At 36.9% G+C, this 72089-nt stretch overlaps 3 protein-coding genes and 1 long non-coding RNA gene across 5 annotated transcripts in view; 3 read left to right on the top strand and 1 right to left on the bottom strand.

Annotated features, from left to right (window-relative positions):
- Nucleotides 1-14613: 14613 nt before the first annotated feature.
- LOC138895705 (uncharacterized) lies at nucleotides 14614-14952 on the top strand. The gene has a single exon (XM_070180425.1). It carries the CDS (start codon nucleotides 14614-14616, stop codon nucleotides 14950-14952), a length of 339 nt encoding a protein of 112 aa, XP_070036526.1.
- Nucleotides 14953-28451: 13499 nt separating this feature from the next.
- On the top strand, nucleotides 28452-30138 carry LOC138895704 (uncharacterized). Its single transcript, XM_070180424.1, has 3 exons — nucleotides 28452-28568; nucleotides 28677-28861; nucleotides 29643-30138. The coding sequence occupies exons 1-3, from the start codon at nucleotides 28452-28454 to the stop codon at nucleotides 30136-30138; spliced, it is 798 nt and encodes a 265-aa protein (XP_070036525.1).
- Nucleotides 30139-54187: 24049 nt separating this feature from the next.
- Nucleotides 54188-58189, top strand: LOC117278968 (uncharacterized). Of its 2 annotated transcripts, none has more exons than XR_011409770.1 (2): nucleotides 54188-57588; nucleotides 57706-58189. It is a non-coding gene; the product is annotated as an uncharacterized lncRNA (long non-coding RNA). The 2 variants fall into 2 exon arrangements; XR_011409769.1 differs by having other exon boundaries at nucleotides 54188-57615.
- Nucleotides 58190-71344: 13155 nt separating this feature from the next.
- Nucleotides 71345-72089, bottom strand: part of LOC138895703 (uncharacterized) — an 807-nt gene continuing 62 nt past the window's right edge. The window contains exon 1 of the mRNA XM_070180423.1: nucleotides 71345-72089. This exon is cut by the window's right edge and continues 62 nt beyond it. Within this exon, the coding sequence (XP_070036524.1) occupies nucleotides 71345-72089 (745 nt within the window).

The raw sequence follows: 72089 nt of genomic DNA, 5'->3' as shown, positions 1-72089 counted from the left end.
GATCAATTAGCGTTATACAATATGCTTTTTCATCTAAATTAAGTTATCTTATCGGGTAAATAGATAATCGAACCGATAACGATCGATAATTGATTAACCGCTACCCGATAACTAATATCTTATCAGTTCGGTTTGCCATATTTATAAATCGATAACTGATATGTCAAACCGATAACATTCACAACCTAATCAAACCGACAGATACTCACCTCTATCTCAGACATTGACATTGACATTTCATATAAAAGTTTCTTCGATTCACTGAGATACCCATTTGGCCAATTGACCGTAATTATTGAATTTGTGGTTCTTCTATACCTGATAACTCAAAGATGGAGTTATGGTGTTTGTGGTTCTACAATATATTGAGAACTCAAAGATAGGATGATAGAGTTCCTGGTTCTACAATTGAGAACTTAAGGATAGAAATAGAGTTTGTCACGATCCCAAAATCCCACTAGAGTCGTCATGGTACCTAACATCGCTTGCTAGGCAAACCAACAACAAATATGTGAAAATAAACTTCAATAATGATAAGGAAAATTCTCAAATAGCGGAATAGGATAAATAAATAAATAAAGTCATAATGACAATACAACTGAAATCATCCAAAATCTGATGTCACTGAGTATATGAACTCTATGAAGTATTAATTACAAGGTCTGAACAAAATATAGTATTGTCCGAAAGATTAAACAGTAGTAACAATAGACAAAAAAGGGACTTCAAGGCCTGTATTTGTATTGAAAAATTTATTATTTCTATATAAATATATCATGCCGAACCTAGTAACAAAAGGGGTCTGGGTTCAATGGTAAGAGTTCTGGGTTCGATGGGAGAACACACGGGTTCGAATCCCGCTGAAAGTAGTGTGCTATTTTGTTATTTTTTATAATTTTTTTAAGAAAGCACAAACTAAACGACGTCGTAATTCTCAAACAACTCCAAACGACACTTTGACTTCCTTTAAACTAAAATTTATTCTTTTTAATAAATAAAACATAAGACATTTTCTCTTTCTAATAAACAAATCCTTCTCTAAACAAAAACATCCTTAAACAAAAACACGTCTTCTCTTCTTCTCAATTCCCAAATAAAAAAAGCTAGGGTTATGCCTCTGTTGATCGCTACTACCACCATCTGCCGGAGCCGGACACCCTCCAACTCTCGTTGTGTATCAGTGTATGCTCTTTCTCCCTTAGAAGTTAGACCCTTCTTTCTTCTTTAATTCTTCTTTCCTGATTTGTTTTCTTCATGTTTTCCTCTAATATTTTATATTTGACAATTTATACAAAATCTGATTTTTAATCTTTGATTCTAGTGTTGTCCCACATTTTGAACTTCATTCTCTTTGTCAATTTGTGCTTTTGTACTTTTCAAAAGTTCAGACTTGGATTCTCAGACAAGCCGACAGACAAGGTATGTGGTCCTACTTTCTTGTTTTTAGTTTCTTAGTGAGACCAACTTACATTCACATGGATACTACTCAGAAATAGTGCTATATGACAACACCATTGATATGTACTTATTATTAGTAGGTCGGGTGATGTGAAGACAAATCGTAAGTAAGATAATTATTAGAATAATAATTTGATGATTATCATTATATTTTATATAATAAACGTGGGAAGCGAGATTATTAGTTTTAATAAGAATAGGACCACATGATTGTTTCTTAGTCATGAATAAAAAAGTTATTCTACCTTTTAGAATATAATACTTTCATATCCGTTGGCCTTATTAAGAAGAAAACTTTCATATGTAGTGGCATTTTAACACTTTGAATGCTTCCAATGTTGGTTCAGTTTCTTCTTTTAATCTTTTTATAAAGGGGTCTCTTTGTGAGACAAACAAATTGAATTGACTTTACTATATATACTAGCTAGCTAGACTAAGTTTACAAATTGAACTATGTCAAAGAAGATAAAGAATAGGTTTTTATAGCATTGTAAAACATACAACTTGAAGTGTAATTTGTGTTTTATGATTTTTAGGGTCTTCTAGCAAAAGTCGATATGATCACGAGTTTTTACAAAGCTCAAGTTTCTGCAGTTTCTTCTGGCTCTCCTTTGTCAAGTTCTCCATGTCCAGTTATTAGTAACAATATTAATCCTTCCCAAGCATCGGATAAAGTGTTGGATTATGAGCCTGATCCCGCTGAAAGAAAACCAATTTCAGCATATCCACCTAATTTACGTGACCGAGTAAGAAAAAATTATATACAAAATGGACCTTGTCAACCTCGTGGTTTTGTCTTTCCAAAAAGAGATTTTGAAGGAATAATGCGTCACTTTAATCCTTAATAGTTTAAAACTTCATGTTCTCAATGGTTAGAATATAGCATTAAACAAGATGTAATATTTTGTTTATATTGTTACTTATTTAAAAATGAGGTTGGAGGATATGGAAAAAAGGTAGGTATGCTTTCACAACGGATGGTTTTAGAGGTTGGAATAAAGGTTTAGAAAGGCTTAAATCACATGTGGGTGACGTGAATAGTGTTCATAATCGATGTTTCAAAATGATACTAGATTTAATGAATCAAGCAGAATCTATTCTAACATCTTTGGACAAGCAATCTGAGAAAATAATAAGTGAACATCGAGTTCGCTTGAATGCTTCAATTGATGTGATAAGGTGTCTTTTGAAAGAAGGAATGCCTTTTCGGGGTCATGATGATAGTGTAACTTCTACAAGAAGAGATCATTTTTAGATCTCTTAAAATGGTATGCAGATAGGAAGGAAGATGTAAAAAATGTGGTATTAGAAAAAGCTCCAAAAAATAATACCATGACTTATCCTGATATTCAAAAAGATGTTAATTCTTGTGCAAAGAAACGGCGAAAGCAATTATTGAAGACTTGAATGGGGATTTTTTTGGGATATTAGTTGATGAGTCTAAAGATATCTCATAAGGAATAAATGGCTCTTATTCTGCGCTATGTCAACAAGGAGGGTGAACTTATTGAGCGATTCCTTGGTCTTGTTCATGTTAAAGATACAACTGCACATGCATTACAAAAAGCAATAAATTCTTTTCTTTTACAACATTCATTGAGTTCATCGTTAATACGTGGACAAGGGTGTGATGGAGCTAGTAATATGCAAGGAGAAATCAATGGTCTTAAAGCTTTGATTCTGAAAGATAATCCTTCGGCATATTACGCACATTGCTTTGCTCATCAATTGCAATTGACTCTTGTAGCTGTTGCAAAGAAATACCATGATATAAATAATTTTTTTGACATTATTGCTAATGTTTTGAATGTTGTTGGAGGTTCTTATAAGCGTAGGGAGATACTTAGAGATGATCAAGCTGAAAAATTAGATGAGTTATTAGTGCTTGGTGAAGTTCATACATGAAGTGGAATAAATCAAGAACTTGGACTTCAAAGACCAGGTGATACCCGTTGGAGATCTCACTTTAAGACATTGCATAACTTTATTTCTTTATTCTTATCAATTATTCATGTACTTGGAGTTCTTGCAAATGAGGGTTCAAATTATCAGGAGAAAGCACTGGCAAAAGGTCTAGTGGAAGATATAAGATCTTATGAGTTTGTGTATATATTACATTTGATGTTAAAAATAATGGCAATTACATATGATTTGAATATGGCTGTCACGACCCAAAATTCCACCACAGGCGTTGTGATGGCACCTAGTATCTAAGACTAGGTAAGCCGATTTCTATAACATTTTGAAGCCATTTTTTTAAATTAAATAAATAACCAAAACTAACAGCGGAACAAATATGAATGTACAACCTCCCAAGACTGGTAGTACTGAGTCACGAGCTCTAACTGACTACATGGAATGATCACGAGGACCGAATATACAATACTATTTGATTAAAAATTAACAGTATAATGAAATGAAAAGACTCCAAGGGACTGCGACGACCAAGCAACTCTACCTTGAATCCTTACGATCCCGCTTTAACTCTGCTCACGTCTGATATATCCAATACCTGGTTCTGCACAAAAATGTGCAAAAGTGTAGTATGAGTACACCACGATCGGTACTCAGTAAGTATCAAGACTAACCTCAATGGAGTAGAGACGAGTACAGTTAAGACACTCACTAGTCTAATAACCTGTGCAATATAGCATACAAAAATAATATAAAATAAATAGCAGTAATAACAACATCAATCAACTAGTGATTTAAACAGCAAGGTAACAGGAACACCATAAATATTGCTCAAATGAGTAATAAACACAGGTACAACCAATTAATCGGGTCCTTCAGAATATACATCTTTTATCTAAGTTATTCAATAAAATCTCTGAAATATAATCCTTTTCAATAAATATATTTCCGAATGTAATTCTTTCAAGTAAATATCTTTCAAATATAATTCTTTCAAGTAAATACCTTTCGAATATAATTCTTTCAAGTAAATATATTTCAAATATACTTCTTTCAAGTAAATATCTTTATAATAGAATTATTTCAAATAAATATCTTTCTAATATAATTCTTTCGAATAAATATCTTTCAAATATACTTCTCTCAAGTAAATATCTTTATAATATAATTCTTTCAAATAAATATATTTCTAATATAATTCTTTCGAATAAATATCTTTATAATATAATTCTTTCAAATAAATATCTTTCTAATATAATCCTTTCAAATAAAAGTCACCATGTGACACCTCATTTAACTTTCCTAGCGTGAGGAATACATTCAACATATCACATCAAATGACAAGGCAATACCTTCGTGCACTTATCTCATTCTCACCCTATATATATATATATATATATATATACATTCAAGATATCACATCAAATGGCACGACAATACCTTCGTGCACTTAGCTCATTCTCACCCAATATATATATTTGATTCAAATCAATTGGCACGGCAACACCCTTCGTGCATTTATATCTTCCTCACTGTGCATACATATAATAGTACCAACTAGGTGGGAGAAATGCCAATAACAATAAAAGAAATAAAGTGGAGGCACACATGAAGCAAAAACGACTACAAGTCACACAGAAAACATAGGTGTACAATAACATCTCAAGATAAATGCATGAGTGTATACACAACAAAACGATATCACGATATAATGTATGTCTCTCGTCCTTACCTGCACGGAAACACCCTTCATGCCATGAATATATGATAACATAAAATTAATTGCACGACATCACCATTCGTGCTTTACACTCTCAATGGCACGGCATCACCCTTCGTGCTTTACATTCTCAAATGGCACAGCATCACCCTTCGTGCTTTACACTCTTCCTTACCAAGCAGATGTATATCATTAACAAGCAAGGTAGGAAGCATAAATAACATCAAGGAGAGTGTTTAAACCACAACACAATACAACAATTCATATCGCAATTTCCACTGACCACAACCAAAATCCAAATATGTAGCAGAATCAATAAATTTGTCAACAAATAGCCTAAGGCTCCACACAACATATAATAAACCTCAAAACAATCAATAGAGGTGAAAAATACTCAGTATAGGGCAACGCCTTCATTAATCCAAATTCTTGATAATTATATTAACTCCTCAATTTAAACTAATTAATAAATATTTGCAGATAAGGGTTCCATCATGGATTTAATTCCAAGAAAATATCAAATCAATAAACACACGGAATTCACGTAAAATCCAAGTGACAATAACACTAAATTTATTATATAAAATACAAATATGACAAACAAGGAACGAGGCGTGATAATTCAAGGATTTACTAATGCCAATAATTATCTAATTTAATACATAAGAATGCCTAAAACTTTAAACCAAGAAAATTTGCACATATAAGCCCGAGTACGTACTCGTCTTTTCATATTTTACAAATGGCACATAAGACTCGATGCCTAAGGGGTAATTCCCCCACTCGAGTTTAAGCAAGACACTTACCTTTTTGAAGTTAAGCCGATATTCCAAAATCGTATTCTTTCTTGAATTGACCTCCAGACCGCCCAAATATATCCAAATTAATTGTATAACTTCATTAAAATTCATCAGAAATAATTCCGGATAATAATACGTCGACTTAAAAATTTATTCCAAAAAGTCAACAAAAGTCAATGCGAGACTCGCCTCTCGGAACCCGACATAATTTTCATGAAATCCGAACACCCATTCCGATACGAGTTCAACCATACCAATTTTATCGAATTCCAATAACAAATCGACCTCCAAATCTTAAATTTAAACCAAGAGGGTTTTCTAAATTTTTCAACCCAATTCACTAATTTAGTGATAAAAACAATAATAGATTCATGTAATTTAATCAAAATCAAGTTAGGAATTCTTACCCCAATATTTTCCTTGAAAAACTCTCGAAATATCGCATCACCCGAGCTTCCTTGGTCCAAAAATGGAAGAATGGCACGAATTTGGACTTTATTCTGCTGCCTAGGGGTTTGTTCTTCGCGTTCGCGAGACTCCCCTCGCGTTCGCGATGAACAAATTCTTCAAAAGTCATTTCCAACCTCTTCTCAGACAGCCTTTAGTATAATGGTCATAACGTTTTGTACGAAATTCCAAATGATGAATGGTTTAACTTTCTGAAAACTAGACCCCAAGGTCTATAATGTTTATTTGTTTCTCATCTCCTAATTCCTTATAGATTACGAGATATAAGCTTCCAAACTCAGTCCTGCGCAACAGAGATTTTCAAACTCTTCCCAGACAGCCTATAGTGTATCTACCATAAACTTTTGTATACAACTCCAAATGGCAAATGGTTTACCTTTCTGAAAACTAGACACAAAGGGTTACAACTTTTATTTTTGGATAATCTCCAAATTCTTTATAGATTGCGAGATATGAGCCTCTAAAGTTAGACAACGAACAACAAAAGTTCCTTCTTCACGAACGCGAAGAACAAAGTCCCAACAGCAAAATCCTTCTTCGCGAACACGAGAGGCTCCTCGCGAACGTGAAGAACAACACCAAAACCAGCAACCATCAGCATCAAAGCACCCAAATTTGGTCTGGAACCACCCCGAATCAAACCCGAGGCCCTCGGGACCCCGTCCGAACATACCAACAAGTCTCAAAAACATATTACGGACTTACTCGAGGCCTCAAATCACATCAAATAACATCAAAACGACGATCGCACCTCAAATCAAAATCTATGAACTTTGAATTTTCAAATTCTATATCTTGTGCCGAAACATATCAAATCAATCCGGAATTACTTTAAATTTTGCACACAAATCATAAATGATATAACGAAGCTATTAAAATTTCCAGAATCGGATTCTGACCCCGATATCAAAAAGTCAACCCCCCGTTCAAACTTTTCAAAATTTTGAGTTTCGCCATTTCAAGCTTAAATTCCACTACAGACCTCCAAATAATTTTTTGGACACGCTCCTAAGTCCAAAATCATTATACGGAGCTAACAGAACCGACAGAACTCTATTCCGGAGTCGTCTTCACACGGTTCCGACTACGATCAAAATCCTAAGACTTAAGCTTCCTTTTTAGAGACCAAGTGTCCCAAATCACTTTGAATCATCCGGTAACTGAATTCAACCACGCACGCAAGTCAATACGCATAATACGAAGCTGCTCCGGGCCTTATGCCACTGAACGGGACTTAAATTCTTGAACGACAAGTCGGGTCGTTACATTCTCCACCTCTTAAACAAACGTTCGTCCTCGAACGTGCTAAGAATCTTTCTGAGGACTTTAAATTACTGAGTATATTCTTGCACACATACTTGTAGGAGATTCTACATTCCTGCAATTTAACATGGGTCCGACAACACCATCTCGATTGAGATTATTTCTTTTCTCCATTCTTATAAGCTTTAGAGCAAAAATCCCTAACTCTCCAATCATTTCCAAAATGCCTGATTTTTACTTCGACGCACGATATTAGTCTCAACTAGTTATAACAACCCGTGCCTATGCACACATCAACTTTCTTGATAGTGTTGAAGTACTTCAAAAATTTTCTGGGGTGTTTCATTCTTCCTCGCTTAGGATCATTCGCCCTCAAATACATAACATAATTTGTCTCTTCTTTTGCACGTCTCAATCTCCCAAATTTTTACTAACTCCCAAATTTTTCAGAAAGTTTGACAGAGTCTCCCCTGTAATTAGGCCTAACCACCTGCCAGAGTAGCACCAAAATAACTCCTACAACATATCCGCAACCCAACAAAACACCACGGGGTATATATCAATAACATTAATCTCAGCATTGCATTATCATAATGATATCAGGACATGAAGCGCATCATGTGTATACTCATCACCACATCTCTGGTCTTAAAAGTTGTTCATAATTAATTCCAGCATCATCAATTAATCTCATATTAACCATCACCTCGTTTCGAATTTTCACAACATTGACAATAGAATGTGAGGCATGAAGACCTCATGATTACTTACTCGGATTAATGAGTCACATTTAACGCCACCTGGGCACTCACCTCATAGGCTAAAACTCATTATTTACAGCACGAAAATGGCTGAATATGAACAAAAAATATTCAAGCATTATCACATAAGCCTAACAGGCATGACTCCCTATTAATATTATTGCACAAATTAAATTTCACAAGGGAGAATTTTAAACTCATAAACATTTCACCACAAGGACCTCGTCCTTATATAACTTCCATCGCGGCTTGAAGCCCGGTTTAAATATTTCACACCATATAAAAATATGAGGATCTCGTCCTCAACTCCGAATCACAAGTATTTTGCACATTGTGCCAACTGAAATTTCAATTTCCTTTCTTTCTTCTTTTCAATAAATTTCATAAACAGTTTTCACAACACATAATGAACCCTTATACTGGTAGGGCATATAATTCATAAAAATTGGAATCAATTATTCCGAAACACATTAAACCTACAGTAATGAATAATAAAAATTACTTTTGGACTTATATCCCTCACTGGTGTACAAAAATAAAATGACAGACACAAGTTCACATCTTTAAATCTCCCAACAGGGATAAACATATAAGTGGGTCACAAATTTACGAAGCTCACCCATAAGTAGAGTATAATAGGAGGACTCACCTCAATATTCAGAACCGAATCAAATTAAGGAAAATATCCTTTTTTCTTCTTTTTTTAACAGAATCAGGATCGTACCTGTAACGACACCATCTGGTGTATTGGCCTCGGCCAAATCATAGCGATTATATCAACGGGTCGGGTCTCCACCTCTTAGGCGTCCACTACCCGCCCGTCCTCCACCTCTAGCTGACTGTGCACGTGGAGTATCAACTGGAATAAAGCTTGTAGTTGGAGTGTTCTGATGAAATCCACCCCTCCCAAGTCTAGGACAATCTTTCATGATATGCTTAGTATCACCACACTCATAACAACCCCTCTAAGGCCGCGACTGCTCGTACTGAGTCTGTGCCGGATAATTGGAATAATCACTGTAAGAATCTCGTGTTGGTGGTGCATTAAAAGAACTTACTATAGCACCTCAAATATTCTAAAATTGTTTTTGTGACCCCGCTGGCACTAAAATATAAAATTATTAAGGACACGAAAATACCGCAAGCCCCAGCATCATCCCATACAAATCTCACCTCTTAATCATATACAAGTTTCAGAGAACTTTTCAATACCACATAAATACATCTCAGGCCCAAACTGATATAGCACATGACCCCGCAATCTGATCGTTGATAATGGACTCCCTCACTTGGTGCGACGCCATAGGACACATTCCGATGACCCACAATACTAACCTTCATCGCTCGTAGGACACCGGTCATAAGACACCTCAAGCCATTTATTTGGCGCATGTCATCCTCGTGACAGTTAAACTTGTTTCCTCCAGTGCCTTGACTGCGTATGTACCCTTCGCTGAATAGAAATCCCATACGAACTACATAGTCTCTAATACCCCCAACTATTTCAGACCTACATCCACCTCGTGACCCTGCCACGATTGTGACGATTAGGCAATTAATTAAACCTTCTTAATATCATACTTATCAACCAGATGTCAGAACCTGCTACACCCCAATGTGCACAACTGAATGATTTCTCAATGCTTCCGCATCCTCGATCTGGACGACACGTTGTAACAATGGTTGAGCAACCCTGGCGCCCTTATAACCCCTTTGTAATATCATAAACCGTAAGCGCATAGTTGATACCGAATGCATAATTTCATATACGAGTGGATGCAAAAGAACATAAGATATATGCTTCAAGCTGAATAAATGCGGCACGATAAGGAATGAAAGAAGTGAAAGGTTTTCCTGCTAGCTCTGTAGCCTCTCGAAGATAAGTACAGACGTCTCCGTACCGATCCGCAAGACTCTACTAGACTCGATCGTGACTCGTAGAACCTATGAACCTAGAGCTCTGATACCAACTTGTCACGACCCAAAATCCCACCACATGCGTCGTGATGGCACCTAGTCTCTAAGACTAGGTAAGCCGATTTCTATCACATTTTGAAGCCATTTTTTTTAATTAAATAAATAACCAAAACTAATACCAAAACAAATATGAATGTACAACCTCCCAAGACTGGTAATACTGAGTCACGAACTCTAACTGAATACATGGAATGATCACGAGGACCGAATATATAATACTGTTTGATTAAAAATTAATAGTACAATGAAATGAAAAGACTCCAAGGGACTACGACGACCAATCAGCTCTATCTTGAATCCTTACGATCCGGCTTTAACTCTGCTCAAGTCCGATATATCCAATACCTGGTTCTGCACAAAAATATGCAGAAGTGTAGTATGAGTACATCACGGTCGGTACCCAGTAAGTATCAAGACTAACCTCAATGGAGTAGAGACGAGGTACAGTCAAAACACTCACTAGTCTAATAACCTATGCAATATAGCATGCAAAAATAATACAAAACAAATAGCAGTAGTAGCAACCTCAATCAACTAGTGATTTAAACAGCAAGGTAACAGGAACACCATAAATATTGCTCAAATGAGTAATAAACACAGGTAAAAACCAATTAATCGGGTCCTTCAGAATATACATCTTTTATCTAAGTTATTCAATAAAAATCTTTGGAATATAATTCTTTCAAGTAAATATCTTTCGAATATAATTCTTTCAAGTAAATATCTTTCGAATGTAATTCTTTCAAGTAAATATCTTTCAAATATAATTCTTTCAAGTAAATACCTTTCGAATATAATTCTTTCAAGTAAATACCTTTCGAATATAATTCTTTCAAGTAAATATATTTCAAATATACTTCTTTCAAGTAAATATCTTTATAATAGAATTATTTCAAATAAATATCTTTCTAATATAATTCTTTCGAATAAATATCTTTCAAATATACTTCTCTTAAGTAAATATCTTTATAATATAATTCTTTCAAATAAATATATTTCTAATATAATTCTTTCGAATAAATATTTTTATAATATAATTCATTCAAATAAATATCTTTCTAATATAATCCTTTCAAATAAAAGTCACCATGTGACACCTCATTTAACTTTCCTGGCATGAGGAATACATTCAACATATTACATCAAATGGCACGGCAATACCTTCGTGCACTTATCTCATTCTCATCCAATATATATATATTTGTTTCAAATCAATTGGCACGGCAACACCCTTCGTGCATTTATATCTTCCTCACTGTGCATACATATAATAGTACCAACTAGGTGGGAGAAATGCCAATAACAATAAAAGAAATAAAGTGGAGGCACAAGTAAAGCAACAACGACTACAAGTCACACAGAAAATATAGGTGCACAATAACATCTCAAGATAAAGGCATGAATGTATACACAACAAAACGAAATCACAATATAATGTATGTCTCTCGTCCTTGCCTGCGCGGAAACACCCTTCGTGCCATGAATATATGATAACATAAAAATAATTGCACGACATCACCCTTCGTGCTTTTACTCTCATCCTCACCTGATAATATAAATGAAATAGCACGACATCACCCTTCGTGCTTTACACTCTCAATGGCACGACATCACCCTTCGTGCTTTATACTCTCAAATGGCACGACATCACCCTTCGTGATTTATACTCTCAAATGGCACGGCATTACCCTTCGTGCTTTATACTCTTCCTTACCAAGCACAACAAGCAAGGTAGGAAGCATAAATAACATCAAAGAGAGTGTTTAAACCACAACACAATACAACAATTCATATCGCAATTTCCACTGACCACAACCAAAATCCAAATATGTAGCAGAATCAATAAATTTGTCAACAAATAGCCTAAGGCTCCACACAACGTATAATAAACCTCAAAACAATCAACAGAGGTGAAAAATACTCAGTATAGGGCAACCCTTTCATTAATCCAAATTCTTGATAATTATATTAACTCCTCAATTTAAACTAATTAATAAATATTTGTAGATAAGGGTTCCGTCATGGATTTAATTCCAAGAAAATATCAAATCAATAAACACACGGAATTCACGTAAAATCCAAGTGACAATAACACTAAATTTATTATATAAAATACAAATTTGACAATCAAGGAACGAGGCGTGATAATTCAAGGATTTACTAATGCCAACAATTATCTAATTTAATACATAAGAATGCCTAAAACTTTAAACCAAGAAAATTTGCACATATAAGCCCGAGTACGTACTCATCACCTCGCGTACTCGGCTTTTCATATTTTACAAATGGAACATAAGACTCGATGCCTAAGGGGTAATTCCCCCACTCGAGGTGAAGCAAGACACTTATCTTTTTGAAGTTATGCCGATATTACAAAATCACATTCCTCCAGACCGCCCAAATCTATCCAAATTAATTGTATAACTTCATTAAAATTCATCAGAAATAATTCCGGATAATAATACGTTGACTTAAAAATTTATTCCAAAAAGTCAACAAAAGTCAACGTGGGACCCGCCTCTCGGAACCCGACATAATTTTCATGAAATCCGAACACCCATTCCGATACGAGTTCAACCATACCAATTTTATCGAATTCCAATAACAAATCAACCTCCAAATCTTAAATTTAAACCGAGAGGGTTTTCTAAATTTTTCAACCCAATTCACTCATTTAGTGATAAAAACAACAATAAATTCATGTAATTTAACCAAAATCAAGTTAGGAATTCTTACCCCAATGTTTTCCTTGAAAAACTCTTGAAATATCGCCTCACTCGAGCTTTCTTGGTCCAAAAATGGAAAAATGACACGAATTTGGACTTTATTCTGCTGCCCAAGGGTTTGTTCTTCGCGTTCGCGAGACTCCCCTCGTGTTCGCGAAGAACAAATTCTTCAAAAGTCATTTCCAAATTCTTCTCAGACAGTCTTTAGTTTAATAGTCATAAGTTTTTGTACAAAACTCCAAATGATGAATGATTTGACTTTCTGAAAACTAGACTCCAAGTCTATAACTTTCATTTATTGTTTATCTCCCAATTTCTTATAGATTACGAGATATAAGCTTCCAAACTCAGCCCTGCGCAACAGAGATTTCCAAACTCTTCCCGGACAGCCTATAGTTTATTCACCATAACCTTTTGTACACAACTCCAAATGACATATGGTTTAATTTTCTGAAAACTAGACACAAAGAGCTACAACTTTTATTTTTAGATAATCTCCAAATTTCTTATAGATTGCAAGATATGGGCCTCTAAAGTCAGAACCACCCCGAATCAAACCCGAGGCCCCCGGGACCCCATCCGAACATACCAACAAGTCTCAAAACATATTACGGACTAACTCGAGACCTCAAATCACATCAAATAACATCAAAACGATGATCGCACCTCCAATCAAATCTATATCTTGTACCGAAACATATCAAATCAATTCGGAATGACTTCAAATTTTACACACAAGTCATAAATGATATAACGAAGCTATTAAAATTTCCAGAATCAGATTCCGATCCCGATATCAAAAAGTCAACCCCCGGTCAAACTTTCCAAAATTTTGAGTTTCGCCATTTCAAGCTTAAATTCCATTACGGACCTCCGAATAATTTTTCGGATACGCTCCTAAGTCCCAAATCATCATACGGAGCTAACGGAACCGACGGAACTCCATTCCGGAGTCGTCTTCACACGGTTCCGACTACGGTCAAAATTCTAAGACTTAAGCTTCCTTTTTAAACACCAAGTGTCCTAAATCACTTTGAATCATCTGGTAATTGAATTCAATTGCGCATGCAAGTCAATACGCGTAATACGAAGCTGCTCCGGGCCTTATGTCGCCGAACGGAACTTAAATTTTTGAAACGACAAGTCGGATTATTACAATGACTCTGCAAAGAAAAGATCAAGATATTGTTAGTATTATGAAACTTGTTCATTTCACAAAGAGGCAATTGCAAACAATAAGGGAATCTAAATGGAATTCTTTGTTAGATTATGTCTTTTTGTTTTGTGATAAGAATGGTATTGTGATCCCCAAATGGATGAGAAGTATGGTCTTGGAAAGTCTAAGCGTAAAAGCTCAACCGTTACATATTCTCATCATTTGCATGTAGAAGTTTTTTGTGCCGCTATTGATTTATAACTTTCGGAGCTTAACAGTCATTTTAGTGAAGTGAATATTGATATGCTTCTTGGTATGGCTAGTTTGAGTCCCGATGATTCTTTTGCAAATTATGATAAAAAATAAGATTATGAAACTTGCTACATATTATCAAAATGAGTTCTCTTCTTCCAAGCTTGAAGATCTTAGTTTTAAGCTTGACAACTATATTGACTATGTGCGAGAAATGGACAATGAATTCTCTAACTTGAAAGGGCTTGGCGATCTCTCGAAGCTATTGGTTAAAGCAAATATTCACAAGACATGGGGACTTATTTATTTGCTTGTGAAGCTAAGTTTGATATTACCTATGGCTACTGCAACGGTCGAAATGGCTTTTTCTTCAATGAAGTTTATTAAAAATGACTTGCGAAGAAGAATTGGTGATGAATTTTTGAATGATTATTTAGTTTGTTATATAGAGGATTAAGTATTTGAAAGTGTACCTAATGATGCGATCATTGATCGTTTTCAAAATATGATAAGTCATCGAGTGCAATTGAAATGATAATGTTTATATTCATATACTGTGTTTCTCTGGTTCGTTCCTTTTAATATATTTTAGATATCGATACCCATTCTTTAGTCAGCTTGTTATTGTATATTAGTTTTAGGTCATAGTCTTATCTTATAATTTAGAACCCATACACTTTAAATCCTAGCTCCGCCTCTGTGTATCTGTCGTGTTTAGTTGTTCTTGGTGGTTTTGAGACCATAGTCGACCTATTGTTGCTCAATTAGATTGTGATGTTATCTTGGGTATGGACTGGTTGTCACCCTATGATGTTATCCTTGATTTCCATGCCAAGACAATGATGTTGGCTATGCCAAGTTTGCCACGGTTGGAGTGGAGGGGTACCTTAAATTATGTTCCTAGCAGAGTGGTATCTTTCCTTAAGGCTTCCTAGCAGAGTGGTGTCTTTCCTTAAGGCACAACGGATGTTTGGGAAGGGGTGTGAGGCATATCTAGCATATGTAAGAGATGTCAGTGTTGATACTCCTACCGTTGAGTCAGTTCCGATAGTGAGGGATTATCCAGATATATTTCTGGCAGATCTTCCGGGCATGCCGCCCGACAGGGATATCGATTTTGGTATTGATTTTTTGTCGGGAACTCATCCATTTCTATTCCACCATATCGTATGGCCCTAGTAGAGTTGAAGGAGTTAAAGGAGAAGTTGCAGGAAATGCTTGGTATGGGTTTTATCTGGCCTAGTGTATCACCTTTGGGTGCTCTAGTCTTGTTTTTAAAGAAGAAGGATGGTTCTATGCGCATGTATATTGATTATTTATAGTTGAAAAAGGTTATAGTGAAGAACAAGTATCCATCGCCATGCATTGATGACCCATTTGATCAACTACAGGGTGCCAAAGTGTTCTCAAAAATTGATTTGCGGTCAGGCTATCATCAGTTGAAGATTCGAGAGCCAGATATCCCGAAGACTGCCTTCAAGACTCGGTATGGTCATTACGAGTTCCTTGTGATGTCATTTGGGCTGACCAACTCCCCAGTAGCATTCATGCACTTGATGAACAGTGTATTCCAACCCTATCTTGACTCATTCATCATTGTGTTTATTGACGACATCTTGGTGTACTCCCGGAGCCAGGAAGATCATGAGCAGCACCTGAGGACCGTACTTTAGACCTTGAGAGAAAATAAGTTGTATGCAAAATTTTCAAAGTGTAGATTCTGGCTTGATTCAGTGGCATTTTTGGGTCACGTAATGTCTATTAAGCGGATCAAGGTAGATCCGAAGAAGATTGAAGCAGTGTAGAGTTGGCCCAGACCGTCATCAGCTACTGAGATTCAGAGTTTTCTTGGTTTGGCAGGGTATTACCGTCGATTCGTAGAGGGTTTCTCATCTATTGATGCTCCTATGACCAGATTGACCCAGAAGGGTGCTCCATTCAGGTGGACCGAGGAGTATGAGTCGAGCTTTCAAAATCTCAAGATTGCCTTGACTACAACCCCAGTTTTGGTGTTGCCTATGGGTTCAGGGTCTTAAACTGTGTACTGTGATGCGTCACGTGTTGGCCTTGATGCAGTTTTGATGTAGGACGGTAGGGTGATTGCCTATGCATCTAGACAACTGAAGATGCATGAGAAGAAGTATCCTGTCCACGACCTTGAGTTAGCAGCTATTGTTCACGCCTTAAAGATTTGGTGGTACTATTTGTACGGTGTCCCTTGTGAGGTCTATACCGACCACCGGAGTTTACAGCATCTGTTCAAATAGAAGGATCTTAACTTGCGTCAGTGGAGAATGTTAGAGTTGCTTAAGGACTATGATATCACCATTCTATATCATCTCGGGAATGCCAATGTGGTGGCCGACGCCTTGAGTCAAAAGACGGAGAGCTTGGGCAGTTTAGCATACCTATCGGTAGCAGAGAAGCCATTAGCATTGGATGTTCAGGACTTAGCCAACCAGTTTGTTAGATCGGATATTTCAGAGCCGAGTCAAATTTTGGCTTGTGTGATTTCTCGGTCTTCTCTATATGATCGTAAGAGAGAGCATCAGTATGACGACCCCCATCTGCTTGTCCTCAAGGACACAGTTTAGCACGACGATGCCAAAGAGGTCACTATTGGGGATGACGGTGTGTTATGAATGCAGGGCAGGCTATGTGTGGCCAGTGTAGATGGGTTGCATGAATTGATTCTTCAGGAGGCTCACAGATCGCGGTACTCCATTCATCCGGGTGTCGACAAGATGTATCAGAACTTGAGGCAGCACTATTGGTGGAGGAGAATGAAGAAGGACATAGTGGAGTATGTAGCTCGGTGCCTAAATTGTCAGCAGGTGAAATATGAGCATCAATGTCCAGGTGGATTGCTTCAGAGGCTAGAGATTCCAGAGTGGAAATGGGAGCGGGTAACTATGGATTTTGTTGTTGGGGTCCCACAGGCTCAGAGGAAGTTCGATACAGTATGGGTGATTGTGGATAAGTTGACCAAATCGTCTCATTTTATTCTAGTGGTGACTACTCATTATTCAGAGCAGCTGGCTCAGATCTTCGACCGGGATACGCAGTTTACATCGCAGTTCTGGAGGACCGTACAGTGTGAGTTACGCATGCAGGTTGAGTTGAGTACAACATTTGACCCTTAGACAGACGGACGGTCCGAGCGCACTATTCAGATACTAAAGGATATGCTTTGTGCGTGTGTGATAGAGTTTGGGGGTTCTTGGGATCAGTTCTTGCTGCTTGCGAAGTTTGCCTACAACAATAGCTACCAATCGAGCATTCAAATGTCTTCGTATAAGGCCTTGTATGGGAGGTGGTGCCGGTCTCCGGTGGGTTGGTTTGAGCCGGGTGAGGCTAGGCTATTGGGTACAGACTTAGTTCAAGATGCTTTGGAAAAGGTTAAATTGATTCAAGATCGGCTTCGCACAGCTCAATCCAGACAGAAGAGTTATGCGGATCAAAAGGTTTGCGACTTTGCATTCATGGTTGAGGAGCGGGTCTTGCTCCGGGTTTCGCACATGAAGGGTGTTATGAGGTTCGGAAAGAAGGGCAAGTTGAGCCCTAGGTATATCGGACCTTTTGATATTCTTGAGAGGATTGGACAGGTGGCCTACAAGCTTGCACTGCCACCTAGTCTAGCTGTAGTTCATCCAGTATTTCAAATTTCTATGCTCCGGAAGTATCATGGTGATCCGTTTCATGCGTTAGACTTTAGATCGGTCCAGTTGTATAAGGATTTGTCTTATGTTGAGGAGCCGGTGGCCATTTTGGACAGGTAGGTCTGAAAGTTGAGGTCGAAGAACATTGCTTCAGTGAAGGTTCAGTGGAGGGGTCAACCATTCGAGGAGGTGACTTGGGAGACCGAGCATGATATGTGTAGTCGTTATCCTCACATTTTCACCACTTTAGGTATGTCTCTATACTCGTTCGAGGACGAATGTTTGTTTTAAGAGGGGGAGGATGTGACGACCCGACCGGTCTTTTTGAGTATTTTAGCCATGATCCACTATTTATTGCCTCCTCCATGTTGTATTATGTTTACGTGAATTGCCGAGGGTGTTTGGTTTTGGTTTCAAAGTGAAATGGGACACATAGTCCCTAAGTTGGATCTTTAAGTTAAAAGAGTTAACGTAGTTTGACTTTTGTGTAGACGGCTCCGAAATAGAATTTTGACGGTTCCAATAGCTCCATATAGTGATTTTGGACTTAGGAGCGTGTCCGGATGTTGATTTGGAGGTCCGTAGGTCGTTTCGGCGTGAATTGATGAGAGTTAAAAAGTTAAAGGTTTGGAAGGCTGGAAAGTTTGACCGTAGGGTTGACTTTATTGATATCGATGTCGGATCCAGATTTTGGAAGTTGGAATAGGTCCGTGATGTCATTTATGACTTGTGTGCAAAAATTGAAGTCAATCAGAGTTGATTTAGTATGAATCAGCATTAGTTTCGGAATTCGGAAGTTCATAGTTTCATAAGCTTGAATTTGCTCGCGATTCATAGAATCAATATTGTTTGATGTGATTTTTGACCTCGAGTAGGTCCGTTATGTATTTTGAAACTTGTTGGTATATTCGAACGGGGTCTCGGGTGTGATTCGGATTGAATCCAGAGCAATTTTGGACTTAGCCTCATTGCCGAAGTCCCAAGCCTGTTAGTGTCATCGCACATGCGGAGGGATTGACTGTAGGTTCGGTATCATGGGTATGGAAGGCGAAGAGCAGAAGTGAAAAGGAGAGCCCAGGGTTGGGCTCGTAGGTGCGCCTCCGTAGGCGCAGCCATTTCTTCCGCAAAAGCGGAATTTGGGAAGGCCTTTTGGGCAGGACCGCAGATGCGGTGGGTTCTCCGAAAATGCGGGCTCACAGGTGCGAGCCATTGACCACAGAAGCGGAACTCCAGGAGTTAAGTGGAATCTGCACCTGCGATGGTTTTTCCGCAGGTGCGACCCCAGGCACGCAGAAGCGAGGATCGCTGGGGAGAAAAGGCCTATTTCGAGGGTTCGATTTCATAATTCATTTTGGACCTAGAGAGCTTGGTGTGAGTTGATGTTGTTACACCCCATGTTTTTGTACGTGAAAGTACGTCGTAAGTCAATTGATGTAAGCTTGTAAATGAGATCCTCTTTGAAAGTATATAAAGTGATTTAATGATGTTACGTCCCATTTTCGCAAGCCTTTAAGAGTTATCATTTGGGGACAAATATTTCTAAGGGGACATGTTGTTACACCCCGTACTTCAGACGTCACTGTCGTTATAGGATTATCTAATGTAAGCTCAAAAAGGACGAAATCCTTCTACAAGGATAAGAAAGGTTTACCGAAGTCTTAAGTAAGTTGAGATGAATATGAGACTTGTTAATAATTATTTAAATGATTTTAAAGTCATGATATAACTATATCTGATGTTTGGATATGAAATATAAAGTTTGGGAAAAATCAGATTAAAGTTGCGGAAAAATCGACTAAGGATTTGCCTTGTAGCAGAGCTTTTTGAGCAATACATTTCGTGTACTATATGGGTTTTTTTGGGACATATTATATACCAAATTGAAGGTCTTGGAATATAGTTTCCAATTCTCTTAACTGTTTGTTCATACGACATCCGGTTAAAAAGATATAAGCGTATGAAGAAGGGCCAATCCGAGAGTGCCAAGTAGCACCTTTTTGACTTGATATTTACATCCCTTATCTTGTCTCTTTCTCCATTTTTCCAGAGAGCACGACCAAATAACACCCTTAACCTTACCCTTAATCTCTCTAAAAGGGCTTCAAACAAGATTATCATCCCGGGCACGAAATCAAGAAGCGATAACATTAAAACGATCCCTACGACGTAAGTATCGTTATATCGCCTCTCTTTTTCTTTGTAGTTTGAGTTTTGGAATGTATTTAATAGTTAGAAAATTCCTACTTTCTTTATTTGAGCTTTTAAATATAAAAAAGGTTGATAAATTCGTTTCTTAATAGTTAGAACTCACGGGACGGTGATCGAAAACCGTGAGTTCGAGTTATTTGACTTGTAGTGGACTGTTTTTTGGGTTGTTTTGTGTTGCTTTTGGGCTGTCTATTTTGATACTATTTAATGGAGTTTTGGAGGATAAATGGTGTGGAGAAACACCACATAATGGCGAAATGGTGGATTAGTTGTTCTTTGTAACATTTTCGGGGTGTTTGACACTACTATAGTTGTCGTTTTGGGTATGAAGTGATTAGAGTGTGTTGGGATGTTGTAAACTACATATAACATGGATCTCGACTTGAATCCACTGTAGTAGGTAATTATATTGTGTTCTTTCATGTGCTTAAGTTTATCTTGATGTTGATTAAGTTAAATGGATGGACTAGACATGAACTAGTGAATAAAGTTGCTAATTGAGGATAGTTGGAGTTATGGATTATTTTCTTTATTATAAATATATGGTATAAGGCTGGAATCAGTGATGAATGACTTCATTATCATGTTAATGATACTGTTAAGTTAATTTAAGAAGTCTATAAGGGGTGATATGGGGTATACGGGTTTCAATCGGAGCTAGCCGCTCGTCGTGAAGTAGTTGTGACTTGTTGTTGTTATATGGTGTCTTGTTATTGATAATTATGTATTGATAGATTGTTATGGTCATTGTTATTGGTATATGGTATTGGAAGAGGGTATTGTTACATGGGAGATGCTACCCAAAATTTACATAAACGAGCTACTAGTTTAAGTTGCGGACTTAGCCTTTACTCAACACTGATTTTGAATCTCTTTATGCTATGGTAGATTGAGTAGAGTTGTTTGAAGAATTGATTAGAAGGTATTAAGGACTCAATGAAATTAAGGTATGTTAAGGCTATCCCTTCTTTCCTATTGGCATGATCCATATGATACAACGAAATGAGCAAGCACGCTACTTTCACAAATGATTCTATTCTTAGAAGTACTAGGGTTGCCTATGTTCTTGATTCCCCATATGTCCTATTATCATATCGTTTGTTCATGGGTCTCATGACATTCCGAGAGATCGTATTGACTTACTTCATTATGCATTGCATTCATTTATACATGTACATTGACCCATGATCAGATGGCGTTATATATGCATATATTATATGTATATGGGGTATGGGGAAAGGTTATGGCGTTATATACGCACCACCACCTGATCAGCTGGTATACGTTGATGATTTCGCCCACAAAGGCTGAGATGATATGATGGGATGCCCTCAGAGGCTTGATGATGTTATGTACGCATATACCTATGCATGATATGACATTTATACGCATATGCATGACATTATAAATGTTTCATGATTCACAGAGCTATTCAGACTTAAAGGTTGAGTTCTTTACTCCATGTTTCTTTCATGTCTTTTATATACTGCTTTCATGCCTTACATGCTCGGTACTTTATTTGTACTGACGTCCTTTTTGCCTGGGGACGCTGCGTTTCATGCCTGCAGGTCTCGATAGACATATTGACAGTCCTCCTAGTAGGCTATCAGCTCAGCGAAAGGTGTTGGTGCACTCCACTTGCTCTGGAGTTGCCTATTTGGTCAGTATACTTTGGACATGTATAAATTGGTATGGTGGGGCCCTGTCCCTGCCTTTATGACATTTATGTACTCTTAGAGGCTTGTAGACATATGTCATATATATGGATAATTGTATGGCCTTGTCGTCCTATGTTTTGAGTGTACAAATAATCATTTCGATCCTATAGGCCCGTATGTTACATGTATAAGTTTGTATATCATGTTGGGTCATCCTATGTCGAGTATTCTCTTATGTTTTATTCTGGTTATCTCATGACAGCCCTTCCGACCCACTTACCCATGATGGTATGATAAGAAAGATATATTACGTTGTTACTCGGTTGAGTAAGGTACCGGGTGCCCGTCACGACCCTGCGGTTTGGGTCGTGACAGATGTTTCAGGAAATTTTCAAGGAAAACATTAGGGTAATAATTCCTAACTCGGTTTTGGTTAAATTACACGAATCTAATGTTAATTTCTTCATATAATTAGTGATTTGAGTTGGGAATTTGAAGAAAAAAATTGTGGAAACTTCTTATGCTAAAATTTGGGGATTTGAAAGGCGATTTGAGGTCGGATTTGAGTAATTCTTATATGGTTGGACTCTTTATCGAATAGGTGTTCGGATTTTATAATTTTGGTTTGGGTTATGAGGCACGAGCCTGGGTTGACTTTTTGAGTTGACTTGTTAATTCTTTGCAAAGATCGTAATTTTATTGTTCGAAATAGTTTCCTATAGTCTATATTTATAGTATGAAGTTGTTTTGGCTATATTCGTGCTATTCAGAATTGGATAATTGAGGGAAAGGGCTACTAGTGGATTGAGTTAGCGTGATTTGAGATAAGTGTCTTGTCTAACTTTGTGTGGGGGAACAACCCCTTAGGATTTGTGTTTTTTCGTGAAAATTGTGATGTGTGGAAGCCGTGTATGCAAGGTGACGAGTGTGTACACGTGCTAAATGTGAAAATTTACCGATTTTAGCTATGTAGATTCCTTTATTTCCTTAATTGAGTTATCTTAACATGTTATATTCATCATCATTAGTCTATGTTCACATGTTCTACTTGTCGTATCTCGTACTTGCTAATTGCTCTATATGTTTAGTTGAAGTTCTTGTTTCCTTTATTCCGTATTCATTATTTAACCGTTGAACTCTTTACTTGATGTTGTTATTCTTGGAGTATCTTGTTGTTGAAATTGGTGTTGAGTTATAAAGGCCGTAATTCACATTGAGGCAAAGTGTTAAGTTGTGAAATACTATTTTGTTGAGTTATTCACTTCCGGTTGTTATTGTTGAGACTATTGTGTACATTGTGGTTGAGCCATGGGCTCTTTATTATGAAAAAATTGTTATTGTTGGCTTCTTTGACAAGTTGTGATATTGGGCACTTGAGGTGCGATTTCTGATACGTTGTGTTATTGATACGCATGCGGTGGTATAAGGTTTTGGGGTTGAAACGCATGCGGTGAGATAAGGTGGGCTTGATACGCGTGACTAGTAGGGGAACTACTAGAAGTCATGTGGTGTGATAAGGTGGGCTAAAACGCGGGATGCTATTTCGGAAAAATGATTTTCAAAACTAAATGTAAAGGCTCCTGCGTTGATATAAGGAAAGATTGTGATTTATTCTTGTGATTTGAGACTACGAGGCGGTACCTCGGTAGTGACTCTTGTTGATATTTTCCTATTGTTGTACTTGTCTTTGGTTGTATTGTTTACTTGGCATATCATTCCTTGTTTTCTCCGTGTTGCATTAATTGTTTTAGTTCCGTGTAGCTAACCTTGATATGTTATTCGTTGTTTCAGTTTCATTGCTTTCAATACTACACTGCCATACACTTGTACAATTTTTTTTCTTATTTATTCCAGTAGGGCCATGACCTGACCTCGTCACTATTCTACCGAGGTTAGGCTTGGCACTTACTGGGTACTGTTATTTTGTACTCATGCTACGCTTATGCATATCTTTTTTATGCAGATCCAGGTACCTCCTACCAGTCCAGGCATCAGTGAGCTGAGTTCGTACTTGGAGATTTCAAGGTACACCTGCCGGCGTCCGCAGGCCTCAGAGTCACCTTCTATCTATTTTTATGTTTTCCTCCTTTTATTAGATATAATTGTATAGGGATGACTATGATACCATGGTAGAGTTTGTGACTCGATATCACCAGGTATTGGGGAAATTGTACATGTTGAGTTATGAAGTTTTTCTTTATTATAATCGTTGTGCATTTGGGAGTTTATTTGCTATTTCAGTCATATTCCACATATTTATTAGGATTATCTAGTCTTAGAGACCTTCCATCATAATATCCCACAGAGGGAAATTGGGGTCATGACAAATTGAGCACTCAAGGATAGAGTCATAAAATTCATTGTTTTATAATTGAGAACTCAAGGATGAAGTCATGGAGTTTGTAGTTCTATATTGAGAAACCCAAGAATAGAGTCATGGAATTCGTGGTCTACAATTGAGAACTCAATGATAGAGTCATGGAGTTCAGAGTTCATGATTCTATAATTGAAAACTCAACGATAAAGTCATGCGTTCATAGTTTTACAATTTTGAACTCAAGGATAGAATCATGAAATTCATGGTTTTACAATTAAGAATTTAAGATCAAAGTCATGATGTTCGTGGTTCTAAATTTGGAACTCAAGAATAGTATCATAGAGTTCGTGGTTTTACAATTGAGAACTTAAGAAGAAAGTCATGAAGTTTGTGGTTTTCCATAACTGAGAACTCAATGATAGAGTCATGAAATTTGTGGTTTTACACTTGAGAACTCAAGGATAGAGTCACGGAAGTCATGGTTTTACAATTGAGAACTCAAGGATAGAGTGATGGAGCTCGTAGTTTTATCATTTGAGAACTCAAGGATAGAGTCATGAAATTTGTGGTTTTACACTTGAGAACTCAAGGATAGAGTCACGGAGGTCATGGTTTTATAATTGAGAACTCAAGGATAGAGTGATGGAGCTCGTAATTTTTCCATTTGAGAACTCAAGGATAGAGTCATGAAATTCGTGGTTCTACATTTTAGAACTCGAGGATTGAGTCATGGAGTTTGTGGTTTTGCAATTGAGAACTCAAGGATAAATCATAAAATTCGTGGTTTTACAATTGAGAACTCAAGGATAGAGTCATGGAGCTCGTGGTTTATAATTGTGAACTCAAGGATGAAGTCATGGAGTTTGTGATTCTTGTTGATATTATTTATACTTGGTAATGCAAAGTTAAAGATTCCTTTGTGCTCCCTTTTACTATTCCTTTGTGGTCCCTTTTTCTTCTCTAGTTCTTTATCTTTTGTTAAAGACAAAGTGTCCCTCATCGGTTATGAAAAGTTTTTTTCTTCTCTTTATATTGAATTGCTATTTTTTGGGCTTGTAAAGAGCAAGTAAAAGGGAGTGGCCTCGCGCACATGAGAAATTGGTTTTGAAGGCAAAACGGGTCAATTTTCCCCTATCCCTCATGTGCGCGAGATATACGTGAGGCCTAATCAAAATCTGATTTTGCTAAAAAGTTATTTCTTCATTTTTGAGCTTACCAGAAAAGTGTTCAAATATATGCCTACCAAAATATGTCCAAATTCATTCTCTTTGAATTGAATTATGTAACGTCTGATTTATTTCTTTGTAACAACTATGCTTTAATTTGTTGTAACCACTATTTGAATTCTTGTAACTCCCACTTGAATTTTGTAATAGCTCTTTTATTTTATAACCCCACTTAATTCTCCTTCTTGTAACCGCTCCAGAAGCTTACCTATATAAGGAGTTGTTTTGTAAAATTTTCAAACACAGAAAAAACCTTCTTCATCTTTTTTTTTAAGCAACTATACTACTCGGCAGCACTTGCTTAGTGGCTAATATATAAATAAAATCCCAAAATGGGTCCAAAGCTTACAAGATGTTCAAACCAAAATAGAAGTTGCATGAAGCTACTAGCTATTAAACAGATAGAAAAAGCTAAAATCTAATGAACTAGCTATTACAACATAATAAGTCGAATGCTTCCTTCTCCTATCAGTGTATGTGAATCCAATTGTCATTGGCAAATACCAAGCATTACCTATCAATCTCTCACCAGGCGCCATGGTATACTGTCCATAGGCTAAAATGAATTCCAAACATTCCCACCACAGAGTTGAAGCCAGCATAGTCTTCCAAGTGTAGCTACTATATGATCCCCATATGCAGTGGACTGATTTTGTCCAAGTATTAATTATGTGCTTACTCATCAAAATTAATGTGTAGAAGAAGAGCATGGCTTTAGTCAGGCTTTGCAAGGCAAAAGCCAGGCTTGAGCTGGCTTTAGGCAGGCTTTGCAGGGCAAAAGCCAGGCGTGAGCTGGCTTTAGGAAGGCTTTGCAAGGTAAAAGCCAAGCATGAGCTGACTTTAGCCAGTCTTTGCAAGGCAAAAGCCAGGCATGAGCTGGATTTAGGCCAGCTTTGCAAGGCAAAAGCCAGGAATGAGCTGGCTTTAAGCAGGCTTTGCAAGGCAAAGGCCAGGCTTTAAAATTGTGCCTTTTTGTGATCTTGTAAGCTCAGATCCTTCCCTACTAGAACCTTTAATGTAGACATCATTCTAAATATTGCTAAACCATCCTCAGATTGAGCATGAAAGCATGCTAATACCACTGAGAAATGATTCAACAATCTCCAGAAATACCATATGATGGGTTCAACATTTTCCTTAGCATTTGGACATAGCAGAAGTAGGATAAATTGTACCATCCCACACCTACTTATCGTATTTTTTCTGTACACTATCAAAGCACCCCCAGAATGAGCATGGGACCATGCTAATACCATTGGAAAGTACCTTAATAGCATACTGAATGAGATAAAGAAACATGCAGGTTTGTGCAGAGTCCAACCTGTGAAGTCATCAGTTTGGGGTTCTTCTCTTTGCTATCCTAACCCTAAGGTTAGGTGATTGAGATTTATCTAGATTGATCAACCTCCTCCCTGTACTAGGCAGTTCATAGAATGAATGAAACTCAGATGTACCTGCAAAAGAGAACACAATATTAGTTATAAAATCTGCCACTGAGTTGCCTTATCTGAACACATGTTGAAAGATCACATTGAAGTTGTCCTTCATCTCTATAATTTTCTTCACATCCTGTGCAATAACCCAAGGAGTCATCTCTTCTTCTTAAGTCAGTTCCTGGGCAATTATTTTGTGTAAACTGCAAACTTTCAGCCACGAGTACACATGTTTGGAGGTTTTGTGGAACCTTGGAGGCCGACCAATCTCAATGATTTTCACCTAATCGGGCCAAAATTGCTTTCAAGACAGTGACTTGCGACGATACAATATTTGTTCGATAAGTTATTTCTATTTTCTTCTTGTTCTTGGTCAATATTATCAACTATTTTTCCAACAATTGAAAGCAATTTTACAATATTGATCAATGGCTAGTTGTCTTAACAAAATACTTTCTGACTTGTCAAAGATTGAGCCTTTGGATGGAAACAACTATAAGTGTTGGTCCCAAAAGTTTTTGATAACAATTAGAAATTGATTATATTTTGTTTAACGAACCTCGTGTTGATGTGGTTTATAATACTACTGTTGTTGATGATGGTTCTAATACTAGTGCTATTGTTGTTTCTGACGATGCTGCTAAAAAGAAATTTGAAAAGGATAATAGAACTGTTTGAAGGCATCTGCTTAACCATATGACTAACCCTCTATTTGATTTGTTTATAAATTATAAATCTACTAAAGTCATATGAGACAATTTGGAGAAGAAATATGGTGCGGATGATACGGAAAAAAGCATATGGTTGGAAAGCGGATCAAGTTTCAGATGGTTGATGATAAGCCAATCATGGAGCAGGTTCACGAGTATGAGAACTTGATTGTTGATGTTCTGAACGAAGGCATAGAGATGTGTGAGGTTCTTCAGGCTAATGTTTTTCTTGAAAAGTTTCTATCTTCCTGGAGTGATTACAGGAATCAACTGAAACACAAGAAGAAAAACTTAATTCTTCAAGAACTGATCAGTCACATGAGGACCGATGAAGCAAACCATCTTAAAGATGAGGAGGCAGAACAACTTAAGGATACGATGAAATCTCCCTCTCTCTCTCTCTCTCTCTCTCTCTCTCTCTCTCTCTCTCTCTCTCTCTCTCTTAATTCTTCTAAGGCTAACCTTGTGAAATCTTCTAGTACTTTTGTGAAAGACAAGTTTAAAGGCAAATAGAAAAAAGGTTAGAAGAAAGCATATGTGAAGAAGCAAAATTACTTCAATAAGCCAGAGGGCCAAATTCAAAAGTCGAAAAGACCTTGCTATGTCTGCGAAAAAATTGATCACAAGGCTTTCCAGTGCAAACAGAGACAAGGGCAAAGTTCAAAGCATGGAGAAAAAAGCTCCAATCTAAGCTAACCTTACTTAGGGTGGTGATGTCATTGTTGTAGCGGTCGTTGAGGCAAACATGGTGGCTAACAAGACTAACTGGATACTGGACACAAACGCTTCAAGGCACCTTTGTGCCAACAAGGAGCTGTTCACGACTTTGAGAAATCTGCTGATGGCGAGTGTGTCTTCATATGTAATTCCACTACGGCTGGAATTATGGGTAAAGGAAAAATTCTTCTTAAGTTAACTTCTGGACAAACCTTAGCCTTGAACTATGTTCTGTACGTACCTTCATTCGTAGAAACTTAGTGCGTTTCTCAATAAAGCAGGTCTTAAACTTATTTTTGAATCTGATAAAATTATTATTTCTCGTGGGGGAGACTTTGTTGGGAATAGAAGTTTATTTGTACTGAACATTGTTCAAGAGATTACTAATAATGCTAGTACTTCCAGTTCTGCTTATATTGCTGAGTCTATTGATTTATGGTATGGTAGACTAGATCATGTTAATATTGCTTCTATTAAAAAACTTTAAAAATTAGAATTAACTTCTGCAACTAATGTTGATAATTTTCTAAGTGTCATGTTTTTGTAGAAACAAAACATACCAAAAAGCCTTTTAAGAATGTAACTAGTAGAAATACCGATTTGCTTTAACTAGTGCATTCGGTCTTAGCTGATTTTAAGAACATTATTAGTAAGGGTAGAAAGAAATACTACATCACTTTTGTAGATAACTTTTCTAGATACACTAAGGTATATATTCTTAAGTCTAAGGATGAGGCTGAAAATATATTTTTGAAATACAAAGCAGAAGTAAAAACTCAATTAGATAGAAAAATCAAGAGACTAAGGCATGACAAGGGTGGTTGATATAGTATTAATACTCTAGAAGTCTTTTGTGAGAAAAATTTGCATTATACATGAGGTTAGTGATCCCTATACTCCCAAACAAAATGGTGTAGCCGAACAGAAAAATTGAACCCTTAAGAAAATGATGAATTCTATGCTTTTGAGTTTAGGTTTATCCGATAATATGTGGGGGGGAGGGGGGGAGAGCTATTTTATCTGCATGCTATGTTCTTAATAAAGTCCCTCACAAGAAGTTAGATAAAACCCTGTATGAGTTATGGAAAGGGTTTACCCCTAAATTGAAAATTCTGAAAGTGTGGGGGTGTTTGGCTAAGGTTGGTCTACTTGATTTTAAATAAGTAACTATTGGACCCAATACTTTTGATGCCATTTTTATTGGTTATGCTCAAAATAGTGTTGCGTATATATTTATGTCTTTGAATGATAATTCTATTTATGAATCTAGAGATGAAGAATTTTTTGAGCATGTTTTTCCATTGAAAAATAATGTGCCTAATAATGCTTCTACATCTATGTCTGTTAATTCTCATATTGTGCCCTCTTCTAGTGTTACTGCTAATGAGCATGAAAATGAACGTAGAAGGAGTAAAAGACATAGAATTGAAGCTAGCTTTGGTCTTGACTTTATCACTACTTTCTTGACTGAAAATCTTTATCTTGATATTTTGAATGATGAATTAGTGTCTATATATTTAACAGAAGAAGACCCTAAGACTTATCATGAAGGAATAAATGCTAATTTTTGGAAAGAAGGCATTAAAAGTGAATTAGACTATATAGTTTCTAATCATACTTGGGACTTGTCTGATTTTCCTAAAGGTTGTAAATCAATAAGTAGCAAGTGGATATTTAAGAAGAAATTGAGACCTGATGGTACAATTGAGAAATAAAAGGCTAGACTTGTTATTAGGGGTTTTAACCAAAAGAAATGCATGATTACTTTTACACTTATTCTCCTGTGACTAAAATAGCGACCATTAGAATTCTTATTGCTTTAGCCACTATTCAATATTTAGTTATACATCAAATGGATGTAAAAACGGCTTTTCTAAATGATGATTTAGAGGAAGAGATCTATATGACTCAACCTGAGGGGTTTGTGAACCAAGGATAGGAGAACAAAGTATACAAATTGAGAAAGTCTCTGTATGGTCTAAAGCAGGCACCTAAGAAATTGTATGAAAAGTTTAATAGCACATTAGAGGATAATAATTTTATTGTTAATTGTCACATACCAAAATCTAACTAGTCGTGATGGCACCTAACCCAACCCGCTAGATAAGCCAATTAACAATAACATAATCCAAATGAGATTACTGAGAAATAAATGATGAAGTAACTGAACTTTTATACAACAACCCAAGGACTGGTAGTACAAATCATGAGCTTCTAAGACTTAGAGTTTACAAGATGGCATGAAATAAATACATCATCTATTCGAAGGACAAGTGGCATCTATAACCAGAACGCAGGTACATATTCAATGTCATCTCTCTCCACACACAACGACATAAGCTTCAAGATCTGCACGTATGGTACAAAAGTGTAGTATAAGTACAACCGACCACATGTACTCAATAAGTAACAAACCTAACCTTAGGTTGAAAGTATTGATGAGCTCGGAAGATAGTCGGATTCCAACATCAATAGCCAATAACAATTCATAACAGTGTAGTGAAGCCAGTAAAGGTATATGATTCATGAAATATATGCTCAGCTTGGTCACAATTACGGGAGAGTAAGCATGATTTTCAAGTAAAATAGTCAATTCAAAATCTCACTACTAAGAAACAAATAAACATGAGTTTATCAAAAGAACTGTATCCCCAATTCACAACACCAAATAAGAATTTATGTTACCAATTAGCATGAGTAAAGTACATCTCTAAGACTACATGTGAGTATACATGTCAAGTCATCAATTATCATTAACCGTCTAGCATGGCTAATAGACATCTTTATACCTACATGTCAAATATACATGTCAAATCATAAACATTACATTACCGTCTAGCATGAGAACAATGCATCTCTATGCCTACATGTCAAGTAATCAAATGTCATGTCACTGTCTAGCATGAGGAAGGTACATATCTATGCCTACAAGTCAAATAAACATGTCAAAAACTCCAATTCACAATGAACTCATTAAGTACACACAATCTTAGCGCACTCCAGGTGCCTCGCTCAAAGCCCGTTTCATAGCCGTGGATCCATCAAAATAATCACACTTAGCACTGTAAGGGTGCTTGGCATAACTGCCCATCATCAAAGCATGTATATGAAATACTATGCCTGCGCATACTGCTGGCATGTTAGACTCCGGAGGGGTGGATCCTACCCAAGTACTAATTGTAATCACTTAGCCCAACTAGTGGGGCCTGGTGCCTGTGTAGCCACAAATTAGTAAATCTTAGCCCAATGTGGTGGCCTGGCATACACGTTACCTCAATATCAATATAACCATTGCGGCGTGCAACCCAATCCAAGTATCAACATCAATACGGCTTTATGACCCATATCAGCCATCAATCCGCTCAAGTCTCAATATGCAAACATCTCACAAAAATATAATACAATTATATAACAAGGAATATCACAATGTGCCTCAAATATCGTCCATACTTGTGTCACGTACAAGGACACCAATAATATATGAGATAACATATCAAAAGTTCTCAGAGACAAATATATATAACATGCGAATGTAACTATCATGACTGTACTGTATGACTACGTCTAAGGAAAATAGTTCAACATGGCATGAATAGCCTTATCATGACTCAAACAATTAAGCAGGTGGCCTAGACATGACTTCTAGCATGAATGATATCTCACATAGTCACATAGATGGAGAAAACATGAAATCGAAGAAGCATGATAGCAAAACAAGGCATATAATAGCCTACAAATCACCCGGATCATGAGTACCTCGGTGTACGCACCTGCGCTGGTCACCTAGCACGTGCGTCACCCCCAACCCATCTCAAATATCATAGTTCTAAGTGATATTTACCCTCAAATGCAAGTTTAGATATGTTACTTACCTCGAACAAGCCAAATCAAATACCGAGCAAGCCAACAAGACTCTAGAATGCCATCCCGCGTAGGTCAACCTCCGAACGACTCGAAACTAGCCAAAAGCAACTCAAAACATCAAATAATTCCTAAGGAAACTATCCTAACTGATAAAGGTCGATTCTTTAATCAAATAATCAAAGTCAACCAAAAAGTCAAACCTGGGCTCGCACCTTGGAACCCGACAAAACTCACAAGACAATCCATTCAATTACAAGTCTAACCATACTAATTTCACTCAAATCTGACTCCGAATCGATGTTCAAAACTCAAAAATTTACTTTAGGAAAATTAAACATAAACCCCTAATTTCTCTTTAAAATTCATCAATCAAATGACAAAAATCAAAGATGGAATCATGGAATATAATAAAAACCGAGTAGGAAATACTTACCCCAATCCATGTGGTAAAATCCATCTCCAAAATCGCCCAAAACCGAGCTCCAAATCTCCCAATGTGACAAAATGAACAAGCCCTCGAATATATAGCTTTTTCCCAGGCATTTCGCAAATGCGAAGAATAAGCCGCTTCTGCGACATCACATCCGCTTCTGCAGAAACAACTGGAAAGTTGACCACTCGCACCTGCGAAAAACCATCCGCTTCTACGACATCGCAGGTGCGACACAAAACACGCATCTGCGCAACATCTTGCTCTTGCGCCCTAGCCATCGCTTCTGCGCTAACGCAGATGCGGCCCAATACCTCGCATCTGTGATGTTACCAAACACAGCCCCTTTCGGTTCTGCGACCACTGGTCCGCATCTGCATCCATACTTCCGCAGATGCGGAAACACCAGCACCAGCCCCTCTTCAACAATGCAACATGAGGTAAAATGAATAGAACCACGTTTGAAACTCGCCTAAACCTCTCGGAACCCTGTCCGAACATACCAACAAGTTCCAAAACATAATATGGACCTACTCGAGGCCTTAAATCACACATGACAACATCAAAATTATGAATATCACCTCAAATTAAAGTTAATGAACTTTCAAACTTTCAATTTCTAAAACTCGTGTCGAATCATATCAGATCAACCTGGAATGACCTCAAATTTTACACACAAGTCCGAAATAACATAACGAAGTTGTTCCAATTCGTGGAACCACAATCCAAACCCGATATCAGCAGAGTCAACCCCCGGTCGAACCTATGAATTTTCCAAACTTTCAAATTGCCAACTTTCGCCAATTAATGCCATAACCTTCAAGAAACAACCAAATGCAAATCTGGGTATACTCTCAAGTCTAAAATCACCATCCGGACCTATCAGAACGATCAAAATTTTGATCCGGGCTCAAATACATAATAGTCAAATTTGGTTTAACTCTTCCAACTTAAAGCTTTTAACATGAGATTCATTCTTCCAAGTAAATTTCGAATCACTTGAAAACCAAAATCGACGATTCAAATAAGTTATATTACATCATATGAAGCTAATTAAGATTTCAAACAGCTGAACGGAATGCAAATGCTCAAAACGACCAGTTGGGTCAATACATTCTTCCCCACTTAAACATATGTTCGTCCTCGAACGTGCCAAAAGTCATTCCAAAGACATCAAATCACGGTATAGGATCACCATACGCATACTCATGGGTGATCCCACGTCACCCCAATTATGTAAGCGTGACAATTCAAGATAACTGAAGATCCTCACTTCAACTTTAGCACGTAAACTTTAGAACCAGTTTCCATCATCCGGAATTCATTATAATACCCGAATCTCGCATCTACACACAATTTAAGTCTGAACAAGCTGTATCAGGCCATAACCATAATCCAAGATGTAATCACACGATATACCACGTAACTCAGATACTCATAGCAATAACTTCCGGCCATATTAGCTACTCATAATAAAACTGGTACTGGTAATAAACCTCATATTAAATAAAACCTTATTTTAACCCTTCGAACACTACCAATGATGAAAGAAAACATACAGTAACTCATAACCACTCATCAGATCAACAAATCATGGAGCTCTCTCTCTCTCGTCCGACAAGCACCAAAGCCAAATTCTAAGCCGACTTCCGATATTATTCTTCTAAACAAACCGTAATCAAATCCGATAACACCTATTTTAGGTCCGATGACCTCATCTGATCAAATACAAGTTGCTCTACGGACATGATACACCAACACTCCTAAACCCACAAACCGTGCACCAATAAACAATAACTCAAATGTGCCCAAAAATAGAAAATGACTCAAATGAGCGAACCGTCTCACAAGCTCTTCAGGTGCCACCACAAACGCGATGTTTTGAACCCTTCACACATAGTAGGACCAAGACACACGAATCTAACACAAAGGATCATAACCCAGCATAACACCGATGTGATGCGTGACCCAATCCAAACACTAGTCCACATGAAATACCTAGAACCATGATGCTCAAAATCAACAACCACACGCAAATCAACAATAAACACACTATGTGCATGACTATAACCATGGAGGAACATATAACACAATACACTGCAAACCGAAAAGACCACAACCTAGGCACAATCAACCATTCAACACCAAGAGCCATCTCGCTCGAATTTCACTACAAGGCCCAAACAAAATCGCATCTAGTGTGTAAATAACCAATGGATCACAACCTATTGTATTGTAAGAGTAACACATAGAACATATCAGAACACGTACAAGCTCAACTTTTAACATCCCTCAAAAGTAGCAGTGTTGAATTAACAAATCTGACCCGGTGTAAAATACACATCATCATTGGGTCAATGGGCCCCCAAATCAACTAGGGTCACCCATATATAGATAAATAACCCTCCAAAAGTCCACAATAACCTATCCATAACACAAACTATTAGCTGTTTAACTTTGGCCATACCTTCACAGTTTGCAACCAAGGAACAATTGCCTCTAATAACTCCCAGTCTCCAATTCCCTAGAATACTAGAATCACCATATCCGATCCCAAATCTACCACTCAAATGACTAACTCATCTCTCATACCCAATCATCCCACTAGGAATACTTCCATAATTCCTCCGTGCCATATAGCAAAATCTAAACATCACTAGTTAACCAACCAGGCGAGTATCGCAATACCAATGAAGCATCTATAAGTCAAAATGTAAGGTGCCTTTTGAAATGCACACTCTTCTCAGGTGATACCAGATACTGTTAACATTCTTCTAAACATCAAAAATTGTCTATACTTTCTGGAACTCATGACCTTCCCTTCGAAACTGAACTGCAACCTTATGCGTAAAATTCTCAATTCCACACGTCACACGCACTTATCATGCCATCATATGAAAAAACGAGAATCCCATTATCAACTCTGAGTCACAAGAAGAATGCACACTCAATCAGCTAGAAACCTTCCACTTGATCCCATCCAGGAGAAAATCACAACGCGCAACAAACTCCCCATGCTTGTAGAAAATATCCATCTCAAGCCGTGACAGAAATCATCGAGAACTCTTCGAAGCCCATTTACACATAACCAAGTAATCCGAACTGAATTTCTCTAACTCAACCAAAATCACGCAGGCCGCCAAACCCAAAAGTATTGCCACAAAACACCTGTAAAACCACACCATACCAAGAGAACCAAAAGAACTGAACCTTCCCATTACCACGTCGATCTAAACCATTACCCAACTGACCTATTTCTCTGAGTTTCTTCTGAATTGCCTTCAAGTTAACACTCCTCCTTGCCATTACACTACAACCCTTAACCCAACGCTCACCACGAGAAATCCTGGAATCAAAACCATATCGCCCTAAGGCCCATAAGCCAATGTATTCCCTTTTCAGCACCCCAACAGTACCGCAACTGAAATGGACCACTCTAAAGAGAGCTTCCGCGAACTTGAAATTATTTCCTTAACCTCTCTGATACTGAAATGTAAAACCTCTAATGATATAGATATACCGCAAGTCTTGACACCTTTCAATGCAAATCTCAGATCTTAGCCTTTTACAAATCCCGAAAGTTTCTCAAATACCACATATGAATCATGAACCTAGTAGAACCTTCTCGGGAGTCTTCCACCCTATTCAATCTCAAATGCACCGCCAAAACAAGATGAACGACTTGTGCTCCATTAGCACACAATCACCTCAAGAAGTAACCCACACTTCTAGGCAAACGAAAAAATCCCTACTCCATGCACACTACCTCCACCACGAATAACAACTCAAATCATTCCAAGATTTCTGGTATTCCCATAAAGTGCAATACATCATGCATCTAGAAGTTTCCTTACTCAAGTCATCCTCAAAATCAAACTCTTCAAGTCATAACTGATCCACAATCACGCCTCAGACCGTAACCAATACAACACATAACTATGCAATCTGGCCATCGATATCAGGCTCCCCCACTTAGCTCAAAGCCATAGATCAAAACATCCGAAAACCCACAATACCCTTGCTCCATTACTACCATAATCCCACACTATAATTTAACGAAATCCTTCATCAGCTCACATAACGTAAGTCATAAAGATACCCCAAATCATCTGCTAAGCTCACATTCATCCCCGTGACCGTCAAGTCAACTTCCTCAAGCGATCCAAATTCAAATTGCCACACATACCACTCACTGGTAGACAGAACTGTTCATACCAACATCATAAGAATCACGCAACCTTAGAACATCCCGCATGAGTAGGGGTGGCAAGTGGGCTGGTCCCGGACCTAAACGGGCCAAGTGGGCCGGTCCAATCGGTCCCATACCGGTCCCAAATTAAACGGGCCAAACGTGCCCGGGCTAAATGATCTTTTTGTAAGGACCGGCCCGGGACCGGGACCGTTTGGTCCCGGACTAAATAGTCCCGGCCCGCGGGCTAAATGGGCTAAGTGGGCCTAGCAGATTCTTTTTTAAATTAAATAAAAATTAGAGACAAAAGGATGTTAAAAACAATATCTAAGGCAATGCCTTGTAAATTTTATTATAGAATTGTGACCTAAATTTTTTAATTCAAATTTAAAGTCTAAAGACAAAAATATTGTAAAGAGATATTCAAAGCAATGCCTTGTAATTTTATTATAGCATTAAAAAAAATATGGCAATATCTTTCTTAGTCTTCATCCCCCTATGGAATGAGCACAACAAGGTACTAATACCACCATTGAGAAGAAAAAAAACTAATCAAGATGTGCCAAAATACAAGTTACATAATACATACTAATTTTTGTTCATACAAGTTACATTAGCCCAATCCCCATTTGTAAGGTGTTCATCATCATCACTTACATGTGCATTAAATGTTAAGTTTATGGGGTTTCTATATTCATATGCAACAACCAAACTTTCATACATGTAATTCCATCTAGTTGGACAAGGTTTAGGAACCTTTCTTTCTCTTAGGCCAAATTCATCGCATCTTTTAAAATATTCTCTAAGTCTACTTCTACGGTTTGAATAAAAAAGCCAGTTAAGAGCCATTTTAACCTTTTCAATTTCAATATTTAAAATTCTCATACCATCACCCACAATTAAATGGTAAATATGACAAATATATCTAACATGAAAAAAATCACTAAATGTAGGATTTAGCGTAGTGGTAAGCAAGGCTATAGAATTTGTGTTACTAGTAGCATTATCCATTGAAATTGACATTATTTTATCACTAATGCAAAAATATCTACAAATATCTGTAACTGTGCTAGCAATAAACTGCCCTGTGTGACGTGAATTAATTATTCTATAAGAAATAATGCGCTTTTGCATTATCCAATCCTCATCAATCTAATGACTGGTAACAGTAAGGTAATCACAGTCGTTACCACTTCTACCAATATCAGTTGTAATAGAAACACGACAATTTATATGAGTAAATAAATAGCGCAAATATTGTTCATATTCATGTTTATAAATATCGTTCTTTATAGTTGTGCGAGGAAAAACCTTTATAAGTAGGATTAAAAAGTTTTCTAATATAATGCACAAAGTTAGGGTCAGAAGGAAAACTATAGGGTAAGCACATAACAGTTACCATTTTTGCCAATTCTTCCCGATCTTTTTTTGGATCATAATATAAAATACCACCGGTAACAGTGTTAATTCCCGATTGAAATTGATTTGATCCGGTACTAGGGTCAACCTGACTAGGAGTAGGTAGACTTTTCCCCTCGGCCAAAGCTTTCAGACGAATATATCTCACTCTATCTTGAGGGTGTTTCAATATGTGTCTAGCCAAAGTTCTCCCCCCCCCCCCCCACAATCCAAAATATTTAAAAGCTAACTATGTGCCACAAGTTTTACACTTAGCCTTATTTTCTAGAATTAGTTGAGTAAAAAATGGCCAAACAGGAGATATTTCTGTCCGTTTGCTAGGTTGTCTAGAAAAAGTAGGAGTAATAACATGAGTATCAGATGAGGCATTATTTGGATTATTAGGGTTATCACTAGTTGGGTTAACATCAGGAGCAGGACTAGTGGGTGTATCATCATCCGGTTGAGTTTCATCAAAATCTATTTCCTCGTCATCATTTTCATCAATAGTTGGATTAGAATAAAGAGCATTCATTAATTCATGGTTTAATTGTTCACCAGCTCTAATATTATGGCAAAATTGACTCCCAATAGAAAATAAATAAAACAAACAAAACTATAATATTAAAACTTAAGAGTTGGAACAAGTTTACCGAATTGACGAAAAACTTATTGAAAATTGATTATCGTTGAAGACTTCAACTCACCAACTTCACAATTTTTTCACAAATTCTAACAATAAAGTAAGCAATAGTAGCAATTATAGAAGAAAATTAGAGAGAGATTGTGATAAATTGATGATTTTGCAAGAAAAATGAAAGAATGAGGGGGTATTTATAGTTGAAAATAGGAAAAAAGTGTAATTATAAAAAGTTTGGGGTTAAAACAAAGTTGGGGAGGGGGGAGGGGGTTAAATGGCTATTTTATAAATAGCCAACGGCTATTTTGACAGTCCAACGACTATTTTTTAAATTTTAAATGTTTTTTGTTTTTTAAAAGTTGACCGTTGGGATCGTTTGGCCCACGAGGGGACCGGTCCGATCCCGGTCCCTGGCAGGCCAAATGGTCCAGGTTCTGGCGGACCCAAAGCATAGGCCCGACCCACGAGACCGGTCCAGGCCCACTAAAACCGGTCCTAACGGTCCTGGCCCGTTTGGCCTGCGGTCCCAGGCCGGTCCTGGACCGGCCCACTTGCCAGCCTTACTCATGAGATAACCTGCCTTTTTAGCCTCAAACTGGCATTTCTCTACGCCCTGTTCCGGCCACAACCACAATGAAATTGCTTAATCTTCCAAAGTCTAAACTCGTCAACAACACAAAAGAATTTACTTCATTTCACAAACGAACAACATAAAAGAACCCTCAACACACTTACAACTCAAAACTATATAACACATTAAGACACAAATCCAGTACCCAATAGTCCTTTTTTTCACATCCCAAGCAAACTCTTCTTGTCACATCCAAGCCGTCTGAACACATCTTGCAGTTACATCATACTCATCATATAGCCATCCAACCACTCACCGATACATCAATCCCACTCGTCGAGACACTACCGGACATATAAGTCCGAAAGCACATGCTCACACAACTGGAACCACCTAGCCCAAGCTGTGGTCTAGACCTGATCTCAAGCCCTCCAGACTGGACCATCACCAAAACACAGAAAATACATCTCTCACCTCATCCATGGAATCACAAGCCGTCGATGCACAACTGATACCGAGCTCTCACACACACATACGAGTGAGTGGAAGGAATTCAAAGAGATACGCTTCAAGCTGAATTAATATCGCAGGATAAGGAAAGAAAGATGGGAAGTTTATCCTAAATTCCCTATAGCCTCCCGAAGATAGGTATGGACGTCATCATACCGATCTGCAAGACTCTACTAGACATTTGCTCATGACTCGTAGAACCTATGAACCTGGAGCTCTGATACCAACTTGTCATGACCCAAAATCTAACTAGTCGTAATGGAACCTAACCCAACCCGCTAGGTAAGACAATTAAAAATAACACAATCCAAATGAGATTATTGAGAAATAAATAATGAAATAACTTAATTTTTATACAACAACCCAAGGACTAGTAGTACAAATTATGAGCTTCTAAGACTTAGAATTTATAAAGGTGGCATGAAATAAATACATCATTTGTTCGAAATATACAGAAATAAATTTATAATTATAAAGCTACCAAGGACAAGTGGAAACTTTAACCGAAACACAAGTACAACTTCAATGCCATCTCTCGCCACACAGAGCGACATCAACTCCAAGATCTGCACGCAATGTGCAGAGTGTAGTATGAGTGCAACCGACCCATGTACTCAATAAGTAATAAACCTAACCTTAGGTTGAAAGCAGTGATGAGCTTGGAAGATAGTCAGATCCCAACATAAATAGCCAATAACAGTTCATAACAGTGTAGTGAAACCAGTAAAGGAATATGATTCATGAGTATATGCTCAGCTTGATCACAGTTTCGGGAAAGTAGGTATGCCTTTCAAGTAAAACAATCAATTCCAAATCTCATCACTGAGAAAAAGATAAACATGAGTTTATCAAAAGAATCGTATCCCCAATTCACAACACCAAATAAGAATTTCTGTTACCAATTAGCATGAGTAAAGTACATCTCTAAGCCTACATGTGAATATACATATCAAGTCATCAATTATCATATACCGTCTAGCATGAGGATTATACATCTCTATGCCTACGTTTCAAATATACATGTCAAATCATCAATGTTACATTACCGTCTAGCATGAGGAAAATGTATCTCTATGCCTACATCTCAGGTATACATGTCAAGTAATCAAATGTCATGTCACTGTCTAGCATGAAAAAGGTACATCTCTATGACTACAAGTCAAATAAACATGTCGAAAATTCAGTTTCACAATGAAATCATTAAGTACACACAATCTTAGCACACTCCAGGTGCCTGGATCAAAGCCCGTTTCATAGCCGTGGATCCATCAAAATAATCATACTTAGCACTGTAAGAGTGCCTGGTATAACTGCCCATCATCAAAGCACGTATATGAAATACGATGTCTGCTCCCACTGCTAGCATGTCAGACTCCGGAGGGGAGGATCCTACCCAAGCGCTAATTGTAATTCCTTAGCCCAACTTATGGGACATGGTGCCTATGTAGCCTCAAATCAGTACAGCTTAGACCAATGTGGGGGATTAGCATACACATCACTTCAATATCAATATAACCGTTGTAGCGTGCAACTCGATCCAAGTATCAACATAAATACGGCTCTATGGGCCACATCAATCATCAATCCGCTCAAGTCTCAATATGTAAACATCTTACAGAAGCATAATACAATTATATAACACGGATTATCACAATGTGCCTCAAATGCCGTCCAAACTTGTGTCGCATACAAGGACACCAATAACATGTGAGACAACATATCAAAAGTGCTCAGAGACATATATATAACATGCAGATGTAACTATCGTGACTGTATAGTATGACTACGGCTAAGGCAAATAGTTCAACATAGCGTGAATAGACCTATCATGACTCAAACAATTACGGAGGTGGCCTAGACATAACTTCTAACATGAATGATATCTCACGTAGTCACATAGGTGGAGAAAACATGAAATCGAAGAAGCATGATATCAAAATAAGGCATATAATAGCCTACAAACCACCTAAATCATGAATACCTCGGTGTACGCACCCGCACCCGTCACCTAGCACGTGCGTCACCCTCAACCCATCTCAAATATCATAGTTCTAAGTGATATTTACCCTCAAATGCAAGTTTAGATATGTTAGTTACCTCGATCAAGCCAAATCAAATACCGAGCAAGCCAACAAGACTTTAGAACACCATCCCGCGTAGGTCAACCTCCGAACGACTCGAAACTAGCCAAAAGCAACTCAAAACATCAAATAATGCCTAAGGAAACTATCCCAATTGATAAAGGTCGATTCTTTAATCAAATAATCAAATTCAACCAAAAAGTCAAACCTGGGCTCGCACCTTGAAACCCGACAAAACTCACAAGACAATCCATTCAATTACAAGTCCAACCATACTAATTTTACTCAAATCCTAGTCTGAATTGATGTTCAAAACTCAAAAATTTACTTTAGGAAACTTTAGACAAACCCCCCAATTTCTCTTTAAATTCATCAATCAAATGCTAAAAATAAAAGATGGAATCATGAAATATAATCAAAACCAGTTGGAAATACTTACCCCAATCCATGCGGTGAAAATTCTCTCCAAAATTGCCCAAATCCAAGCTCCAAATCTCCCAATGTGACAAAATGAACAAGCCCTCGAATGTATAGCTTCTTCCCAGGCATTTCGCAAATGCGAAGAATAAGCTGCTTCTGTGACATCACGTCTACTTCTATGGAAACAACTAGAAAGTCGACCACTCGCACTTGCAGAACACCATTCGTTTCTGTGACATTGCAGGTGCAACACAATACACACATTTGCGCAATATCTCGCTCCTACGCCCCAACCATCGCTTCTGCGCTAACGCAGATGCGACCTAATACCTCGCATCTGCGATGTTCCCAAACACTGACCCTTTCGGTTCTGCGAAGGCTGGTCCGCATCTGCGTCCATACTTCCGCAGATGCGGAAACACTAGCATCAGCCCCTCTTCAGCAATGCAAGATGAGGCAAAATGAACCAAACCATATCTGAAACTCGCTAGAGCCTCTCGGAACCCCGTCTGAACATACCTACAAGTTCCAAAACATAATACAGACCTACTCAAGGCCTTAAATCACACATAACAACATCAAAATTATGAATCGTACCTCAAATCAAACATAATAAACTTTCGAACTTCCAACTTCCAAAACTCGTGCTGAATGATGTCAAATCAACTCGGAATGACCTTAAATTTTGCACACAAGTCCCAAATGATATAACAAAGCTGTTCCAATTCCCGAAACCACAATCCAATCTGATATCATCAACGTCAAGCTCCGGTCAAACCTATGAACTTTCTAAACCTTTAAATTGCCAACTTTTGCCAATTAACGTCATAACCTTCAAGAAACATACAAATGCAAATTCGGGCATATGCACAAGTCCAAAATCACCATCCAGAACTAACAGAACCATCAATACTCCGATCCGGGATCAAATACACAATAGTCAAACTTGGTCAACTCTTCTAAATTAAAGCTTCTAACATAAGATTTATTCTTCCAAGTAAATTCTGAATCACCTGAAAACCAAATTGATGATTCACACAAGTCATATTACATCATGTGAAGATACTCAAGACTTCAAACAGCTGAACGGAATGCAAATGTCAAAATGACCGATTGGGTCGTTATGTTAATGCATCTGATACTTGTGTTTATTCCAAGATGATAGGATCAGATTATGTAATTATATGTCTGTATGTGGATGACATGTTAATCTTTGACCCTAATATGAATGTTGTCAATGAGACTAAGAATTTATTGTCGTCTAATTTGAAATAAAAGATCTCGGAGAAGTAGATGCGATTTAAGGGATTAAAATCAAAAGAACTTCTAATGGTTTTTCATTATCCAAGTCTCTTTATATTGAGAACATCTTGAAAAAGTTTGATTTTTTTGATGTAGCTCCTGTGAGAAATCCTCATGATCATAGCATACACTTGAGAAAGAATAAAAAATTTTGTGTTTCTCAAACTAAATATGCTAAGATAATTGGTAGTGTAATATTTCTCATGAATTATATACGATCAGATATTGCTTATGTCATTAGTATATTGAGTAGATATACTCACAATCCCAATAGTGAACACTAGAATGCTTTTCATCGTTTGCTATGGTATTTGAGAGATACTATGGATTGGTGTTTGCATTTTAATGAATTTTTTGTTGTTTTAGAAGAATTTCTAATGCAAACTGGGTTACTGACAATGACGAAGTTAGTCTACTAGTGGCTATGTATTTACTTTAGATGCAGGTGCTATTTCGTGGAAGTCTTCAAAATAGAGTTGTATAACACGATCTACTATGGAGTCTGAATTTATTTCTCTAGAATTGGTAGGGAAAGAAGAGGAGTGGCTGAGAAACTTATTGGCAGACGTGCCTTTGTGGGAAAGACAAGCTTCACTAGTTTCTATGCATTATGACTCATATACAGCAACTAGAATTGCCAAAATAGTATGTACAATGGAAAAAGAAGACATATCCGCACTAAACATGGTACAGTAAAATAATTATTGAAACATGGTGTTATTTTCTTAGAATATGTAAGGTCCGAAAGAAATTTAGTAAATCCTTTAACCAAGGGTTTGGCAAGGAGAGTTATCCTTGAAACATCGAGGGGGATGGGGCTAAAGCCCATGGATTAAGGAAGTATAGTGGATATTCATTTGTGGTCAAACGAAGCTATATGAGATCTCAATATGCACTACATTTCCTATCCCTATGGCGTATGGTAGTGCTTTATAAGGTTGAGCTTATTTTTATCTTAATGATTTCATAGCCTTAAGGTAGTCTATGTGTATATAGATTTGATGGAATCACCTACGTGAGTATAAAGGTATGGTCGCCTTTTATGAAAGACTAGGGATATTTTTCTAGAGTACTCATGAGACCCAAGGTGTGTGTATGACCATAAAAGCTCTTTGTTATATCGCAGAGTTTGCGTAAAATTAAGGATACAATATGTGTTGTGAGGGTCTCAATTCATGTCCATTCAGTTCAAGAGTACTTCACTTTGTGGATGTTAATTATTGCTTTATTTCACTACGTGTCAATTCAAATCGAAAGATATTGACATTTAGGTACATGTTCTTTCTTTTTCCCATAATTGTTCTTATTTTTTTTCTTTATCTTTGCGTTAGTTGGGTATTGTTGGTATTATTTATACTTGGTAATGCAAAGCCCAAAGATTCTTTTGTGGTCTTTTTCACTTTTCTTTTGTGGTACCTTTCTCTACTCTACTTCTTTGTCTTTTGTAAAAGATAAAGCAACCCTCATCAGTTGTGGAAAGTTTCTTTCTTCTCTTTATATTGAATTGCTCTTTGTCAGGCTTGTAAAGAGCTAGTAAAAGGGAGTGACCTCACGCAAATGAGAAATTAGTCATGAAGGCAAAACATGTCGATTTCCCCCCTCCCGAGCGCGCGTGATATACGTGAGGCCTTATCCAAAACTAGTTTTGCTAAAAACTTATTTCTTCATTTTTGAGCTTACCAGAAAAGTGTCCATATACATGCTTACCAAAATATGTCCAAATTCATTCTCTTTGAATTGAATTATGTAATGTTTGGTTTATATCTTTGTAACAATTATGCTTTAATTCGTTGTATCTGCTATTTGAATTCTTGTAACTCTTACTTGAATTCTATAATAGCTCTTTTATTTAATAACCCTATTGTTACAGGGCCAATATTTTTCATTTTGACACTGCACGACCACCACACAATAATGACTCAGCCCTCTTCCTTTTTCCCTCATGTTTTGGTTTGATACTTAGAATATAAAAAACACAAAAATCACACAAGGCACAGTTTATAGGAATCACTTTCCAACTTTGTATTAAACTCGTGCTACAAAGAAACACATACAAAAGCCTTACAAAAAGAAGCCAAAGACAGGCAACTCTGCCTTGACAAATCTGCCTAGACTAGGAATATATAGGCAAACGTTTTTGGCTCTCAACCTTATCCTATCCTAGCAGTTGACATCCCCAACTGCAAAGGAATTCAAATTTCAAAATTCAAACCAGACAACTGCCCACAGCCCCACATAGCCACTTATGCTGAAAAACAGGAAACTGGCCAGCTGCCGTGCATATGCGTGGCACATAGGCACAACCTTCAAATTTTGGTGCTAACAAGCCCAGGCCTGTCATGCCTTCGCGCCATGCTAATGTGCAGAATTCCTTGTGCGCATGTCTGCCAATGCCGCATGCCCATCTTGCCCATGACACTGCCTTGCCCACGCCCATCTACCTTGCCACGCCCTGCCTTTGCTTGCCTTAGTTTTTCTAGTCATTGCTATGCTTTTGCTTCCTGTTGTCTTTGCCTTGACATGGCCATGCCAATGCCATGGTCTTTTCATGCCTTAGCACCTAATCCACATGCCGTATGCCACAGTCCATGCCCATCAACACCTATCCATGTCGGACAACCTTGTCAACATGATGCCAAAGTCATCATAGGGCCGTGCCGAGGTCCATCATGTAAATCCCTTGCCACCCCCATGCCATATTCGATCAATCGAGCTGAGGGGCTAACAAACATCCCCCTCCAGATAATCTCGTCGCCCTCGACGAGGCAGAATCCAGATACACCTTGATTTGATCCTGAAATTGCCATAAAGACGATCATTTCTCCCAAGTTGCATCACACTCCTGCTTTCCCGTCCATTGAACCAGGAACTCTGCCCGCCTGTTCTTTTTGCTTTGACCCAGCGTACGGTGATCCAAAATCTTCTCAATAGTCTCCTCAAATTGCTTGTGCTCTACTTTCCGGCAGATTCAGCTAGTAGGCCACTTTACCCACCTTCTTTACAACTTTAAACGGGCCGTCATACTTTGGAATCATTTCACGATGACGCGTCTTGCTACCGATTTTCTTCCAAATCTGTGGAGTAAGCTTCAGCAACACCTTGTCACCAATATTGAACTCCAAAGGCTGCCTATTTATGTCAGCATTCCATTTCATTCTTTTAGCCACTCTTCTCAGGTTGTCTCGGGCCTCAGCCAGTAACTCATGCTTGTCATGAGCATATCTATAGGCAGCATGACACTTGCCCCCTGATTTCAACTGAGCAACTTCCAGCGGTGTCTCAGGCTGTTTTCCCAACACTATCTCAAAAGGACTCATTTCAGTTGCCGAAGACCTGTGCAAGTTGTAACAAAATTATGCACTGTTTAGTAACTCAACCCAATTCCTCTGATGGGCAGTCACATAATGCCTCAAGTACTCTTCAAGTAGATGATTGATATGCTCGGTCTACCCATCGGTTTGTGGGTGATTTGCAGTCAAGCATTTCAAATCAGTCCCCAAGAATTTGAACACAACAGTCCAAAATCGGCCTGTAAATCTCGCATCCCGATAAATCACAATATCCCTTGGAATGTGTTTCATAACATGCTTGTAGAATAATTCAGCAACTACTTCAGAAGAACAAACGGTTGGAGCAACAACAAAAATTTCATACTTTGAGAATCTGTCTACCACCACCATAATTGATGTTTTGCCATCAACCTTTGGAAGCCCGCTAATAAAGTCCATAAAAACAGAAGCCCACGGACAATCCAGAATAGGTAGAGGTTGTAGCAAACCAGCTTCTTTCTTCCGTTCAGTCTTCTCAAGTTGACAAACCAGACAAGTTTTCACATAGGCCTAAACGTCATCTTTCATTTTTGGCCAAAAGTAATTCTAAGACAGCAACGCCAATATCCTTTCGATAACCTGATGACCAACATAAAGAGTATCATGCATCTTTTCATTTAGAAGAGAACGACGCAATCCGGTACCTTGAGGAACCACAATTCTCCCCCCTTTGAAGTGCAGCAGATCGTCCTCGATCCAATAGCATTTAATTGTCCCATATTTTACTTGATCCATCAATTTCACATTCAATGGATTGTTCATAGCACACAACTTGATTGTATCCAGAAAATTAGATTCAATTCGAGTAAGTGCATAAGTTGCAGCAAATACCTCTTTGCGACTAAGTGCATCGGCAACCTGATTTTGTTTTCCAGGTTTGTGCACCCAAACGAAGTCATATTCAGCCAAGAACTCTTGCCACCGGGCCTGCTTCAGACTCAATTTCTGTTGAGTTTTGAAGTAGGTATTAGCCACGTTGTCCGTCCGCACCACGAACTTTGTTCCCAGCAAGTAGACTCTCCAAACTTGAAGTCAATGAATTACTGCAACCATCTCTTTCTCATGTGCAGAATAATGTTGCTCCGCAACCTTCAACTTTCTGCTTTCAAATGCAACCGGATGATCCTTCTGGACCAGCACACCGCCAACAGCATAATCTGAAACATCCGTGTGTACTTCAAATGGCAAATCAAAATCCAACAGCTTCAAGATTGGTTCGGATGCAATGACCTTCTTCAATGCATTGAAAGCCTTGTCACACAAATCCGACCAAACCCATTTGACATTCTTTTTCAGTAAATTCATCAAAGGAGAAGCCCTCTGTGAATAGCCTGCAATGAACTTCCGGTAATAATTTGCCAAGCCCAAAAATGATCTAAGTTCCTTTATCCCGCTTGGTGCTTGCCAATTAACTATTGCTTGCACCTTCTTTGGGTCCATCCGCACTTGGTTTTCACTAACCAAATGTCCTAGAAACTTTATCTCGTGACTTGCAAATTCACACTTCTCTATCTTGACATAGATTTGATAGGCTCTAAGTCTTTTCAACACTTTTCTTAAGTGAGACAAATGATCATCAAAGGTCCGGCTATAGATGACTATGTCGTCTAAGTAAACAACTACAAAGTCATCAAGATACTCGTAAAGAACATTGTTCATTAAATTACAGAAAGTTGTCGGGGTATTGGTTAGCCCAAATAGCATTATAAGAAATTCAAAGCTACCACATCTAGTTACACAAGTGGTCTTAGGGGAATCCTCCTTGTCTATCCTAACCTTCCAATAGCCTGACCTTAGGTCTAACTTAGTAAAATAACTAGCCTTCAAAAGCCTATCCAGCAAATCTTGAATCAAAGGGACCGGATACTTGTTTTTGACAGTCACCTTGTTCAGAACACACATCCGCAGTGTACCATCCTACTTTTTCTAGAACAAAACAAGAGCACCGTATGAAGCCTTCGATGGTTGAATCAACCCAGTATCAAGCAACTCAAACAATTGCTTCCTTAGTTCAGTCAGTTCCATAGGCGACATGTGGTAAGGAGGTCGCACAAGCGGTAGTGATCCAGGAATAAGTTCAATCCTGTGATCAATCTCCCTCCTTGGTGGTAACTCCCTTGGCAATTCTGGAGGCATCACATCTTTGAATTCCTTCAGCAAATCTTCAACACAATCTGGTACCTCAATCTGCACATCTGACTTGACTTCAACGAGTGCAGTGAGGTAAGTCTCCTCACCACTCTTCAAGACTTTCTCAAATGCAATGGCAGAAATCAAAGCAGCAATCCCAGCGTTCTTTATTTCATCCCTGTAGGGCCGAATACCTATCACAAAGCCGGGGATTGTCACCCCCATGAACATAAGTCCATCCAAATGAGGAATTGGAGCAACTTTACTCTTCTTCAAAAAATCAATTCCCAACAACACATTGAAGTCATCCAATGGTACAACAGTCTTGTTGAACTTTCAAGACCAATGGCCCAATATCTTCGGGACATCTAGCGCCACCCCATAACCAGGTTGCGCCTTTGAGTTCACAGCCTTCTTCTTCGCCGAACACTTTGTCACTTGCAGCCCATACTTTTGAACAATTCTAGAGGCAACAAAGGTGTGTGTGACTCTGGTATCAACCATTGTCACGACACTCCTGTTTCCAATTTTCAGATCCACATATATTAATGTGGAATAAGCATCAGCCAAATCATCCCTCGTAGCATTCACATATGCAACTTCTTCCTTGGCATCATTTTCTTTATCATCCGCCACAGTCACACAAGCCAAAGTGTTCAACAGCCGCAACGGATTCACATAGGCAGCAACTTCTTGTCCCTTTCCTTGTTTCTCCTCTTCAGCAAGAAGAGCATTTATCTTCCCTGCGTTGGACAGTTTCGTGCATGATGTCCAGGTTTTTTCCATGTCCAACAAACCTTTTCACCACCCATTGGCCTGTTTGTTTTTGATGAAGAAGCATCCATCTTGCCTTTGCCTATGTCATTTCCATCTTGTTTCCGATTGTCCTTCTTCCAATCCTTACTCTTCTCCTTTTTCTTTGACTTAGAAGAAAAGGCAGGATCAGAAGTTAGACCTGTTGAGCAAAAATCCACCAATGCGTTCGCTGCCGCAATTGCACTAGGCAGATATTTAACTTTTTGCCTATGAATTTCATTTTGTTCCCAGCCTTTTATTCCGAAAATGAAATTGTGCAATTTATCCTCATCCGACATGTTTTGAATGTCCAGTAACAAGGATGAAAAATCTTTCACATAGTCCCGATTGGAACCAGTCTGTCTCAACCGCTTCAAGCGATCCCTAGCAACCCAAGACGAGTTACTAGGAAAGAACTTATCCCTCAGCGCGTCATGAAGTTTCTCCCAAGTATCAACCTTGGGCCTGCCAACACTTTCATCGTCTGCATTTTTCGTACGTCACCACAGCACTATGTCTCCTTTGAAATAACACACCACCATGGTCAGTTTGTCCTTCTCCGGGACGTGAGCAGTAGAGAAGTAATGCTCCAAGTCTAATAAGAAGTTTTCCAGTTCCTTGGCGCTTCTCACGCCAACAAATGCCTTTGGCTCTGGAATCTTAATTTTGGTTTGTTCTTCACCTCCTTGGGGCACATTTGCAACAACCCATTGGAGGATCTGAATTACTGTTTTAAGATCCTCATTCTCCTTCTGTAATTTTTCCAACTGCTTTGCAGCAGTTTCCTCGAAAGCCTGCAATTCTACCGGTTGGATATCAACACTCTCACGAACGTTTTGAAATTCTGTGTTAACGCTATGGATTTGCGTCAGAATATCCACCAGATTTATTGCGTCATCAGTTATGCCAACCAACGTCTCCAACTTCTGAAGTCTTTCATGAATTTTTGCTTTTTCAGCCATGATAATTCCAAGATCTTGCCGACGTTGCTCTGATACCAGTTGTTACAGGGTCAATTTTTTTTCGTTTTGACACTGTACGACAGTCACACAACAATGACTCAGCCCTCTTCCTTTTTCCTTCATGTTTTGGTTTGACACTTAGAATATAAAAGGCAATAGAAATCACACAAGGAACAGTTTATAGGAATCACTTTCCAACTTTGTATTAAACTCGTGCTACAAAGAAACACATACAAAAGCCTTACAAAAAGAAGCCAAAGACAGCCAACTCTGCCTTGACAAGTCTGCCTAGACTAAGAATAGTTAGGCAAACGTTTTTGGCTCTCAGCCTTATCCTATCCTAGCAGTTGACATCCCCAACAACAAAGGAATTCAAATTTCGAAATTCAAACCAGATAATTGCCCACAGTTCCACATAGCCACTTATGCTGAAAAACAGGAAACTACCCAACTGCCCTGCATGTGCGTGGCACATGGGTGCAACCTTCAAATTGTGGCGCCAATAAGCCCAACCTTGTCATGCCTTCGTGCCATGCTAATGTGCAACATGCCTTGCACGCATGTCTACGAATTTCACATGCCCAGCTCATCCATGACACTGCCTTGCCCGTGCCCATCTGCCTTGCCACGCCCCGTCTTAGTTTGCCTTAGTTTTTCCAACCCTTACTATGCTTTTGCTGCCTGTTGTCTTTGCCGTGCCATGGCCACACCAATGCTATGGTCTTATCATGCCTTAGCACCTAAGCCACATGCTATCGTGCCACAATCCATGCCCATCAACACCTGCTCATGTCGGACAACCTTGTCAACATGATGCCTCAGTCATTATAGGGCCGTGCCGAGGTCCATCTTGTAAATCCTTCGTCACGCCCATGCCATGTTCGATCAATCAAGCTGAGGGGCTAACACCTACTTAATTCTCCTTCTTGTAACAGCTCCAGCAACTTACCTATATAAGGATTTATTTTGTGAAGTTTTCAAACAAAAAAAAAAACTTTTTCATCTCTTCTTCTCAAGTCAGTTTCTAGGTAATTGTTTTATGCAAACTCCAAACTTTCAGCCACGAGTGCACGTGTTTGGAGGTGCCGTAAAACTTTGGAGAGCGACCGGTCTTAACGATTTGCACCCTAGTCGGGCCGAATCGCTTTCAAGACAGTGACTTGCCACGACATAATATTTGTTCGATAAGTTATTTCTATTTCCTTCTTGTTCTTGGTCAATATTATCAACTATTTTTTCAATAATTCTACAATTGAGAACTCAAGAATGGAATCATGGAGTTCGTGGTTATTCAATATATTAAGAATCCAGTGATAGAATTATGGAGTTTATAGTTCATTAATTCAGAACTTAAGGATGAAGTTATGGAGTTTATGATTTTAAAATTAATAACTCAAGGATAGAAGATAGAGAAAAAATATGTTACTATCCATAATTGGATTGACTTCTTTAAAAATTAGTGGTCCAATATTAACTGAACAATAATATATTCTCACATAATTTACAACATTATTGTTATCATTTGCTGGCCAATTATTGCTGTAATGGGTAAAGGTTTTACTTGATACCATCTAACTACAACTAGTATTATAATATGAAATTAGTTTTACTCTTTAACAAAACTATTTTTGAGGACCAAATTGGTCAAATCGGAAAGTGAATATCGTACAAAAAGCTGGACACACTTCATAAATGACATTTTTTCCAGATATCGGAATATATAAATTAATGTAAACTCAACACATGATAGTAAAAGTGTAGAATAGTCCTCTCCATCTTATTATAAAAGAGAAGAGGCCATTATTCCAATACATTCCAAACAGTGGCTAAAAACTCATAGCCGCCCTAAAAAGTGGTCATTCCACCCATTTTTTCATAAAAACGTGGACTAACTGGACCTTCTCAAAATTAGGCCTCTTTGAATTTTTATTTTTATTTTGGGTTATACAGTCAGACCACTTTATAACAGCATTTTTATATAACAAAATTTCTTTATAAAAGCCAAAATTTTCCAGAACCAAATCTCATGTTATATTATAATATATGTTTTCTATAATAACAATTCGCTGTAACATCTAAAAATATCCGGAACAAACAAGGTTGTTATAGAGAGGTTTGACTGTATTATAATAAACTCATATTATTTCTACATATTGTTTATGCAAATGTGGTTAAACTTGCCTTCTTTAAGATTATGCTTTATGATTAGCTCTTAGGGATTTTTTTCATGATTATCCAACCAGCCTAAAATATTACCGACCGGTGCTTATTCACAAATTTTGCCACTTAAAACTTTATCCTATATTTTGTCTACTTTCGAAGTATATAATTTACATTGTATAAACTTTACTGATATACAACAGTTGATACTCAAAATTTAAATTGCATACTTCAAAAGTATACAAAGTACATATATGTTAGGATGACCGTTTATATTTTCCCTTTAGATCAACTAGCAACGGAAGTCGTTGGCCTACTTTATTTGGAACGCTTAATTCGTACTCTTGCGGTTTCAAATTATGGCCAATTTTGTCGTAGCAAATGTGCCACGGCTTCAATTTCTTGTTTCATTTTTTATTGACACTGATTATGTTAGGTACGTTTTGGTATGATATATTATGTTTGCTTTTTTATGAAAATTTGAAACAAAATACTTTCTTTAGAAAATTATTTTTAAGTTATATATTAAGGGTTTGGTAGGATAAAAACTAGGTAACTTATACTAATTGTAGATTGTATCATAGAAGAGGTGTGCCGTGTTTTGATGACGGTTTTTATTATAAAAAGTTTGAAAATTTTATATTTACATGCCGATTGAAACCGGTGATATTGAGCAAGCTAAGATTTAAGATACTTATGAGTAAAAACAATCTATCAATGATTTAAATCATTCCCTAAGATATTTACCTATTTTCATCAATTCATTACGATCAAATACCGAAAAGAGTTTAAATCTATACATCGCTTATAAGGTATTTATAGATAAATCTATATGATAAATATATTATTGATAAACTGATAGAAATAGTAATTAATATGTTATAATAGGCTAAACTACGTTAATCGTGTAAAAAGCTCCACATTGTTAGTGGATAACTAAATTCCTACGGAAAATATTCCATTAAATTTGAAAATGTACTACTATATAGAAGCCGCTTGGAAGCAGGTCAGGGTCGTCATGCCTACTTCCCAAGGGCTACTTTAGTCTTTTAGTAAATTTTGCTAACAGCTAATACGCGTAAGGTCACTTTGACGGATGGTGCGATATAGGGACTCTCACTGCCAGCGACTAATCCCTCTCTTTGCTCATCCTCTTTCTTTTCTCTGCTTCAACTTCATATTTCTTTCTATCTCACAGCAATTAATCTGCTTCCATTTCCCTGTGCTCATCCTCTTTCTGTCTCTACTTCATTTTTAGATTTGTTTTTATTTCAACTTCACTGATTTTGCTGTCACTTTCGATATCATCGGCTAATCGAAGGTCTTTGCGTAGAAAATCTGGTTCACTGACTTTCCTCCCAAGGTTTTATTACCAATACAGCATCAAACGTTTTCGGAATAGTCGAGGAAACAGTTGCGGAGACTTTAAGGTAATATTTGATACTAAAAACAACCCGTGTTTCGGCTTTTACGACCTTAGCAAAGTTCAACAACTCAATATTGTCCTCTTGCAATATCTGCTTGTAAGTCTTGAACTTTTTTATTTGTTTTCACATCCTTGATAAGAGTTCTTGCCCCAACTTTTCTACCAAGAATGTTTGATGGGGTTGAAACAAATGTTGTTATTATGAAAAGGGTGATGAGAAGGGAAATGAGTTTTATGGATTTCGTCGTATTTTGATAATTAAAATTTTACGAATGTTTGGGAGAAGAAGGGGAATAATGTTCATACTAAGTCAAAGAAAGAAATGAAACAAGAAATAAACACGATAAGTGTAAGAAATCACCAATTGTTTGCTAGATCAAATTTTTTTCTCTTTGCCAGCTTTGATTTTCGTTAGCCAGCCTGCTGTGTCTTTGCCAGCTTTGCTTTTAGTTAGCCAGCCTGCTATTGCTTCCTCTTTGTCAGTCTTTATTGAGAATATGTCAATAAAATTTTTTGTTGTTCTGTCGGTTCTGGAATAAAGTACTGAAAGGTCTTTCTTTGGGTTTGTAAATATATTATGATCAAAATTTTGATTACATCTTCTACTGATTAAGTTGCTACACTTCTAACAAAACTCATGTGGTCGCTAAAATTGAAAAATTGTGTGGGATTGATTTCCAAAGAAAAATCTTATTTGATTTTTTAACTTTCGGTATCGAGGCATCGGAAGGTAAAACTTTGGATATCGTGGCATCGAAAAGTAAGCACCACAATATAATAACATTCTTCCCAAATGGCTACGTGTGTCATTGTTTGTGCCCAAGTGAGACCCCCACAAGGTGTTTGTTTTTTCTCCTTCTGCTGATATCAATTTTGTTTGTGAGCTTTGTCAAGTGTCCATTGATATTAAAATTTTTCACTCTCATATATGAGTTGGTACAAGAGTTCTACTGTTTTTAAACATTATAAATTCATCATCAGTAAACAAACAACACTGTAACCATATTAAGAGATAGTTGCTTTCCAAAATTTTTCTTACTTTAGACTTTTTAACTGAAGAAAGAAAAACTCAACTGATCAAGTGTGAAACTTATGCAGGACTTTCAGATATAATTAACTTCCAAAGCATTCATTCATTTGTTTATGTCTTCATTTTGATCTGCCTGTAGTTGGGGTTTGTTGCAGCATGATGGATTTGTTGTCCAATCTGTGATATTGAAATAAGAAGGAACTTTAACAGTGACATTGGAAGTGTGATTGTGAAATTCTCATGTTATCTTATTTAAAAAGACACCATCTTTAAGGGAGTCTCGTAGTGATAGTAGAATTTGAAAAGTAACTTTTCAATACATGTCCATCAATTTCTTTTCAAAAAGTCCTTGAATGATCAGATTCCTATTATAAAATACTTCAATAGATAGACTCTTTTATTTTTTAGTTTTTTATACTGTTAATTTACAATGGAACATATCTGCTTTAAAAGGTCAAAATCTTTTCTGAAAAATTATTATTTCAACATTTATTAACTGTTAATATTCTATGTACCAGAATATATATATATATATATATATATATATATATATATATATATATATATGTATAGGTATTTACACCTCTGTTTAATCTAGCTCATTTTTGTTCTGTTATTATTGTGCCTTTTTTAAACCTCCAGTTTTATTTATTTGGATAGTAATTAATTTCGGTTAATTTTGAGAATATTTTTCTTTATTAGGTTATACCCTCATGTGGTATCTTTCCAGAAAATGTTTATTTATTTGATGCACACAATTGTTTTTTTGTGACTTGGTCGATGATAGAGGTAGATTTAGGATTTGAACTTTATGAATTCGAGTTCGGCATTCAACCAGACTACCACATCCCATTTGACTTACTGGGTTGAAAATATATTATTTGTACTTTTGTACTGAATTTTGTAATAAAAAGTATGAGCTGGGTTTGGAAGAACTCATAACATTAACGCTACCCTAGCAGATGAATTGGAAAGAAACTTTGTACTCTTTCATTTTTAGTTTGATGACAATTGATCAAGAAAAGGTCTTAAGTGTTTGCGATTTATATAATTATGTTGACTTTCTATTATTCGTGCATACATCTATTTTGCATTTGTTCTTTCATAAGATCTCTTTTTGAAGAGCAACCGATTTCTGAGATTGCAAAATATAAACTGTACTTTGCATGATGTTGCGGTTACTATTTTGTTGTTGGTGGGTCCTGAGATTGAAAAGTATAAAAATGTATTTGCAGGATGATGTTCTTTGTGTTTTGTTATTGGTGTTGATCCAACGCTATTTGTACTGATGGCTTCATCAAAAATGTTATTTGTACTGATGGAGTTGGTTTGATTCTGAACTGTTTGCTTTAATTATTGCTTCTTTTTCTGATGTAGAATTTTTAGTTGAACTTGATGAGTTTTGTATTATGATCAAATTTGACATTTTCTTTGTGTTATTATTGAAGTCGATCATCTTACCGATTCTGGTTACACAGGTCGCATATACTGTGATGTATGACTCTTTCGACCCGGCCAATATTCTTCTCCATCATATTGTTGTTACTTCTTCAAGTGTTTTGTATAAATTATTATATTGGAAATTCTTCTTTCAAAATTTCCCCACACTTATGTTCTTGAAGGTTGAGTTCAACTTCTATGATGCTGCCAGCTCAACAACTGCATCTCTCATCTCTTGTTCATATCCAATGTGTGCTTCGACTGAGTGCTGGCTATTATGTGTCAGATTTATTATATTTTGATACAGTCCCCGCGACCTCACTGATTGCCAACTCTTCAACACAAAAATCCAACTGAAATTTTGTACCTATTTCAATTCTATGATGTTAAAAGCTATATTGTGGTAATAAACAACAAATGTATGTTTCAGCAGAATATCCAAAAAGCTTGAAAACCACCAGACAATAATAATGACAGAAACACGAATTGTAAGTATCAATTCCAACAAAAAATAAGTAATAAATTTTCTTCTCTCTTTTTTGGTTTCTAATTGAGCAAATACCACCGTGTTTTCCTTCTCATTACTTTTATCTTTTGCTTTGCAGATTCATGAAATCCATCCAAGAAGTCGGTCAGGGAGAATCAGTGAAATTGTCAAGATAAAGTGATATGAATAGGCATCTCATATGAGCAGCTTATGCAGTAGAACAACATGAACTGGTAGAAGAGTTTTGTAGACAGAGTTGAGCAGTATGAAAGTTTAAAATACAGCTTAAGGATGCTTTCCACACAATTGAAGTGCAAGGACTGCTTCAGTAAAAAAAAAGAAAAAAAGAAACAACATCCATAAAATGGATGATCAAGTGAAATATTACTTTGATACATATATTCTTTATAATTAACTCAATTTATTTGTGACTACCGCAACAAATAAAGACAACTTTAGAATTGTTGGGCCCATGCTCAGCATGGCCATGATTGTCTAGTACTTACTAATAAGCGGTTAAGTTCTATGGCACGGAAGGTGCAAATGTTATTTGTACAATCAGATCACTTAAAGGCAATTACAATTTACTCTATTTAATAGAATTGATTAGTAGCTTAAAATAAATGGTACTTAACCTGTTATAATATGTTTGATTACACAAAATTTGTAAAAAAACTATTACCGATCAATATATATAACTTAAATTCTTCTAATATATTAAAGACGTTTTTAAATTTAAACTTGAAAAACGTTATGACCATACTTCACAATCAAACATAGCACGTCACATTTTTAAGTCGTTCCTCTCTAGCTGGTGAATTTCCATCTTAGTTCACACAATTCACAGGAGAAAAAGATTGAAAGTAAAGGGTGTGTTTGGTACGAAGGAAAATATTTTCAAGGAGAATGAGTGGTTTTATCACTTATTTTCTCTTGTTTGATTGGTGAGTAAATTTTTTTTTTACGGAAAATATTTTTTAGTCTCCTTAACCCACCTTCCCCAAAATCCTCATGTTTCCTATACCCCTCCCCCCTCCCCCCTCCGGACTCTATTTTCTTCAAGAATTTAATTTTTTTTTTCAAAATTCACATAAACGCAAAGGAACTAATGTGCTTACTTTACTTTTTAGCACAAAAACAATATTGAAATTTGAGCTCGATAACTAAAAAGAAAATATATTTTTTTTGTTGAAAAAGAAAGTATCATATCTACAACATGAAAAGAAATTACTTATTTTGTTGAATGAAAGAAAATACTTTTTCTACATCATAAAAATAATGTACTCGTTTTGTTAAAATGATAGAAAATATTTTTTTTACATCAGGAAAAGAAAATACTTAGTTTGTTGAAATAAAAGAAAATATTTTTTCTACATCACGAAAAGAAAGTACTCGTTTTGTTGAAATGAAAGAAAATACTTTTCTAGATCATGAAAAGAAAGTACTCATTTTGTTTAAAAAAAAATACTTTTTCAATATCAGGAAAAGAAAATACTTAGTTTGTTAAAATTAAAGAAAATATTTTTTTTAAATCGTGAAAATAAAATATTCGTTTTGTCAAAATGAAAGAAATTTTTTTCTACATCATGAAAAAAAATTACTCTTCTTGTTAAATTGAAAGAAAATAGGGTGAATAATTGGCGGAGATGAAAATTAGGGTGAATAATATTAAAAAAGAATTTTGAAAAACGTTTCCGATAAAGTTAATTATGGTAAAGTGATGTTGAGAGAACTGAAAAAGACTGGATCTTTTCTTTATTCGTTCAATCTTTTGTTGTTTTCTTAGCAATGGAAAAACGTAGTAGACTAACCAATCATTCCTCGTAACTTGGAGCAAAGGGATTTTTCATCATTTGTGTGGATAAGAATTTCTAATATTTCGCCTTCTTTTCTTTAGCGGGGTGGAAATTTTGAGAGTGACTTGAAACTTTCGGGAAATAATAAATCTTCAAATTTCTATACACAGAATGATGTGTCCAACGAGGCCATAATATAATGGCTACGGTTTATATACCATCTGAAAGCTTTTTAGATTCAAATCTCGTTAAATTACTATAACCTGTGACCAATTAACACTAGTATTAGTACATGAGTTGGATTTTTCTGGGAGTTCCAAGTCTTAGGAAATTATTTACAAAAATATGATTAAAAAGAGAGTAAGAAACTATAGTGGAACGTAGATAATAATCTCCCTGTAGTTGCATTCATGTTTAGGTAAATCGATATTATAATTACACAAACACTTCTTTTATCTGAAATGTCATAAAAAAGAATTTTCAGTTTTCACAACTGAAAACTTTGAGACTTTGTGTGATACTAGTTTAAATAGTTAATTATATAAGCTATAATTCTCTTACAGAAGAATTGTTAGCTAGTAAAGTACAATTGATAAAAGTCGGCCCTTTATTAATTTCTAAGTAACTTTCAGTAAAGTACAGGTTACAAATAGGAGAAATTTCGTTTTCTTTCCTGAACTTTTCTTACAAACATGCTTCCATATTTATAGGCGAATCCAAGATTTAAATTTTATGAGTTCAACTTTTAAATTTTTTAGAATTGAACCCATTATATTTTTAAAGTTATGGGTTCATATATACTATTTTTGCAATTTTAATAAATTTTTATTCCATATCAAAAGTTATGGGTTCAATTAAATCCGTCGAAGATACCCTACATATGCCCCTGACCATCTTAGATTCTTATAAGCAAGAAAAATAATGCAAAGATAAGAAATTTAAAAGAAGTGTTATGAAATAAAAGCAATTTAGTAAAACATGAACAAGAACGAAGTTATGAAATAAAAGCAATTTAGTAAAACATGAACAAGAAATAGAGATAGAGAGAAAGAAGAGTATTTCTTTTTCAATTGTGTGTATTTTTCTATCTATTATAAGGCCTTTATATAAGCATGAAAACTGAAAAAAAATATGTCATTGAATATGTCATCAAGCATTTGAGAAGATCACGTAGGAAGAGTAGACATCCACCATAATTTGATTTTTCTCGCATATCTAACATTAGTATATCTACTTTAAAAGGAATCCATTTCACGACAGAAGGCATTTTCTTAGATTAGATTGAGCAGACAATAATGGCTTTTGCCTTTTGGTATAATAAAATATTCCCACCCACTGTGTCGCTAGGAATCATCATTTAAAGTTAGACATAACTAAATATATCTCTTTGTATTTTTATTTAAATTTCTCAAGTAAAATGAAATGCATTTTCAATATTTTTTATAAAATAAAATAAAATAAAATATTAAACCCAAGTTGTATACCATTTTTAAAAAGTCATGAACTCTCCTCTTAGTTGTTAGGGTAAGTTTTCTTATGTTTCGATGAACGAACCATAATTTTTGCTTAAAACAAAATGAACTATTCAAAAAAAATTGTTTGAATCTTGTTGCTCCAGTTTAAAAGGATTGACTTCCAATTTTTCTTCGAGACATATGTTAATTGAATTGATAAGTAACGATTTGATAGACTAAAACCTGTTTGCTAAGCGTCAAAATTAGAATATTTTTTCCTTGGGGCAGCAAATTAGTCTAATAGTTTTGACAATCGAACACTACATACTTCATAAATGCAAGATCGATGTAGAGCAAAAATATAATCCAATAAAAATTAAACCTTACACATGTAAAATGCAATTTATTAGTTGTGCTAATGAATTACCATTTGCTTCTGATCGATTACTTAAATTTTCCTTGAACTAGGGTTGTAAAATGTTGGTATCATTCTTTAAATGGCATGCATGTAATTTGCAGCACTAAGCAGGGTATTTCCAACACCGACCTAACAGTGCCTAAACTTTAGATAAAACGGAAGATCTATGTCAATCCAAGACGATCATTTTTTTTAATTAAACAATTAACATTAATAAGGCGAAAAACAAATTTAAAAAGTGCTACAATGGCCCGAGCTTTTTGACCCTTGGACTTAAGGCCCCTCTCGTACTAGAAACAAAAGGTTTTATTGCAAGATCTATGGGGTCTCATTTTGATTTTTGTCTACACCTTTTGTGGATGATGAAACAAAACACATACTTTCCAAAACATGCCCCACAAGATAATGCCACAATTAAATGGATTTCTTAATTATTTATTTATTCGTTGGCAATAAAAGAAGATTAATAGTTAAATAAATTAGGTAATAAGGTATACCAATTGGTCTATCACATATGTAGTGTTTTATGAGGAGAATGATTGATCTAATATGTGCAATGACATCTATTGGATTTTTCCCTGGTTTTCTTTTTCTTGAGCCATCCGTTGATTAAACTCATTATATATAGTCTATGTCAAAGAAATTGTGATTTAAAATCTCTTTCTGTTTTGTTTTCTTGGCTGGGAATCAAAGGCCTTAAACGGAAGAAACAAGATTCCAATATTTTAATCGGTAGTCATCTGCACCGAATATTTACACCCGACTAATAAATAAGTGACTATGTCACGTTATTTAACTGTCAATCATAGTACTTAGCTATAGTAACTTCCATGTGTTTTGCACATACTCTTAATGTCAAAACCCAACTCCTACTATAGACCGTGATGACGCCCAACGTCGCCGTTAGGCAAGCTAACAGTGAACTATTAACTTTATTATTTTTGAAATTATAAATTTTGTTAAGTAAAGGAAAGTCAGTAGAAAAACATAGTGATATAAAGTATAAATTAAAACATAAAAGGAAAACGTAACAATACTGGATAAATACCATAAACAACTACTAGAAATTCCCAAAATCCGATGTCACAAGTGCATGAACATGCACTAGGAAGTACAATACTAATACTACATTTGTCTAGAATGTTAAATAGACAAGACACCATCAATAAAAATGATGGAAACTCAGTGTGCTGCGGATCGTAACATGGAATGCAGCTCATGGTAAAATCCCCTCAGCAGTTGCGCTCTGTAACACCCCGAAAAATTTCGAAATACTTAAGCGCTATTAAGAAAGTTGATGTGCGCTAATTATATTATTTTGTGTGCAGATGAGAACTATTAATGAGATGGATATCAATTAGATACGATAATAAGTGTACGAGTCATATTATAAGTGATGTGGGGTTTAGGGAGAGCCCTAAGTCCAAGTAAAGTTAAAAATTTAATGATAGACTAAAGTTTCAAATGAGTACGCACAAAACAAAAATTTGGACGGTGATAACTATATATATGTAAGGAGTTAGGGTGATGTATGACCTATCAAATTAAAGGTCTTTGAGCTAGTTTTCAACGCTTCAAACCGTTTGTCATTTGGACATTCCTACAAGACGTTATGACCAAATTACCAAAGGCTGGCGGAGGAGCCTGCGGATGCAAAGCATCCGAGGCCGCGTCCGAAAGAGAGGCTGGCAGTGAAGTGCTTCCATAGCATCCAGGTCCGCATCCGAGCATCAAAGAGGAGTGAAGTGGGGATGCGAAGCATCCAGGGTCGCATCCGAAACCCAAAAATCTGGGCCTATAAATACAAGGTCGGAGAAGGGAGATATTTTGAGTATTTGGGGGTTAGGGTTCTTGAGGTGAAGGGATGATTTTGAGCTCGAATCAAGTCCAATCAACCAAGGTAAGTTGTTAATGATGTTTTGGGTTGATTATTACTCAATATACATGAGTTCTAACATCATTCTTACATCCAAATACAAGATTTCATCATCAAATCCTCAAGAACACAAAAATCACCAAAGTTGTGATTTTTCAAGATTGATCTCTAGAGGTAATTCCAATGCTTCAAACTCGTTTATTATGAGTAGTTAGAAGTATTTGAAGCATTTGTTACAAGTTTTAATGGTTGAAAGATTGGATTATAAAAATCTAGTTCATGGCATGGATAGTACTTTTGAAAAAATAAGAGAGAAGGTGAATGGTAATCTTGGCGATGAAATTTATGAATACAATAAACCCATGGGATTTGTTACTAATTTTGGTCTCATTGGATGTTGTTATTATAGATTGAAGTTGCTTAGTGTAGTACATCATTGTAGTATCATTAAGGGACGAATTGAGGTATGTATGGCTAAACCCCCTTCTTCTTATAATCGAATTCCACGGTGTTCATGTAATTGAAGTAAGACCTTGATCATTATTGAATTGACTATTCCTAATGTGGTTGTGTCGAAGGATATATGTTCAATATTTATTCTAAATATTTTTATCATGTAATCTTGCCATTTGAGGATATGTTCAAAATGTGGAATATGTGTTAGAAATGTTATGACTTCATGTCAAGATCGAAATAAAGGTTGTTATTATGAAAAGCATCACTTTGCCTAAGATTCCCAAATTGTTGTGTTATGTGAACTTACTGTCTTGAATGGGAAGTCTTATTATTGTTGATAATGATAATGATAATGATATTTGAATGTGGAAAAGGGGACTGAAACTATGAAATACGGCCAAGTGCCAAGAATGACTTTGTAATTGAAATCATTAGTGCCAATGAATTGAAAGTATATGAAAGAAGTACGATGTGAAATGATTGCCAGAAAATAGTTGATGTCTCAAGTGAGATGGCCTATCCGATCGGGCCGAGATCGGACTCCGTATAAGAATACCGTGGTATTGTGGGTTGTGGCACTGTGCTGGAAATGATAATTGAAATTGTGAATATGGTTGATGTCTCAAATGAGATGACCTAGCCAATCAGGTCGAGATCGGACTCCGTGTAAGAACATGGTGGTATTGTGGATTGTGGCATATGGCACTAAAGATTACCCAACCTAATAAGATGAAAATTGACTTGAGAACTTATGTGATCCTTAATTGATGTTTTAGTTTTTTTTTGAAGCTCTTATCTAACTCATGACTGTTTCCCCCTTGTATTATTGCCCATTCTATTGAGATGGTGTTTTAGCTTTACATACTAGTACTATTTGACGGTACTAACGTCCCTTTTGCCGGGGGCGCTGCATCTTTAAATGGATGTAGGTGGTTACATAGCAGACATTGTTGATCGCAGTTAGTGGTACATCATCATCTTCTCAGCAGACTCGGTGAGCCCCATTTCATCCCTGGGTCATGTATCTTTTGTACTTTGTGTATTTTATTTGAGGTATAGCCGGGGCCTTGTTGCCGACAGTATCATTGTACTCTTCTTTATCCATAGAGGCTCCGTAGACATAGTGTGGGTTGTGTATTTGGTGCTGGGAAAGTTAAACTATGCTATGTTGTGGTTGTATTACTTGTCCATTTGAGACTTTAAAAATGATGAAACCTATGGCAAGAAATTGGTAATTTCAGGCATGACAGCTTTATTTTGCAATTAATGAAAACATATATTCTCTTTATTCATGAATGAGTTGGGTAGAAGAAAATCTAATAGGCTTTCTCGGCTGGGTTCACTTGGTGGAGCGCCGGTCGCGCTCCTCGGTTTTGGGGAGTGACACGCCCATCCGCCAAAATGACCAACAAAGTATACCTGCACAATTAGTGCAAAAGTGTAGTATAAGTACATAAATCAATGTGTACCTAGTAAGTATCTAGCCTAACTCCGGAGAAGTAGTGACGAGGGTCAACATCGACACTTACTAGTCATCCAATAAATCAGTATAATAGATTATAAATAGACATGAAATACAAGGTAATAATGAGGTAAGAAACAGTAACTAACAAAATCTTCCGACAAAATGACAGAATGAATTCCTCAAATACAGGTGTCTTCTCAAACAAATAAGAAATATCATGTAGATTCCAAGTCTCAAATCAAGGGAAAATCTCATGAGTATTAGGACTCCTAGCAATATTACGTACGAGTTATGCCGAGGTCGTACGGCCCGATCCATAATAGTCGTATACATACACTGCCGAGGTCGTACGGCCTGATCCGTGGATGCATCTCATATTGCTATTTCATAGCACTGTTGAGGTGTTCGGCTCAATCTCCAGGAAGAGAAGAAACTTATCGAATTATGGACCACGTATTTGCAACACAAGGACATAAATGTAAAGTAAGCATGACTTTTTCCAATAATCAAATACTCCCCCAAACAACTCAAAGTAATGAGGTTCAACCTAACATGATCTCTAATCAAATTTCTATTACAAGTTTTAGGTAATCAAACTAACAAGTTGAGTTCAAGTAATAAAAGTATTGCATGGTAAAGTCCAATGTCTATCCAGACATAAGCATGATCTTAGCTAAGTACGGACTCTTGTCACCTCGTGCGTACGTAGTACCCATAACTTGTAGAAAATAATAATTATGACACCTACGGGGTAGTTTCCCTCGCACAAGGTTAGACAAGAGACTTACCTCACTCCAAAATCCGATAACCGGCTCCAACACCTCTCTAACACCTCAAACCGATGCCCAAACGATCCGAAACTAATCAAACACTCGTAATTCAACAATTTATAGTAATTTCCAACCCCACTAAAAAAAATTAATAAAGTCAACCCTTGGGCCCACGTGCCCGAATTCTGAATTGTTTTGAAGCTAAACATTACCCATAACACCACGAACTCCAATATATAAGTTATTCCTAGTTTCATGTCCAATTTCGTGGTCAAAATGTAAAATTACCATTTTTCAATTTTGTCATGCCCCCAAACTGGGGTAGGATGTGATTGGCACTCAGCCCTTACTACTCGTTGAGTGAACCCTGTACTATTTGTATCAAACTTCAAGTTCAATAGCAAAAAAACTAACATGCTTAAATATTAATTCTAATCAAATTGCAGTTCTTAAGCTCACTGATAAAATATAATAAATAACGGATAAATCCCAAATTTTTTTAATAATGACCCACTAACAAGTCATGACCCTCTAGAATCTGAAAAATAAAATTTAAAATACATAGCATATGGGGGCATCCCCCGGAAATAAAATAAACGTAAAAAAAAGAAGTTATAAATACTAGTATGAAAAGGGTCCGCTACCGCTGGGATGAATCAACGGAGTCTGTAAACTGAATCTAGAATATCTCCTCTAGCCATGTGCCTTGTTACCTGCGTCCTCAATACCTGCCACACGACGTAGCAGGCCAAAACGGGCTAAGTGCCACCAAAAGATACCCAGTAAGTCTCATAGGCTACCTCCTAAAAAGGCGGAGCGGGACCTTCTGGAAAATATAAGAAACAAAAGGGATATACGGAAAATCATATAAATCATATAAAATTTTACAACCAAGTAATAATCTGGAAACTGAAATTGTACGCTAAATTGTAAGCTAAAACCGAAACTTAACGTAGAAATTGAGCTCATAACTGATATCTGAAATAGAAACTGAGTTATATATATATATATATATATATATATATATATATATATATTAAGATATGACTTTGCAAAGTTAATTATTACGCATAATGGCCCTGCGTACGTGAGTATCTAGGAACACGTACGGGAGAGTGTCAGCCTATCTCCCCAACAAACAGTTGGCACCTGCGAGCGTGGGGTAGGTAACCCTGATATCATGACACTCACGCTGGGGGAGGTTGGCCACTTCTCCCTACTGAATGTGAATATCACAATTAAAGGCACATAACAATTGGTAATACACATAAGCATGTATTCATGTCACATATAATGTCGTACTGAATAAGAATAAGTGAACTAAGCATTGGATCACGAGAAGACATGATTTAGCTTTAGCTAACAAATGAAGCACAAGGGTTATAATGGAATTCCCTACTAGGAAAGTAAATCTCAACTCACCTCAATTACAAGCTCAACTTTGCCTCCACGTATCTTCCAGACAATCCCAAGTCACCAATTTCTCTAACTACATGAAAATTGGGTTCAACTTAAATTAATACATGTCCAAAGAATACAACTATATACACAGTTCTCTTGTTCTAGAAAAATCCCACTTAGGTTATAAAACACTAATTAGTTCGTAATAACTAAATAAATCGATTTGTAATGTTTAATCCCACAACTCATTAAAATAAGCTATAACTACGAAGTTTTCTATTATTTTCTTTTTCTTCCAAACTTCATCACTGCCCAGCAATGGGTAATCATGATTCCAATAATAAATTCATAGTAATACGTCCAAGGCTCTTACTATATTGTAATAACATTATTGAATAAAGCCCAAGCATTTAAAATCCTTTTATTGTTTTAAAAAAAAATCCAAATATCAAAATCCTACCCATATCTCAATTGATAGTAGATAAATAATTTTTACCATAGAAGAGTATATGGGTAACTCCGAATGAGAGTCAATATGCCACTTTTGATTACAAAATTCTCGTAAAATCAAACTCTCAAGATAACCCAAGCAGTTGCAGACTTGCGGTGAACAAGCTTGAGAAAACAGAAACTTTGTTTTCTTTCTTTATTGAAGGTAGCCAGCGAAAGAGGCATACAATTGTCATTGATTTAGTGGACTTATTTTTCTTAAAGTTTTCACTAGTTGGAACGTGGGACATAGCTAAATAATTGCCCAACTTTTTCTTTCTTTCCAGTTGTTTACTTGACTTCTCTCACCATATTTTAAACTAATATATAAGCTGCTTATCCTTCATTACACTAGCTAATAAGAAATTATTCAATACACTCGAATACTAGAAAATTTCAGCAACTTTGTTTTCCAACTAAAAGTCAGGTAACTTAGTTTATTCTTAAGTATCCGGCCTACCATATTAGTTCATATCCTATATGCATATTATCCCAAATACTTCGCTTAAAACATGCAAGTCCTTATACCCTTCGAGCACTTTAATTACATTATGAACTCCGAGATTATTAAAATTTTAAGCTAGAAATTTATGGGGCTTTACATTCTCCCCCATTTAAGAATATCCGTCCTCGAATGTTATGTCGTAATTGTTCTTTAGTCTAAAAGAAAAATCTTAGGACCCCAAAATTTGACTAATTCCTAAAATGTTTAAATATTTCGGCAGAGTCTCCCTTGTAACTGGAGCTTTTCATAAATTTTCAACCTGTCCAATAACCCAATAACAATAATCCTTTGCACCTCTATCCACTCAATCCAATAATATACAACATCAAGGCACATCCATATAGCCGCCAAAGCCATTTTACATCATTATAAGCACAAATATCACATAACTTAACAATCTAAATATTTTAAAGCTTAAAATGAATCTTCATGGCTTCTTCGGGCTCCCACGTAGCTTCCTTAGCTGAGTGATTGCTCCATATTACTTTCACCAAAGAAACGTCTTTGGTTCGAAGTCTACGAACCTTCCTGTCTACTATAGTTACAGGGACCTCCTCATATGTCAGAGTATCATCTACCTCTATCTCCTGTCTATCAAATACATGACTCGGGTCGTGAAAGTACTATCTCAACATGGACACATGAAAAACTGGATGCACAGAAGATAACTCTGGAGGTAAATCTAGTCGATACGCCACAAGCCCAATCCTTTCAAGAATTGGATAAAGCCCTATATATCTTGGGCTAAGCTTCCCTTTTCTACCAAACCTCATGATACCCTTCATTGAAGACACCTTTAAAAATACATAGTCACCCTCTTTGAACTCAAGATCACGGCGTCTTATATTAGAGTATGACTTTTGTCAGCTTTGAGCTGTTTTAAGTTGTTCCTGAATAAGTTTCACCCTTTTCAAGGCATCCTGTACTATGTTTGGCCCAATAAGCTTTGTTTCACCTATCTCAAACTACCCTACCGGCGAACGACATTGCCTCCCATATAGGGCCTCGAATGGGGCCATCTGAATGCTTGCTTGATAACTGTTAGTATATGCAAACTCAATCAAAGGTAGATGATCATCCTAGTTTCCTTTAAAATCAAGAACACAGGCTCGTAACATATCTTTCAAAGTCTAAATTTTCCTCTCGGTCTGTCCGTCCGTTTGAGGGTGAAAAGTTATACTCAAATTAACTCGGGTACCGAGACCTTCCTGAAAACTCTGCCAGAACTGGGCAGTAAACTGTGCACCCCTATCAGAAATAATAGACATGGGAGAACCATGCAACCGAACAATCTCCTTTATGTATAATGATGCATACTGGGGTGCCGTGTAGGTTGTTTTGACTGGCAAAACGTGAGCTGACTTAGTGAGTCGGTCTACTATGACCCAAATAGAGTCATGTTTCTTAAAAGTTCGCGGCAAGCCAACCACAAAATCCATATTTATTCGTTCCCATTTCCATTCTGGTATTTCAATGACTGGAGCTAAGCCACCTGGCCTTTGTTATTCAGCTTTTACTTGCTAACAGTTATGGAACTGTGATACATAATCTGCAATATCTCGCTTCATATTATTCTACCAATAAACATCCCTCAAATCATGATACATTTTGGTAGAACCTGGATGTATTGAATATCTGGGGCTATGAGCTTTTACCATAATTGCCCTTCAAAGATCTTCTACATTAGGCACGCATAAGTGGCCATCAAGTCTCATTACACCATTCTCATCAAGTGCAAAATTCTTAATCTTGCCACTGAGGACACCTTCCTTGAGCTTAAGAAAGCTAGTGTCATCAAATTGTTTGGCTTTAACTTGCTCTACTAAAGTAGACTTAGCACCCATACTTGCTATCAACCTTCCATCATACTTCTCACCCTTGGCTAGCTATTTGTTGGGCTTCCTTAACTATTGGACGTTCGACCACACACAACCTGGTCAAACTCCCCATGGATCTTCTGCTCAGATCATCAACAACCATAATCGCTTTGCCGGGATGGTAAAGGATATTACAATCATAATCTTTAAGCAACTCCAACCACCTGTGTTGTCTCAGATTCAACTCTTTCTGCTTGAATATATACTGCAAACTTTTGTGATTATATAAATATCACATTGCTCTTCATAAAGGTAGTGGCGCTATATTTTTAGACAAAAAACAACTGCTGCTAGCTCAAGATAGTGGGTAGGATAATTTCTCTCATGATTCTTTAACTGCCTAGAAGCATAAGCAATTACCTTGTCATTCTGCATAAGAACACATCCTAATCCTACTCTAGAAGAATCACAATAGATCACAAATTTACCTGTAGGGGTAGGTAGAGTCAGGATTGGGGTTGTTGTCAACCTGTTCTTGAGTTCTTGAAAACTTTTCTCACAAGCTTCAGACCATTGGAACTTCACATTTTTCTGAGTTAACTTTGTCAACGGGGAAACTACTGAAGAGAACCCTTCTACAAAACGACGGTAGTAACCTACCAACCCTAGAAAACTATGAATCTCTGTAGGGGTCGATGGCCTAGGCCAACTCTTAACTACTTCTATTTTCTGTGGGTCTACTCTAATGCCTTCTTTTGAGACCACGTGTCCCAAAAATGTAACTGTATTGAGCCATAATTCACATTTGGAAAATTTGCCATAAAGCTGACGGTCCTTGAGTATTTGAAGAACTGTTCTCAAGTGATTCTCATGCTCTTTCTAGCTACGGGAATATACCAAAATATCATCGATAAATACTATGACAAAGGTATCTAAGAAAGGCTTGCAGGCTCTATTCATTAAGTCCATAAAAGCTGCTAGTGCATTGGTCAACCCAAAGGACATCACTAATATTCATAGTGACCGTACCGAGTCCTGAAAGCTGTTTTCGGGATGTCTGCTTCTCTGATTTTTAACTGATGGTATCCCATTCTCAGATCTATTTTTGAGAAATACTTGGCACCCTGCAACTGATCAAATAAGTCATCTATCATAGGCAGTGGATATTTATTTTTGATAGTAACCTTATTCAGCTGGCAGTAATCTATACACATCCGTAGGAAACCATCTTTTTTCTTCATGAACAACACTGGAGCACCCTAGGGTGAAACACTAGGTCGAATAAAAACCTTATCTAAGAGGTCTTGTAACTACTTCTTGAGTTCATTTAGCTCAGATGGAACCATTCTGTAAGGAGGAATCGAGATTGGTTGAGTTCCTGGCAATATGTCTATGCCAAACTCAATCTCCCTATCTGGTGGTATCCATGGGAGATCATCCAGGAACATGTCTGAAAACTCTTTCACAATCGGTACTGATTCAAGCACTGGGGAGCCAACTTTCATATCCCACGCATGTGCTAGATACGCTAAACACCCGCTGCTCACTAGTTTTCTAGCCTTAAGGTAAGAAATAAACTTGCCCACAGGCGTACCCACTTTACCTCTAATTATAATTGGATCTTCTCCAACAAATGAGAATTGAGCCGTCTTCGCGTGGCAATCAAATGTAGCATGACAAGAAGATAACCAGTCCATGCCAGCTATGATGTCAAAGTCTACCATATCTAACAAGTTCAAATCGGCTAATGTTTTTCGGCCTTGAACTGTGATGATGCAGTTTATGAATATATACTCAACTTTAACATATTCCCCTATAGGTGTGGAAACCTCAAACAGAACCCCTAATGTTTTTGGTGCTTTTCCAAACTCGACACAAAAATAAGGAGACACATAGAAGAAAGTTGAACCAAGATCAACTAATACATAAGCAAGGCGACCACAAACCGAGAGAATACCTGTAATAACTCTGTTAGACGCCTCAGCATTATGCCTTTCTAGAACTGCATAGAATCTGGCTGGTCCACCTCCTCCTTGAGCTCCACCTCTATTGGCA

Source organism: Nicotiana tomentosiformis, chromosome 7 (genome assembly GCF_000390325.3).
Source record: "Nicotiana tomentosiformis chromosome 7, ASM39032v3, whole genome shotgun sequence".
Lineage (NCBI taxonomy): Eukaryota > Viridiplantae > Streptophyta > Magnoliopsida > Solanales > Solanaceae > Nicotiana > Nicotiana tomentosiformis.
Note: the sequence above shows the minus strand (reverse complement) of the source record. Positions and strands in the feature narration are given on the sequence as shown.

Bases quoted from the DNA above. Each gene is read 5' to 3' on its own strand.
- LOC138895704 (XM_070180424.1), top strand. From the start codon at position 28,452: ATGGTGGCTAACAAGACTAACTGGATACTGGACACAAACGCTTCAAGG. The intron at 28,569-28,676 runs GTAATTCCACTA...CTTCATTCGTAG, and splicing joins TGGCGAGTGTGTCTTCATAT to AAACTTAGTGCGTTTCTCAA. The intron at 28,862-29,642 runs GTATGGTAGACT...TGCTCAAAATAG, and splicing joins GCTGAGTCTATTGATTTATG to TGTTGCGTATATATTTATGT.
- LOC138895705 (XM_070180425.1), top strand. From the start codon at position 14,614: ATGAAACTTGCTACATATTATCAAAATGAGTTCTCTTCTTCCAAGCTT.